The following is a 71703-nucleotide window of genomic DNA, read 5'->3' as shown; positions in this document are numbered from 1 at the left end:
GGTGCCGCGTTCCGAGAGAAACACAGGATTTAATAAACGCCTCGAAATGAAAGCACAAAGAGATCTTATTCTGTCGAGAAAAGCAACACACTGCTACCATTGCGTTGCCATTGGAAAGGCTGAACACTGGAATTTGGTGGCCTCCTAAGGGCTAAAAATCCCTACGGTTTTGGTGCCACGTTACCATCGGAACACAGAATCTGGTAAACTCTTCGAAATGAAAGTACGGATCGATCTTGTTTTCAGGAAACGAGCAGGACGCAAGGTTGTTGTTCCAACTTAAATAGCATAAGGCTGGGAATGTAACACCTTCTTAGATTCTGTGTTACGTACGAAACACAGAATCTGGTAATGTTTTGGCAACAACAGCACAGAGCGCCCTTGTTTTCCTCAAAGAAATGCAGAACGCTACCATTTTCGCCGCTGGAAAAGGAGAACGCCGAGTTCTTTGTCTTCTCACATTCAGAACACGGGTAATTAGGGTGCCGTGTTCCGAGAGAAACACAGGATACGGTAAACGCCTCAAAATGAAAGCACAAAGAGATCTTATTCTGTCGAGAAAAGCAACACACTACCATTTCGTTGCCATTAGAAAAGCTGATCACTAGGATTTGGTGGCCTCCTAAGGGCCAAAAATCACTAGGGTTTGGGTGCCACGTTACCACCGGAACACAGAATCTGGTAATTTCTTCGAATCGAAAGCACGGATCGATCTTGTTTTTTGGAAACGAGCAGGATGAAAGCGTGTTGTTCCAACTGAAATAACATAAAGCTGGAAATGTGTCGCCTTCTTAGTGTCAATATACTGGTTTCGAGTGCCGTGTTACAGACGAAACATAGAATCTGGTAAAGTCGTGGCAAGAAAAGCACGGAGCGCCCTTGTTTTCCTCAAAGAGATGCAGAAGGCTACCATTTTCTCGCCGCTTGAAAAGGCGAACGCTGGGAATTTTTTGGCTTCTCACATTCAGAACACGGGGGATTAGGGTGCCGCGTTCCGAGAGAAACACAGGATGCTGTAAACGCCTCGAAATGAAAGCACAAAGAGATCTTATTTTGTCGAGAAAAGCAACACACTACTACCATTGCGTTTCCATTAAAAAAGGTGAACACTGGGATTTGGTGGCCACCTAAGGGCCGAAAATCAGTAGGGTTTGGGTGCCACGTTACCACCGGAACACAGAATCTGGTAAACTCTTCGAAATGAAAGCACGGATCGATCTTGTTTTCTGGAAACGAGCAGGACGCAAGCCTGTTGTTCCAACTGAAATAGCATAAGGCTGGAATGTGTCGCGTTCTTAGAGTCAATATACTGGTTTCGAGTGCCGTGTTACGTACGAAACACAGAATCTGGTAAAGTCGTGGCAACAAAAGCACAGAGCGCCCTTGTTTTCCTCAAAGAAATGCAGAACGCTACCATTTTCTCGCCGCTGGAAAAGGAGAACGCTGGGAGTTTTTTGGCTTCTCACATTCAGAACACGGGGGATTAGGGTGCCGCGTTCCGAGAGAAACACAGGATGCTGTAAACGCCTCGAAATGAAAGCACAAAGAGATCTTACTTTGTCGAGAAAAGCAACACACTACTACCATTGCGTTTCCATTAGAAAAGGTGAACACTGGGATTTGGTGGCCTCCTAAGGGGCAAAAATCACTAGGGTTTGGGTGCCACGTTACCACCGGAAAACAGAATCTGGTAAACTCTTCGAAATGAAAGCACGGATCGATCTTGTTTTCAGGAAACGAGCAGGACGCAAGGCTGTTGTGCCAACTGAAATAGCATAAGGCTGGGAATGTGTCGCCTTCTTAGAGTCAATATACTGGTTTCGAGTGCCGTGACACGTACGAAACATAGAATCTGGTAAAGTCGTGGCAACAAAAGCACAGAGCGCCCTTGTTTTCCTCAAACAAAAGCAGAACGCTACCATTTTCTCGCCGCTGGAAAAGGAGAACGCTGGGAGTTTTTTGGCTTCTCACATTCAGAACACGGGGGATTAGGGTGCCGCGTTCCGAGAGAAACACAGGATGCTGTAAACGCCTCGAAATGAAACCACAAAGAGATCTTATTCAGTCGAGAAAAGCAACACACTACTACCATTGTGTTGCCATTAGAAAAGCTTAACAATGGGATTTGGTGTCCTCCTAAAGGCCATAAATCACTAGGGTTTGGGTGCCACCTTACCACCGGAACACAGAATCTGGTAAACTCTTCGAAATGAAAGCACGGATCGATCTTGTTTTCTGGAAACGAGCAGGACGCAAGCCTGTTGTTCCAACTGAAATAGCATAATGTTTGTAATGTGTCGCCTTCTTAGAGTCAATATACTGGTTTCGAGTGCCGTGTTACGTACGAAACACAGAATCTTGTAAGGTCGTGGCACCAAAAGCATTTAGAGCCCTTGTTTTCCTCAAAGAAATGCAGAACGCTACCATTTTCTCGCCGCTGGAAAAGGAGAACGCTGGGTGTTTTTTGGCTTCTCACATTCAGAACACGGGGGATTAGGGTGCCGCGTTCCGAGAGAAACACAGGATTTAATAAACGCCTCGAAATGAAAGCACAAAGAGATCTTATTCTGTCGAGAAAAGCAACACACTACTACCATTGCGTTGCCATTAGAAAAGCTTAACAATGGGATTTGGTGGCCTCCTAAGGGCCAAAAATCACTAGGGTTTGGGTGCCACGTTACCACCGGAACACAGAATCTGGTAAACTCTTCGAAATGAGAGCACGTATCGACATGAGTGCCGTGACACGTTCGAAATGAGTGCCGTGACACGTACGAAACACAGAATCTGGTAAAGTCGTGGCAACAAAAGCATAGAGCGCCCTTGTTTTCCTCAAAGAAATGCAGAACGCTACCATTTTCTCGCCGCTGGAAAAGGAGAACGCTGGGAGTTTTTTGGCTTCTCACATTCAGAACACGGGGGATTAGGGTGCCGCGTTCCGAGAGAAACACAGGATGCGGTAAACGCCTCGAAATGAAAGCACAAAGAGATCTTATTCTGTCGAGAAAAGCAACACACTACCATTTCGTTGCCATTAGAAAAGCTGATCACTAGAATTTGGTGGCCTCCTAAGGGCCAAAAAGCTCTAGGGTTTGGGTGCCACGTTACCACAGGAACACAGAATCTGGTAAACTCTTCGAAATGAAAGAACGGATCGATCTTGTTTTTTGGAAACGAGCAGGACGCAAGCCTGTTGTTCCAACTGAAATAGCATAAGGCTGGGAATGTGTCGCGTTCTTAGAGTCAATATACTGGTTTCGAGTGCCGTGTTACGTACGAAACACAGAATCTGGTAAAGTCGTGGCAACAAAAGCACAGAGCGCCCTTGTTTTCCTCAAAGAAATGCAGAACGCTACCATTTTCTCGCCGCTGGAAAAGGAGAACGCTGGGAGTTTTTTGGCTTCTCACATTTAGAACACGGGGGATTAGGGTGCCGCGTTCCGAGAGAAACCCAGGATGCTGTAAACGCCTCGAAATGAAACCGCAAAGAGATCTTATTTTGTCGAGAAAAGCAACACACTACCATTGCATTTCCATTAGAAATGGTGAACACTGGGATTTGGTGGCGTCCTAAGGGCCATAAATCACTAGGGTTTGGGTGCCACGTTACCACCGGAACACAGAATCTGGTAAACTCTTCGAAATGAAAGCACGGATCGATCCTGTTTTCTGGAAACGAGCAGGACGCAAGCCTGTGGTTCCAATTTAATTAGCATAAGGCTGGGAATGTAACACCTTCTTAGATTCTGTGTTACGTACGAAACACAGAATCTGGTAATGTTTTGGCAACAACAGCACAGAGCGCCCTTGTTTTCCTCAAAGAAATGCAGAACGCTACCATTTTCTCGCCGCTGGAAAAGGAGAACGCTCGGAGTTCTTTGTCTTCTCACATTCAGAACACGGGTAATTAGGGTGCCGCGTTCCGAGAGAAAAGGATACAGTAAACGCCTCAAAATGAAAGCACAAAGACATCTTATTTTGTCAAGAAAAGCAACACACTACCATTTTGTTGCCCATTAGAAAAGCTGAACACTGGGATTTGGTGGCCTCCTAAGGGCCAAAAATCACTAGGGTTTGGGTGCCACGTTACCACAGGAACACAGAATCTGGTAAACTCTTCGAAATGAGAGCACGTATCGATCTTGTTTTCAGGAAACGAGCAGGCGCAAGGCTGTTGTTCCAACTGAAATAGCATAAGGCTGGGAATGTGTCGCCTTCTTAGAGTCAATATACTGGTTTCGAGTGCCGTGACACGTACGAAACACAGAATCTGGTATAGTCGTGGCAACAACAGCACAGAGCGCCCTTGTTTTCCTCAAAGAAATGCAGAACGCTACCATTTTCTCAACGCTGGAAAAGGAGAACGCAGGGAGTTTTTTGGCTTCTCACATTCAGAACACGGGGGATTAGGGTGTCGCGTTCCGAGAGAAACACAGGATGCGGTAAACGCCTCGAAATGAAAGCACAAAGAGATCTTATTCTGTCGAGAAAAGCAACACACTACCATTTCAATGCCATTAGAAAAGGTGAACACTGGGATTTGGTGGCCTCCTAAGGGCCAAAAATCTCTAGGGTTTGGGTGCCACGTTACCACCGGAACACAGAATCTGGTAAACTCTTCGAAATGAAAGAACGGATCGATCTTTTTTGTTTGGAAACGAGCAGGACGCAAGCCTGTTGTTCCAACTGAAATAGCATAAGGCTGGGAATGTGTCGCGTTCTTAGAGTCAATATACTGGTTTCGAGTGCCGTGTTACGTACGAAACAGAGAATCTGGTAAAGTGTTGGCAACAAAAACACAGAGCGCCCTTGTTTTCCTCAAAGAAATGCAGAACGCTACCATTTTCTCGCCGCTGGAAAAGGAGAACGCTCGGAGTTTTTCGGCTTCTCACATTCAGAACACGGGGGATTAGGGTGCCGCGTTCCGAGAGAAACACAGGATTTAATAAACGCCTCGAAATTAAAGCACAAAGAGATCTTATTCTGTCGAGAAAAGCAACACACTGCTACCATTGCGTTGCCATTGGAAAGGCTGAACACTGGAATTTGGTGGCCTCCTAAGGGCCAAAAATCACTACGGTTTTGGTGCCACATTACCATCGGAACACAGAATCTGGTAAACTCTTCGAAATGAGAGCACGTATCGATCTTGTTTTCAGGAAACGAGCAGGACGCAAGCCTGTTGTTCCAACTGAAATAGCATAAGGCTGGGAATGTGTCGCCTTCTTAGAGTCAATATACTGGTTTCGAGTGCCGTGACACGTACGAAACACAGAATCTGGTAAAGTCGTGGCAACAAAAGCATAGAGCGCCCTTGTTTTCCTCAAAGAAATGCAGAACGCTACCATTTTCTCGCCGCTGGAAAAGGAGAACGCAGGGAGTTTTTGGCTTCTCACATTCAGAACCAGGGGATTAGGGAGCCGCGTTCCGAGAGAAACACAGGATTTAATAAACGCCTCGAAATGAAAGCACAAAGAGATCTTATTCAGTCGAGAAAAGCAACACACTACTACCATTGCGTTTCCATTAGAAAAGCTTAACAATGGGATTTGGTGGCCTCCTAAGGGCCAAAAATCACTAGGGTTTGGGTGCCACGTTACCACCGGAACACAGAATCTGGTAATTTTTCCAAAATGAAAGCACGGATCGATCTTGTTTTTTGGAAACGAGCAGGATGAAAGCGTGTTGTTCCAACTGAAATAGCATAAGGTTGGGAATGTGTCGCGTTCTTAGAGTCAATATACTGGTTTCGAGTGCAGTGTTACGTACGAAACACAGAATCTGGTAAAGTCGTGGCAACAAAAGCATTGAGAGCCCTTGTTTTCTTCAAACAAATGCGAAACGCTACCATTTTCTCGCCGCTGGAAAAGGAGAACGCTGGGAGTTTTTTGGCTTCTCACATTCAGAACACGGGGGATTAGGGTGCCGCGTTCCGAGAGAAACACAGGATGCGGTAAACGCCTCGAAATGAAACCACAAAGAGATCTTATTCTGTCGAGAAAAGCAACACACTGCTACCATTGCGTTGCCATTGGAAAGGCTGAACACAGGAATTTGGTGGCCTCCTAAGGGCCAAAAATCACTAGGGTTTGGGTGCCACGTTACCACAGGAACACAGAATCTGGTAAACTCTTCGAAATGAGAGCACGTATCGATCTTGTTTTCAGGAAACGAGCAGGACGCAAGCCTGTTGTTCCAACTGAAATAGCATAAGGCTGGGAATGTGTCGCCTTCTTAGAGTCAATATACTGGTTTCGAGTGCCGTGACACGTACGAAACACAGAATCTGGTAATGTCGTGGCAACAAAAGCATAGAGCGCCCTTGTTTTCCTCAGAGAAATGCAGAACGCTACCATTTTCTCGCCGCTGGAAAAGGAGAACGCAGGGAGTTTTTGGCTTCTCACATTCAGAACACGGGGGATTAGGGTGCCGCGTTCCGAGAGAAACACAGGATTTAATAAACGCCTCGAAATTAAAGCACAAAGAGATCTTATTCAGTCGAGAAAAGCAACACACTACTACCATTGCGTTTCCATTAGAAAAGCTTAACAATGGGATTTGGTGGCCTCCTAAGGGCCAAAAATCACTAGGGTTTGGGTGCCACGTTACCACCGGAACACAGAATCTGGTAAACTCTTCGAAATGAGAGCACGTATCGATCTTGTTTTCAGGAAACGAGCAGGACGCAAGCCTGTTGTTCCAACTGAAATAGCATAAGGCTGGGAATGTGTCGCCTTCTTAGAGTCAATATACTGGTTTCGAGTGCCGTGACACGTACGAAACACAGAATCTGGTAAAGTCGTGGCAACAAAAGCATAGAGCGCCCTTGTTTTCCTCAAGAAATGCAGAACGCTACCATTTTCTAGCCGCTGGAAAAGGAGAACGCAGGGAGTTTTTGGCTTCTCACATTCAGAACACGGGGGATTAGCGTGCCGCGTTCCGAGAGAAACACAGGATTTAATAAACGCCTCCAAATTAAAGCACAAAGAGATCTTATTCTGTCGAGAAAAGCAACACACTATCATTTCGTTGCCATTAGAAAAGCTGATCACTAGAATTTGGTGGCCTCCTAAGGGCCAAAAATATCTAGGGTTTGGGTGCCACGTTACCACCGGAACACAGAATGTGGTAAACTCTTCGAAATGAAAGCACGGATCGATCTTGTTTTCAGGAAACGAGCAGGACGCAAGGCTGTTGTGCCAACTGAAATAGCATAAGGCTGGGAATGTGTCGCCTTCTTTAAGTTAATATACTGCTTTCGAGTGCAGTGTTACGTACCAAACACAGAATCTGGTAAAGTCGTGGCAACAAGAGCACAGAGCGCCCTTGTTTTCCTCAATGAAAAACAGAATGCTAGCATTTTCTCGGCTGAAAAGGAGAACGCAGGGAGGTGTTTGGCCGCTCACAGTGAGAACACGGGGGATTAGGGTGCCGCGTGACGAGAGAAACACAGGATTTAATAAACGCCGCGAAATTAAAGCACAAAGAGATCTTATTCTGTCGAGAAAAGCAACACACTGCTACCATTGCGTCGCCATTGGAAAGGCTGAACACTAGAATTTGGTGGCCTCCTAAGGGCCAAAAATCACTAGGATTTGGGTGCCACGTTACCACCGGAACACAGAATCTGGTAAACTCTTCGAAATGAGAGCACGTATTGATCTTGTTTTCAGGAAACGAGCAGGACGCAAGCCTGTTGTTCCAACTGAAATAGCATAAGGTTGGGAATGTGTCGCGTTCTTAGCGTCAATATACTGGTTTCGAGTGCCGTGTTACGTACGAAACACAGAATCTGGTAAAGTCGTGCCAACAAAAGCATAGAGCGCCCTTGTTTTCCTCAAGAAATGCAGAACGCTACCATTTTCTAGCCGCTGGAAAAGGAGAACGCAGGGAGTTTTTGGCTTCTCACATTCAGAACACGGGGGATTAGGGTGCCGCGTTCCGAGAGAAACACAGGATTTAATAAACGCCTCCAAATTAAAGCACAAAGAGATCTTATTCTGTCGAGAAAAGCAACACACTATCATTTCGTTGCCATTAGAAAAGCTGATCACTAGAATTTGGTGGCCTCCTAAGGGCCAAAAATATCTAGGGTTTGGGTGCCACGTTACCACCGGAACACAGAATGTGGTAAACTCTTCGAAATGAAAGCACGGATCGATCTTGTTTTCAGGAAACGAGCAGGACGCAAGGCTGTTGTTCCAACTGAAATAGCATAAGGCTGGGAATGTGTCGCCTTCTTAGAGTCAATATACTGGTTTCGAGTGCAGTGTTACGTACCAAACACAGAATCTGGTAAAGTCGTGGCAACAACATCACAGAGCGCCCTTGTTTTCCTCAAAGAAATGCAGAACGCTAGCATTTTCTCAACGCTGGAAAAGGAGAACGCAGGGAGTTTTTTGGCTTCTCACATTCAGAACACGGGGGATTAGGGTGCCGCGTTCCGAGAGAAACACAGGATTTAATAAACGCCTCGAAATTAAAGCACAAAGAGATCTTATTCTGTCGAGAAAAGCAACACACTACCATTTCGTTGCCATTAGAAAAGCTGAACACTAGAATTTGGTGGCCTCCTAAGGGCCAAAAATCACTAGGGTTTGGGTGCCACGTTACCACCGGAACACAGAATCTGGTAAACTCTTCGAAATGAGAGCACGTATCGATCTTGTTTTCAGGAAACGAGCAGGACGCAAGGCTGTTGTTCCAACTGAAATAGGATAAGGCTGGGAATGTGTCCCCTTCTTAGAGTCAATATACTGGTTTCGAGTGCAGTGTTACGTACCAAACACAGAATCTTGTAAAGTCGTGGCAACAACATCACAGAGCGCCCTTGTTTTCCTCAAAGAAATGCAGAACCCTACCATTTTCTCGCGGCTGGAAAAGGAGAACGCTGGGAGTTTTTTGGCTTCTCACATTCAGAACACGGGGGATTAGGGTGCCGCGTTCCGAGAGAAACACAGGATTTAATAAACGCCTCGAAATTAAAGCACAAAGAGATCTTATTCTGTCGAGAAAAGCAACACACTACCACCATTTCGTTTCCATTAGAAAAGGTGAACACTGGGATTTGGTGGCCTCCTAAGGGGCAAAAATCACTAGGGTTTGGGTGCCACGTTACCACCGGAAAACAGAATCTGGTAAACTCTTCGAAATGAAAGCACGGATCGATCTTGTTTTCAGGAAACGAGCAGGACGCAAGGCTGTTGTGCCAACTGAAATAGCATAAGGCTGGGAATGTGTCGCCTTCTTTAAGTTAATATACTGCTTTCGAGTGCAGTGATACGTACCAAACACAGAATCTGGTAAAGTCGTGGCAACAAAAGCAGAGAGCGCCCTTGTTTTCTTCAAAGAAATGCAGAACGCTACCATTTTCTCGCCGCTGGAAAAGGAGAACGCCGGGAGTTTTTTGGCTTCTCACATTCAGAACACGGGGGATTAGGGTGCCGCGTTCCGAGAGAAACACAGGATGCTGTAAACACCTCGAAATGAAAGCACAAAGAGATCTTATTCTGTCGAGAAAAGCAACACACTACTACCATTGCGTTTCCATTAGAAAAGCTGATCACTAGAATTTGGTGGCCTCCTAAGGGCCAAAAATCACTAGGGTTTGGGTGCCACGTTACCACCGGAACACAGAATGTGGTAAACTCTTCGAAATGAAAGCACGGATCGATCTTGTTTTCTGGAAACGAGCAGGACGCAAGCCTGTTGTTCCAACTGAAATAGCATAAGGCTGGAATGTGTCGCGTTCTTAGAGTCAATATACTGGTTTCGAGTGCCGTGTTACGTACGAAACACAGAATCTGGTAAAGTCGTGGCAACAAAAGCACAGAGCGCCCTTGTTTTCCTCAAAGAAATGCAGAACGCTACCATTTTCTCGCCGCTGGAAAAGGAGAACGCTGGGAGTTTTTTGGCTTCTCACATTCAGAACACGGGGGATTAGGGTGCCGCGTTCCGAGAGAAACACAGGATGCTGTAAACGCCTCGAAATGAAAGCACAAAGAGATCTTATTTTGTCGAGAAAAGCAACACACTACCATTGCGTTTCCATTAGAAATGGTGAACACTGGGATTTGGTGTCCTCCTAAGGGCCAAAAATCACTAGGGTTTGGGTGCCACGTTACCACCGGAACACAGAATCTGGTAAACTCTTCGAAATGAAAGAACGGATCGATCTTGTTTTTTGGAAACGAGCAGGACGCAAGCCTGTTGTTCCAACTGAAATAGCATAAGGCTGGGAATGTGTCGCGTTCTTAGAGTCAATATACTGGTTTCGAGTGCCGTGTTACGTACGAAACACAGAATCTGGTAAAGTCGTGGCAACAAAAGCACAGAGCGCCCTTGTTTTCCTCAAAGAAATGCAGAACGCTACCATTTTCTCGCCGCTGGAAAAGGAGAACGCTGGGAGTTTTTTGGCTTCTCACATTCAGAACACGGGGGATTAGGGTGCCGCGTTCCGAGAGAAACACAGGATTCTGTAAACGCCTCGAAATGAAACCACAAAGAGATCTTATTTTGTCGAGAAAAGCAACACACTACCATTGCGTTTCCATTAGAAATGGTGAACACTGGGATTTGGTGTCCTCCTAAGGGCCAAAAATCACTAGGGTTTGGGTGCCACGTTACCACCGGAACACAGAATCTGGTAAACTCTTCGAAATGAAAGCACGGATCGATCCTGTTTTCTGGAAACGAGCAGGACGCAAGCCTGTGGTTCCAATTTAATTAGCATAAGGCTGGGAATGTAACACCTTCTTAGATTCTGTGTTACGTACGAAACACAGAATCTGGTAATGTTTTGGAAACAACAGCACAGAGCGCCCTTGTTTTCCTCAAACAAAAGCAGAACGCTACCATTTTCTCGCCGCTGGAAAAGGAGAACGCTCGGAGTTCTTTGTCTTCTCACATTCAGAACACGGGTAATTAAGGTGCCGCGTTCCGAGAGAAACACAGGATACGGTAAACGCCTCAAAATGAAAGCACAAAGACATCTTATTTTGTCAAGAAAAGCAACACACTACCATTTCGTTGCCCATTAGAAAAGCTGAACACTGGGATTTGGTGGCCTCCTAAGGGCCAAAAATCTCTAGGGTTTGGGTGCCACGTTACCACCGGAACACAGAATCTGGTAAACTCTTCGAAATGAAAGCACGGATCGATCTTGTTTTCTGGAAACGAGCAGGGCGCAAGCCTGTTGTTCCAACAGAAATACCATAAGGCTGGGTATGTGTCGCCTTCTTAGAGTCAATATACTGGTTTCGAGTGCCGTGTTACGTACGAAACACAGAATCTGGTAAAGTCGTGGCAACAAGAGCACAGAGCGCCCTTGTTTTCCTCAAAGAAATGCAGAACGCTACCATTTTCTCGCCGCTGGAAAAGGAGAACGCTGGGAGTTTTTCGGCTTCTCATATTCAGAACACGGGGAATTAGGGTGCCGCGTTGTGAGAGAAACACAGGATGCTGTAAACGCCTCGAAATGAAAGCACAAAGAGATCTTATTCTGTCGAGAAAAGCAACACACTACCATTTCGTTGCCCATTAGAAAAGCTGAACACTGGGATTTGGTGGCCTCCTAAGGGCCAAAAATCTCTAGGGTTTGGGTGCCACGTTACCACCGGAACACAGAATGTGAAAAACTCTTCGAAATTAAAGCACGGATCGATCTTGTTTTCTGGAAACGAGCAGGACGCAAGCCTGTTATTCCAACTGAAATAGCATAAGGCTGGGAATGTGTCGCGTTCTTAGAGTCAATATACTGGTTTCGAGTGCCGTGTTACGTACGAAACACAGAATCTGGTAAAGTCGTGGCAACAACAGCACAGAGCGCCCTTGTTTTCCTCAATGAAATGCAGAACGCTACCATTTTCTCGCCGCTGGAAAAGGAGAACGCTGGGAGTTTTTTGTCTTCTCACATTTAGAACACGGGGGATTAAGGTGCCGCGTTCCGAGAGAAACACAGGATGCGGTAAACGCCTCGAAATGAAAGCACAAAGAGATCTTATTCTGTCGAGAAAAGCAACACACTGCTACCATTGCGTTGCCATTGGAAAGGCTGAACACTGGAATTTGGTGGCCTCCTAAGGGCCATAAATCACTAGGGTTTGGGTGCCACGTTACCACCGGAACACAGAATCTGGTAAACTCTTCGAAATGAAAGCACGGATCGATCTTGTTTTCAGGAAACGAGCAGGACGCAAGGCTGTTGTTCCAACTGAAATAGCATAAGGCTGGGAATGTAACACCTTCTTAGATTCTGTGTTACGTACGAAACACAGAATCTGGTAATGTTTTGGCAACAAAAGCACAGAGCGCCCTTGTTTTCCTCAAAGAAATGCAGAACGCTACCATTTTCTCGCCGCTGGAAAAGGAGAACGCTGGGAGTTTTTCGGCTTCTCACATTCAGAACACAGGGGATTAGGGTGCCGCGTTCCGAGAGAAACACAGGATTTAATAAACGCCTCGAAATGAAAGCACAAAGAGATCTTATTTTGTCGAGAAAAGCAACACACTACTACCATTGTGTTTCCATTAGAAAAGGTGAACACTGGGATTTGGTGGCCTCCTAAGGGCCAAAAATCACTAGGGTTTGGGTGCCACGTTACCACCGGAACACAGAATCTGGTAATTTCTTCGAAATGAAAGCACGGATCGATCTTGTTTTCTGGAAAACGCAGGCGCAAGCCTGTTGTTCCAACAGAAATAGCATAAGGCTGGGAATGTGTCGCGTTCTTAGAGTCAATATACTGGTTTCGAGTGCCGTGTTACGTACGAAACACAGAATCTGGTAAAGTCGTGGCAACAAAAGCACAGAGCGCCCTTGTTTTCCTCAAAGAAATGCAGAACGCTACCATTTTCTCGCCGCTGGAAAAGGAGAACGCTGGGAGTTTTTTGGCTTCTCACATTCAGAACACGGGGGATTAGGGTGCCGCGTTCCGAGAGAAACACAGGATTTAATAAACGCCTCGAAATGAAAGCACAAAGAGATCTTATTCTGTCGAGAAAAGCAACACACTACCTCTTCGTTGCCATTAGAAAGGCTGATCACTAGAATTTGTAGCCTCCTAAGGGCCAAAAATCTCTAGGGTTTGGGTGCCACGTTACCACCGGAAAACAGAATCTGGTAAACTCTTCGAAATGAAAGCACGGATCGATCTTGTTTTCAGGAAACGAGCAGGACGCAAGGCTGTTGTGCCAACTGAAATAGCATAAGGCTGGGAATGTGTCGCCTTCTTTAAGTTAATATACTGCTTTCGAGTGCAGTGTTACGTACCAAACACAGAATCTGGTAAAGTCGTGGCAACAAAAGCACAGAGCGCCCTTGTTTTCCTCAAAGAAATGCAGAACGCTACCATTTTCTCGCCGCTGGAAAAGGAGAACGCTGGGAGTTTTTTGGCTTCTCACATTCAGAACACGGGGGATTAGGGTGCCGCGTTCCGAGAGAAACACAGGATTTAATAAACGCCTCGAAATGAAAGCACAAAGAGATCTTATTCTGTCGAGAAAAGCAACACACTACCTCTTCGTTGCCATTAGAAAGGCTGATCACTAGAATTTGTAGCCTCCTAAGGGCCAAAAATCTCTAGGGTTTGGGTGCCACGTTACCACCGGAACACAGAATCTGGTAAACTCTTCGAAATGAAAGAAGGGATCGATCTTGTTTTTTGGAAACGAGCAGGACGCAAGCCCGTTGTCCCAACTGAAATAGCATAAGGCTGGGAATGTGTCGCGTTCTTAGAGTCAATATACTGGTTTCGAGTGCAGTGTTACGCATTTAAACACAGAATCTGGTAAAGTCGTGGCAACAAAAGCAGAGAGCGCCCTTGTTTTCTTCAAAGAAATGCAGAACGCTACCATTTTCTCGTTGCTGGAAAAGGAGAACGCCGGGAGTTTTTTGGCTTCTCACATTCAGAACACGGGGGATTAGGGTGCCGCGTTCCGAGAGAAACACAGGATTTAATAAACGCCTCGAAGTGAAAGCACGAGGAGGTGTTATTCTGTCGGGGGAAGCAGCACACTACTACCATTGTGTTGCCATTAGAAAAGCTTAACAATGGGATTTGGTGGCCTCCTAAGGGCCAAAAATCACTAGGGTTTGGGTGCCACGTTACCACCGGAACACAGAATCTGGTAATTTTTCCGAAATGAAAGCACGGATCGATCTTGTTTTTTGGAAACGAGCAGGATGAAAGCGTGTTGTTCCAACTGAAATAACATAAAGCTGGAAATGTGTCGCCTTCTTAGTGTCAATATACTGGTTTCGAGTGCCGTGTTACGTACGAAACATAGAATCTGGTAAAGTCGTGGCAAGAAAAGCACGGAGCGCCCTTGTTTTCCTCAAAGAGATGCAGAACGCTACCATTTTCTCGCCGCTTGAAAAGGCGAACGCTGGGAATTTTTTGGCTTCTCACATTCAGAACACGGGGGATTAGGATGCCGTGTTCCGAGAGAAACACAGGATGCGCTAAACGCCTCGAAATGAAAGCACAAAGAGATCTTATTCTGTCGAGAAAAGCAACACACTACTACCATTGTGTTGCCATTAGAAAAGGTGAACACTGGGATTTGGTGGCCTCCTAAGGGCCAAAAATCACTACGGTTTTGGTGCCACGTTACCATCGGAACACAGAATGTGGTAAACTCTTCGAAATGAAAGCACGGATCGATCTTGTTTTCTGGAAACGAGCAGGACGCAAGCCTGTTGTTCTAATGAAATAGCATAAGGCTGGGAATGTGTCGCCTTCTTAGAGTCAATATACTGGTTTCGAGTGCTGTGTTACGTACGAAACAAAGAATCTGGTAAAGTCGTGGCAACAAAAGCATTGAGAGCCCTTGTTTTCTTCAAACAAATGCAGAACGCTACCATTTTCTCGCCGCTGGAAAAGGAGAACGCAGGGAGTTTTTTGGCTTCTCACATTCAGAACACGGGGGATTAGGGTGCCGCGTTCCGAGAGAAACACAGGATTTAATAAACGCCTCAAAATTAAAGCACAAAGAGATCTTATTCTGTCGAGAAAAGCAACACACTACCATTTCGTTGCCATTAGAAAAGCTGATCACTAGAATTTGGTGGCCTCCTAAGGGCCAAAAATCACTAGGGTTTGGGTGCCACGTTACCACCGGAACACAGAATCTGGTAAACTCTTCGAAATGAGAGCACGTATTGATCTTGTTTTCTGGAAACGAGCAGGACGCAAGCCTGTTGTTCCAACTGAAATAGCATAAGGCTGGGAATGTGTCGCGTTCTTAGAGTCAATATACTGGTTTCGAGTGCCGTGTTACGTACGAAACACAGAATCTGGTAAAGTCGTGCAAACAAAAGCATTGAGCGCCCTTGTTTTCCTCAAAGAAATGCAGAACGCTACCATTTTCTCGCCGCTGGAAAAGGAGAACGCTGGGAGTTTTTCGGCTTCTCACATTCAGAACACGGGGGATTAGGGTGCCGCGTTCCCAGAGAAACACAGGCTTTAATAAACGCCTCGAAATGAAAGCACAAAGAGATCTTATTCTGTCGAGAAAAGCAACACACTACTACCATTGTGTTGCCATTAGAAAAGCTGATCACTAGGATTTGGTGGCCTCCTAAGGGCCAAAAATCTCTAGGGTTTGGGTGCCACGTTACCACCGGAACACAGAATCTGGTAAACTCTTCGAAATGAAAGCACGGATCGATCTTGTTTTCTGGAAACGAGCAGGGCGCAAGCCTGTTTTTCCAACTTAAATAGCATAAGGCTGGGAATGTAACACCTTCTTAGATTCTGTGTTACGTACGAAACACAGAATCTGGTAATGTTTTGGCAACAACAGCACAGAGCGCCCTTGTTTTCCTCAAAGAAATGCAGAACGCTACCATTTTCTCGCCGCTGGAAAAGGAGAACGCGGGGAGTTTTTCGGCTTCTCACATTCAGAACACGGGGGGTTAGGGTGCCGCGTTCCCAGAGAAACACAGGTTTAATAAACGCCTCGAAATGAAAGCACAAAGAGATCTTATTCTGTCGAGAAAAGCAACACACTACTACCATTGTGTTGCCATTAGAAAAGCTTAACAATGGGATTTCGTGGCCTCCTAAGGGCCAAAAATCACTAGGGTTTGGGTGCCACGTTACCACCGAAACACAGAATCTGGTAAACTCTTCGAAATGAAAGCACGGATCGATCTTGTTTTTTGGAAACGAGCAGGATGAAAGCGTGTTGTTCCAACTGAAATAGCATAAGGCTGGGAATGTGTCGCTTTAGAGTCAATATACTGGTTTCGAGTGCCGTGTTACGCATTTAAACATAGAATCTGGTAAAGTCGTGGCAAGAAAAGCACGGAGCGCCCTTGTTTTCCTCAAAGAGATGCAGAACGCTACCATTTTCTCGCCGCTTGAAAAGGCGAACGCTGGGAATTTTTTGGCTTCTCACATTCAGAACACGGGGGATTAGGATGCCGTGTTCCGAGAGAAACACAGGATGCTGTAAACGCCTCGAAATGAAAGCACAAAGAGATCTTACTTTGTCGAGAAAAGCAACACACTACTACCATTGCGTTTCCATTAGAAAAGGTGAACACTGGGATTTGGTGGCCTCCTAAGGGGCAAAAATCACTAGGGTTTGGGTGCCACGTTACCACCGGAACACAGAATCTGGTAATTTCTTCGAAATGAAAGCACGGATCGATCTTGTTTTCTGGAAACGAGCAGGGCGCAAGCCTGTTGTTCCAACAGAAATAGCATAAGGCTGGGAATGTGTCGCGTTCTTAGAGTCAATATACTGGTTTCGAGTGCCGTGTTACGTACGAAACACAGAATCTAGTAAAGTCGTGGCAACAAAAGCACAGAGCGCCGTTGTTTTCCTCAGAGAAATGCAGAACGCTACCATTTTCTCGCCGCTGGAAAAGGAGAACGCCGGGAGTTTTTTGGCTTCTCACATTCAGAACACGGGGGATTAGGGTGCCGCGTTCCGAGAGAAACACAGGATGCTGTAAACACCTCGAAATGAAAGCACAAAGAGATCTTATTTTGTCGAGAAAAGCAACACACTGCTACCATTTCGTTTCCATTAGAAAAGGTGAACACTGGGATTTGGTGGCCTCCTAAGGGCCAAAAATCACTAGGGTTTGGGTGCCACGTTAACACCGGAACACAGAATCTGGTAAACTCTTCGAAATGAAAGCACGGATCGATCTTGTTTTTTGGAAACGAGCAGGACGCAAGCCTGTTGTTCCAACTGAAATAGCATAAGGCTGGAAATGTGTCGCCTTCTTAGAGTTAATATACTGGTTTTGAGTGCCGTGTTACGTACGAAACACAGAATCTGGTAAAGTCGTGGCAACAAAAGCACAGAGCGCCCTTGTTTTCCTCAAAGAAATGCAGAACGCTACCATTTTCTCGCCGCTGGAAAAGGAGAACGCCGGGAGTTTTTTGGCTTCTCACATTCAGAACACGGGGGATTAGGGTACCGCGTTCCAAGAGAAACACAGGATGCTGTAAACGCCTCGAAATGAAACCACAAAGAGATCTTATTTTGTCGAGAAAAGCAACACACTACTACCATTGTGTTGCCATTAGAAAAGCTTAACAATGGGATTTCGTGGCCTCCTAAGGGCCAAAAATCACTAGGGTTTGGGTGCCACGTTACCACCGGAACACAGAATCTGGTAATTTCTTCGAAATGAAAGCACGGATCGATCCTGTTTTCTGGAAACGAGCAGGACGCAAGCCTGTTTTTCCAACTTAAATAGCATAAGGTTGGGAATGTAACACCTTCTTAGATTCTGTGTTACGTACGAAACACAGAATCTGGTAATGTTTTGGCAACAACAGCACAGAGCGCCCTTGTTTTCCTCAAAGAAATGCAGAACGCTACCATTTTCTCGCCGCTGGAAAAGGAGAACGCTCGGACTTCTTTGTCTTCACACATTCAGAACACGGGTAATTAGGGTGCCGCGTTCCGAGAGAAACACAGGATTTAATATACGCCTCGAAATGAAAGCACAAAGAGATCTTATTCTGTCGAGAAAAGCAACACACTACCATTTCGTTGCCATTAGAAAAGCTGATCACAAGAATTTGGTGGCCTCCTAAGGGCCAAAAATCTCTAGGGTTTGGGTGCCACGTTACCACCGGAACACAGAATCTGGTAAACTCTTCGAAATGAGAGCACGTATCGATCTTGTTTTTAGGAAACGAGCAGGACTCAAGCCTGTTGTTCCAACTGAAATAGCATAAGGCTGGGAATGTGTCGCCTTCTTAGAGTCAATATACTGGTTTCGAGTGCCGTGACACATACCAAACACAGAATCTGGTAAAGTCGTGGCAACAAAAGCATAGAGCGCCCTTGTTTTCCTCAAAGAAATGCAGAACGCTACCATTTTCTCGCCGCTGGAAAAGGAGAACGCGGGGAGTTTTGTGGCTTCTCACATTCAGAACACGGGGGATTAGGGTGCCCCGTTATGAGAGAAACACAGGATGCGGTAAACGCCTCGAAATGAAAGCACAAAGAGATCTTATTCTGTCGAGAAAAGCAACACACTACTTTTTCGTTGCCATTAGAAAAGCTGATCACAAGAATTTGGTGGCCTCCTAAGGGCCAAAAATCTCTAGGGTTTGGGTGCCACGTTACCACCGGAACACAGAATCTGGTAAACTCTTCGAAATGAAAGTACGGATCGATCTTGTTTTCTGAAAACGAGCAGGGCGCAAGCCTTTTGTTCCAACAGAAATAGCATAAGGCTGGGAATGTGTCGCCTTCTTTAAGTTAATATACTGGTTTCGAGTGCAGTGTTACGTACGAAACACAGAATCTTGTAAAGTCGTGGCAACAACAGCACAGAGCGCCCTTGTTTTCCTCAAAGAAATGCAGAACGCTACCATTTTCTCGCCGCTTGAAAAGGAGAACGCTGGGAGTTTTTCGAATTCTCATATTCAGAACACGGGGGATTAGGGTGCCGCGTTCCGAGAGAAACACAGGATGCTGTAAACGCCTCGAAATGAAAGCACAAAGAGATCTTATTTTGTCGAGAAAAGCAACACACTACTACCATTGCGTTTCCATTAGAAAAGGTGAACACTGGGATTTGGTGTCCTCCTAAGGGCCAAAAATCACTACGGTTTGGGTGCCACGTTACCACCGGAACACAGAATCTGGTAAACTCTTCGAAATGAAAGCACGGATCGATCTTGTTTTCTGGAAACGAGCAGGACGCAAGCCTGTTTTTCCAACTGAAATAGCATAAGGCTGGGAATGTGTCGCGTTCTTAGAGTCAATATACTGGTTTCGAGTGCCGTGTTACGTACGAAACACAGAATCTGGTAAAGTCGTGGCAACAAAAGCATAGAGGGCCCTTGTTTTCCTCAAAGAAATGCAGAACGCTACCATTTTCTCGCCGCTGGAAAAGGAGAACGCGGGGAGTTTTGTGGCTTCTCACATTCAGAACACGGGATTAGGGTGCCGCGTTATGAGAGAAACACAGGATGCGGTAAACGCCTCGAAATGAAAGCACAAAGAGATCTTATTCTGTCGAGAAAAGCAACACACTACTTTTTCGTTGCCATTAGAAAAGCTGATCACTAGGATTTGGTGGCCTCCTAAGGGCCAAAAATCTCTAGGGTTTGGGTGCCACGTTACCACCGGAACACAGAATCTGGTAAACTCTTCGAAATGAAAGCACGGATCGATCTTGTTTTCTGGAAACGAGCAGGACGCAAGCCTGTTGTTCCTAATGAAATAGCATAAGGCTGGGAATGTGTCGCCTTCTTAGAATCAATATACTAGTTTCGAGTGCTGTGTTACGTACGAAACAAAGAATCTGGTAAAGTCGTGGCCACAAAAGCATTGAGAGCCCTTGTTTTCTTCAAACAAATGCAGAACTCTACCATTTTCTCGCCGCTGGAAAAGGAGAACGCTGGGAGTTTTTTGGCTTCTCACATTCAGAACACGGGGGATTAGGGTGCCGCGTTCCGAGAGAAACTCAGGATTTAATAAACGCCTCGAAATGAAAGCACAAAGAGATCTTATTCTGTCGAGAAAAGCAACACACTACTACCATTGTGTTGCCATTAGAAAAGCTTAACAATGGGATTTCGTGGCCTCCTAAGGGCCAAAAATCACTAGGGTTTGGGTGCCACGTTACCACCGGAACACAGAATCTGGTAAACTCTTCGAAATGAAAGAACGGATCGATCTTGTTTTTTGGAAACGAGCAGGACGCAAGCCTGTTGTTCCAACTGAAATAGCATAAGGCTGGGAATGTGTCGCATTCTTAGAGTCAAGGTTTCGAGTGCCGTGTTACGTACGAAACACAGAATCTGGTAAAGTCGTGGCAACAACAGCACAGAGCGCCCTTGTTTTCCTCAAAGAAATGCAGAACGCTACCATTTTCTCGCCGCTTGAAAAGGAGAACGCTGGGAGTTTTTCGGCTTCTCATATTCAGAACACGGGGGATTAGGGTGCCGCGTTCCGAGAGAAACACAGGATTGAATAAACGCCTCGAAATGAAAGCACAAAGAGATCTTATTTTGTCGAGAAAAGCAACACACTACTACCATTGCGTTTCCATTAGAAAAGGTGAACACTGGGATTTGGTGTCCTCCTAAGGGCCAAAAATCTCTAGGGTTTGGGTGCCACGTTACCACCGGAACACAGAATCTGGTAAACTCTTCGAAATGAAAGAATGGATCGATCTTGTTTTTTGGAAACGAGCAGGACGCAAGCCTGTTGTTCCAACTGAAATAGCATAAGGCTGGGAATGTGTCGCGTTCTTAGAGTCAATATACTGGTTTTCGAGTGCCGTGTTACGTACGAAACACAGAATCTGGTAAAGTCGTGGCAACAAAATCAGAGAGCGCCCTTGTTTTCTTCAAAGAAATGCAGAACGCTACCATTTTCTCGCCGCTGGAAAAGGAGAACGCCGGGAGTTTTTTGGCTTCTCACATTCAGAACACGGGGGATTAGGGTGCCGCGTTCCGAGACAAACACAGGATTTAATAAACGCCTCGAAATGAAAGCACAAAGAGATCTTACTTTGTCGAGAAAAGCAACACACTACTACCATTGCGTTTCCATTAGAAAAGGTGAACACTGGGATTTGGTGGCCTCCTAAGGGGCAAAAATCACTAGGGTTTGGGTGCCACGTTACCACCGGAAAACAGAATCTAATAAACTCTTCGAAATGAAAGCACGGATCGATCTTGTTTTCAGGAAACGAGCAGGACGCAAGGCTGTTGTTCCAACGGAAATAGCATAAGGCTGGGAATGTGTCGCCTTCTTTAAGTTAATATACTGCTTTCGAGTGCAGTGTTACGTACCAAACACAGAATCTGGTAAAGTCGTGGCAACAAGAGCACAGAGCGCCCTTGTTTTCCTCAATGAAAAACAGAATGCTAGCATTTTCTCGCCGCTGGAAAAGGAGAACGCTGGGAGTTTTTTGGCTTCTCACATTCAGAACACGGGGGATTAGGGTGCCGCGTTCCGAGAGAAACACAGAGTTTAATAAACGCCTCGAAATGAAAGCACAAAGAGATCTTATTCTGTCGAGAAAAGCAACACACTACTACCATTTCGTTGCCATTAAAAAGCTTAACAATGGGATTTGGTGGCCTCCTAAGGGCCAAAAATCACTAGGGTTTGGGTGCCACGTTACCACCGGAAAACAGAATCTGGTAAACTCTTCGAAATGAAAGCACGGATCGATCTTGTTTTCAGGAAACGAGCAGGACGCAAGGCTGTTGTGCCAACTGAAATAGCATAAGGCTGGGAATGTGTCGCCTTCTTAGAGTCAATATACTGGTTTCGAGTGCTGTGTTATGTACGAAACAAAGAATCTGGTAAAGTCGTGGCAACAAAAGCATTGAGAGCCCTTGTTTTCTTCAAACAAATGCAGAACGCTACCATTTTCTCGCCGCTGGAAAAGGAGAACGCTGGGAGTTTTTTGTCTTCTCACATTCAGAAGACGGGGGATTAGGGTGCCGCGTTCCGAGACAAACACAGGATGCTGTAAACGCCTCGAAATGAAAGCTCAAAGAGATCTTATTCTGTCGACAAAAGCAACACACTACCATTTCGTTGCCATTAGAAAAGCTGATCACTAGAATTTGGTGGCCTCCTAAGGGCCAAAAATCACTAGGGTTTGGGTGCCACGTTACCACCGGAACACAGAATCTGGTAAACTCTTCGAAATGAAAGCACGGATCGATCTTGTTTTCTGGAAACGAGCAGGACGCAAGCCTGTTGTTTTAACTGAAATAGCATAATGGTTGTAATGTGTCGCCTTCTTAGAGTTAATATACTGGTTTCGAGTGCCGTGTTACGTACGAAACACAGAATCTGGTAAAGTCGTGGCACCAAAAGTATAGAGCGCCCTTGTTTTCCTCAAAGAAATGCAGAACGCTACCATTTTCTCGCCGCTTGAAAAGGAGAACGCTGGGAGTTTTTCGGCTTCTCATATTCAGAACACGGGGGATTAGGGTGCCGCGTTCCGAGAGAAACACAGGATTGAATAAACGCCTCGAAATGAAAGCACAAAGAGATCTTATTTTGTCGAGAAAAGCAACACACTACTACCATTGCGTTTCCATTAGAAAAGGTGAACACTGGGATTTGGTGTCCTTCTAAGGGCCAAAAATCACTAGGGTTTGGGTGCCACGTTACCACCGGAACACAGAATCTGGTAAACTCTTCGAAATGAAAGCACGGATCGATCTTGTTTTCTGGAAACGAGCAGGGCGCAAGCCTGTTGTTCCAACTGAAATAGCATAAGGCTGGGAATGTGTCGCCTTCTTAGAGTCAATATACTGGTTTCGAGTGCCGTGTTACGTACGAAACACAGAATCTGGTAAAGTCGTGGCAACAACAGCACAGAGCGCCCTTGTTTTCCTCAAAGAAATGCAGAACGCTACCATTTTCTCGCCGCTGGAAAAGGAGAACGCTGGGAGTTTTTTGGCTTCTCACATTCAGAACACGGGGGATTAAGGTGCCGCGTTCCGAGAGAAACACAGGATTTAATAAACGCCTCGAAATGAAAGCACAAAGAGATCTTATTTTGTCGAGAAAAGCAACACACTACTACCATTGCAATTCCATTAGAAAAGGTGAACACTGGGATTTGGTGGCCTCCTAAGGGGCAAAAATCACTAGGGTTTGGGTGCCACGTTACCACCGGAAAACAGAATCTGGTAAACTCTTCGAAATGAAAGCACGGATCGATCTTGTTTTCTGGAAACGAGCAGGGCGCAAGCCTGTTGTTCCAACTGAAATAGCATAAGGCTGGGATTGTGTCGCCTTCTTAGAGTCAATATACTGGTTTCGAGTGCCGTGTTACGTACGAAACACAAAATCTGGTAAAGTCGTGGCAACAAAAGCACAGAGCGCCCTTGTTTTCCTCAAAGAAATGCAGAACGCTACCACTTTCTCGCCGCTGGAAAAGGAGAACGCTGGGAGTTTTTTGGCTTCTCACATACAGAACACGGGGGATTAGGGTGCCGCGTTCCGAGACAAACACAGGATGCTGTAAACGCCTCGAAATGAAAGCACAAAGAGATCTTACTTTGTCGAGAAAAGCAACACACTACTACCATTGCGTTTCCATTAGAAAAGGTGAACACTGGGATTTGGTGGCCTCCTAAGGGGCAAAAATCACTAGGGTTTGGGTGCCACGTTACCACCGGAAAACAGAATCTGGTAAACTCTTCGAAATGAAAGCACGGATCGATCTTGTTTTTTGGAAACGAGCAGGACGCAAGCCTGTTGTTCCAACTGAAATAGCATAAGGCTGGAAATGTGTCGCCTTCTTAGAGTTAATATACTGGTTTTGAGTGCCGTGTTACGTACCAAACACAGAATCTGGTAAAGTCGTGGCAACAAAAGCAGAGAGCGCCCTTGTTTTCTTCAAAGAAATGCAGAACGCTACCATTTTCTCGCCGCTGGAAAAGGAGAACGCCGGGAGTTTTTTGGCTTCTCACATTCAGAACACGGGGGATTAGGGTGCCGCGTTCCGAGAGAAACACAGGATGCTGTAAACACCTCGAAATGAAAGCACAAAGAGATCTTATTTTGTCGAGAAAAGCAACACACTACTTTTTCGTTGCCATTAGAAAAGCTGATCACAAGAATTTGGTGGCCTCCTAAGGGCCAAAAATCTCTAGGGTTTGGGTGCCACGTTACCACCGGAACACAGAATCTGGTAATTTCTTCGAAATGAAAGCACGGATCGATCTTGTTTTCTGGAAACGAGCAGGACGCAAGCCTGTTGTTCCAACTGAAATAGCATAATGTTTGTAATGTGTCGCCTTCTTACAGTCAATATTCTGGTTTCGAGTGCCGTGTTATGTACGAAACACAGAATCTGGTAAAGTCGTGGCAACAACAGCACAGAGCGCCCTTGTTTTCCTTAAAGAAATGCAGAACGCTACCATTTTCTCGCCGCTGGAAAAGGAGAACGCTGGGAGTTTTTTGTCTTCTCACATTTAGAACACGGGGGATTAAGGTGCCGCGTTCCGAGAGAAACACAGGATGCGGTAAACGCCTCGAAATGAAAGCACAAAGAGATCTTATTTTGTCGAGAAAAGCAACACACTACCATTTCGTTGCCATTAGAAAAGCTGATCACTAGGATTTGGTGGCCTCCTAAGGGCCAAAAATCACTAGGGTTTGGGTGCCACGTTACCACCGGAACACAGAATCTGGTAAACTCTTCGAAATGAAAGCACGGATCGATCTTGTTTTCTGGAAACGAGCAGGGCGCAAGCCTGTTGTTCCAACTGAAATAGCATAAGGCTGGGAATGTGTCGCCTTCTTAGAGTCAATATACTGGTTTCGAGTGCCGTGTTACGTACGAAAAACAGAATCTGGTAAAGTCGTGGCAACAACAGCACAGAGCGCCCTTGTTTTCCTCAAAGAAATGCAGAACGCTACCATTTTCTCGCCGCTGGAAAAGGAGAACGCTGGGAGTTTTTTGGCTTCTCACATTCAGAACACGGGGGATTAAGGTGCCGCGTTCCGAGAGAAACACAGGATTTAATAAACGCCTCGAAATGAAAGCACAAAGAGATCTTATTTTGTCGAGAAAAGCAACACACTACTACCATTGCAATTCCATTAGAAAAGGTGAACACTGGGATTTGGTGGCCTCCTAAGAGCCAAAAATCACTAGGGTTTGGGTGCCACGTTACCACCGGAACACAGAATCTGGTAAACTCTTCGAAATGAAAGCACGGATCTATCTTGTTTTCTGGAAACGAGCAGGACGCAAGCCTGTTGTTCCAACTGAAATAGCATAATGTTTGTAATGTGTCGCGTTCTTAGAGTCAATATACTGGTTTCGAGTGCCGTGTTACGTACGAAACACAGAATCTGGTAAAGTCGTGGCAACAAAAGCACAGAGCGCCCTTGTTTTCCTCAAAGAAATGCAGAACGCTACCATTTTCTCGCCGCTGGAAAAGGAGAACGCTGGGAGTTTTTTGGCTTCTCACATTCAGAACACGGGGGATTAGGGTGCCGCGTTCCGAGAGAAACACAGGATGCTGTAAACGCCTCGAAATGAAAGCACAAAGAGATCTTATTTTGTCGAGAAAAGCAACACACTACTACCATTGTGTTGCCATTAGAAAAGCTTAACAATGGGACTTGGTGTCCTCCTAAGGGCCAAAAATCACTAGGGTTTGGGTGCCACGTTACCACCGGAACACAGAATCTGGTAATTTCTTCGAAATGAAAGCACGGATCGATCTTGTTTTTTGGAAACGAGCAGGATGAAAGCGTGTTGTTCCAACTGAAATAACATAAAGCTGGAAATGTGTCGCATTCTTAGAGTCAATATACTGGTTTTGAGTGCCGTGTTACGTACGAAACACAGAATCTGGTAAAGTCGTGGCACCAAAAGCATTTAGAGCCCTTGTTTTCCTCAAAGAAATGCAGAACGCTACCATTTTCTCGCCGCTTGAAAAGGCGAACGCTGGGAATTTGGGTGTTACCATTTTCTCACATTCAGAACATGGGGGATTAGGGTGCCGCGTTCCGAGAGAAACACAGGATTTAATAAACGCCTCGAAATGAAAGCACAAAGATGTCTTATTCTGTCGAGAAAAGCAACACACTACTACCATTTCGTTGCCATTAGAAAAGCTGATCACTAGGATTTGGTGGCGTCCTAAGGGCCAAAAATCTCTAGGGTTTGGGTGCCACGTTACCACCGGAACACAGAATCTGGTAAACTCTTCGAAATGAAAGCACGGATCGATCTTATTTTCTGGAAACGAGCAGGACGCAAGCCTGTTGTTCCTAATGAAATAGCAGAAGGCTGGGAATGTGTCGCCTTCTTAGAGTCAATATACTGGTTTCGAGTGCTGTGTTACGTACGAAACAAAGAATCTGGTAAAGTCGTGGCAACAAAAGCATTGAGAGCCCTTGTTTTCTTCAAACAAATGCAGAACGCTACCATTTTCTCGCCGCTGGAAAAGGAGAACGCTCGGAGTTCTTTGTCTTCTCACATTCAGAACACGGGGTATTAGGGTGCCGCATTCCGAGAGAAACACAGGATGCGGTAAACGCCTCGAAATGAAAGCACAAAGAGATCTTATTTTGTCGAGAAAAGCAACACACTACTACCATTGCGTTTCCATTAAAAAAGGTGAACACTGGGATTTGGTGGCCACCTAAGGGCCGAAAATCAGTAGGGTTTGGGTGCCACGTTACCACCGGAACACAGAATCTGGTAAACTCTTCGAAATGAAAGAACGGATCGATCTTGTTTTTATGAAACGAGCAGGACGCAAGCCTGTTGTTCCAACTGAAATAGCATAAGGCTGGGAATGTGTCGCGTTCTTAGAGTCAATATACTGGTTTGAGTGCAGTGTTACGTCTGAAACACAGAATCTGGTAAAATCGGGCAACAAAAGCAGAGCGCCCTTGTTTTCCTCAAAGAAATGCAGAACGCTACCATTTTCTCGCCGCTGGAAAAGGAGAACGCGGGGAGTTTTTTGGCTTCTCACATTCAGAACACGGGGGATTACGATGCCGCGTTCCGAGAGAAACATGGGATGCGGTAAACGCCTCAAAATGAAAGCAGAAAGAGATCTTATTCTGTCGAGAAAAGCAACACACTACTACCATTGCGTTTCCATTAGAAAAGGTGAACACTGGGATTTGGTGTCCTCCTAAGGGCCAAAAATCACTAGGGTTTGGGTGCCACGTTACCACCGCAACACAGAATCTGGTAACCTCTTCGAAATGAAAGCACGGATCGATCTTGTTTTCTGGAAACGAGCAGGGCGCAAGCCTGTTGTTCCAACTGAAATAGCATAAGGCTGGGAATGTGTCGCCTTCTTAGAGTCAATATACTGGTTTTGAGTGCCGTGTTACGTACGAAAAACAGAATCTGGTAAAGTCGTGGCAACAAAAGCACAGAGCGCCCTTGTTTTCCTCAAAGAAATGCAGAACCCTACCAGTTTCTTGCCGTTGGAAAAGGAGAACGCTGGGAGTTTTTTGGCTTCTCACATTCAGAACACGGGGGATTAGGGTGCCGCGTTCCGAGAGAAACACAGGATTTAATAAACGCCTCGAAAATGAAAGCACAAAGAGATCTTATTTTGTCGAGAAAAGCAACACACTACTACCATTGCGTTTCCATTAGAAAAGGTGAACACTGGGATTTGGTGGCCTCCTAAGGGCCAAAAATCACTAGGGTTTGGGTGCCACGTTACCACCGGAACACAGAATCTGGTAAACTCTTCGAAATGAAAGCACGGATCGATCTTGTTTTCTGGAAACGAGCAGGACGCAAGCCTGTTGTTCCAACTGAAATAGCATAAGGCTGGGAATGTGTCGCGTTCTTAGAGTCAATATACTGGTTTCGAGTGCCGTGTTACGTACGAAACACAGAATCTGGTAAAGTCGTGGCAACAAAAGCACAGAGCGCCCTTGTTTTCCTCAAAGAAATGCAGAACGCTACCATTTTCTCGCCGTTGGAAAAGGAGAAGCTGGGAGGATTTTGGCTTCTCACATTTAGAACACGGGGGATTACGGTGCCGCGTTCCGAGAGAAACACAGGATGCTGTAAACGCCTCGAAATGAAAGCACAAAGAGATCTTATGGCCCTAAGGAGGCCACCAAATTCTAGTGTTCAGCTTTTCTAATGGCAACAAAATGGTAGTGTGTTGCTTTTCTCGACAGAATAAGATCTCTTTGTGCTTTTATTTCGAGGCGTTTACCGCATCCTGTGTTTCAGTCGGAACACGGCCCCGTAATCCCCCGTGTTCTGAATGTGAGAAGCCAAAAAACTCCCAGCGTTCTCCTTTTCCAGCGGCGAGAAAATGGTAGCGTTCTGCATTTCTTTGAGGAAAACAAGGGCTCTCAATGCTTTTGTTGCCACGACTTTAACAGATTCTGTGTTTCGTACGTAACACGGCACTCGAAACCAGTATATTGACTCTAAGAAGGCGACACATTCCCAGTCTTATGTTATTTCAGTTGGAACAACAGGGTTGCGTCCTGCTCGTTTCTTGAAAACAAGATCGATCCGTGCTTTCATTTCGAAGAGTTTACCAGATTCTGTGTTCCGGTGGTACGTGGCACCCAAACCCTAGTGATTTTTGGCCCTTAGGAGGCCACCAAATCCCAGTGTTCAGCTTTTCTAATGGCAACGCAATGGTAGTAGTGTGTTGCTTTTCTCGACAGAATAAGATTTCTTTGTGCTTTCATTTCGAGGCGTTTATTAAACTCTGTGTTTCTCTCGGAACGCGGCACCCTAATGCCCCGTGTTCTGAATGTGAGAAGCCAAAAAACTCCCAGCGTTCTCCTTTTCCAGCGGCGAGAAAATGGTAGCGTTCTGCATTTCTTTGAGGAAAACAAGGCTCTCAATGCTTTTGGTGCCACGATTTTACCAGATTCTGTGTTTCGTACGTAACACGGCACTCGAATCCAGTATATTAACTCTAAGAAGGCGACACATTTCCAGCCTTATGCTATTTAAGTTGGAACAACAGGCTTGCGCCCTGCTCGTTTCCAGAAAACAAGATCGATCCGTGCTTTCATTTCGAAGAGTTTACCAGATTCTGTGTTCCGATGGTAACGTGGCACCAAAACCGTAGTGATTTTTGCCCATTAGGAGGCCACCAAATCCCATTGTTAAGCTTTTCTAATGGCAACGCAATGGTAGTAGTGTGTTGCTTTTCTCGACAGAATAAGATCTCTTTGTGCTTTCATTTCGAGGCGTTTAGCGCATCCTGTGTTTCTCTCGGAACGCGGCACCCTAATCCCCCGTGTTCTGAATGTGAGAAGCCAAAAAACTCCCAGCGTTCTCCTTTTCCAGCGGCGAGAAAATGGTAGCGTTCTGCATCTCTTTGAGGAAAACAAGGGCGCTCCGTGCTTTTCTTGCCACGACTTTACCAGATCTGTGTTTCGTACGTAACACGGCACTCGAATCCAGTATATTAACTCTAAGAAGGCGACACATTCCCAGCTTTATGCTATTTAAGTTGGAACAACAGGCTTGCGTCCTGCTCGTTTGCAGAAAACAAGATCGATCCGTGCTTTCATTTCGAAGAGTTTACCAGATTCTGTGTTCCGGTGTTAACGTGGCACCCAAACCCTAGTGATTTTTGGCCCTTAGGAGGCCACCAAATCCCAGTGTTCACCTTTTCTAATGGAAACGAAATGGTGGTAGTGTGTTGCTTTTCTCGACAGAATAAGATCTCTTTGTGCTTTCATTTCGAGGTGTTTACAGCATCCTGTGTTTCTCTCGGAACGCGGCACCCTAATCCCCCGTGTTCTGAATGTGAGATGCCAAAAAACTCCCCGCGTTCTCCTTTTCCAGCGGCGAGAAAAAGGTAGCGTTCTGCATTTCTTTGAGGAAAACAAGGGCTCTCAATGCTTTTGGTGCCACGACTTTACCAGATTCTGTGTTTTGTACGTAACACGGCACTCGAAACCAGTATATTGACTCTAAGAAGGCGACACATTCCCAGCCTTATGCTATTTCAGTTGGAACAACAGCCTTGCGTCCTGCTCGTTTCCTGAAAACAAGATCGATCCGTGCTTTCATTTCGAAGAGTTTACCAGATTCTGTGTTCCGGTGGTCACGTGGCACCCAAACCCTAGTGATTTTTGGCCCTTAGGAGGCCACCAAATCCCAGTGTTAAGCTTTTCTAATGGCATGAAATTGTGGTGTGTTGCTTTTCTCGACAGAATAAGATCTCTTTGTGCTTTAATTTCGAGGCGCTTACCGCATCCTATGTTTCTCTCGGAACGTGGCACCCTAATCCCACGGGTTCTGAATGTGAGAAGCCAAAAAACTCCTAGTGTTCTCCTTTTCCAACGGCAAGAAAATGGTAGCGTTCTGCATTTTTTTTACGAAAAGAAGGGCGCATATAGAAATAGAGAAAGTGATAGAGATAGAGATAGAGATAGAGATAGAGATAGAGATAGAGATAGAGAGAAAGATAGAGATAGAGATAGAGATAGAGATAAAAATAGCGATATCGATAGAGATCGAGATAGAGATAGAGAAAACGATAGAGATAGATATAGAGATAGCGATAAAGATAGAAATAGAGATAGAGATAGAGATTGAAATAACAATAAAGATAGATATAGCGATCGGGATAGAGATACAGATAGAGATAGAGATAGAGATAGCGATAGAGATAGAGATAGAGATAGAGATAGAGATAGATATAGAGATAGAGATAGAGATAGATATAGAGATAGAGTTAGAGATAGAGATAGAGATACAGATTCAGATACAGATAGGTATAGCGATATAGACAGAGATCGAGATAGAGATAGATATAAAAAGACCCTCCAAGAGCTGATGAGCATTGGAGCTGGGAGAGAAGCAAGCTGAGGCATAACCAGAACAAGACGATCATCACCTCATCGCAAGGGTTGTGACACTAGGTTGGTGTGATTGTTCTGGTTTCAGTCATTGTGCTCATCTCCCCCTAAGACACTCTAAGTTGAGTTGGAAAGCATCAATCAGTGCATTTCCAGCGCTTTCCAGCTGAGATTGTTCTTCGTTCAAGGTTAATTTCAAGTTGTTTGTTCAAAATCATTTTCTATCATCTAGTTCTCATTCAATTCCACCGTCACCCAAGTTCCTTGCTCATCTGCAACCCTTGTGCAAGCATAGCCCAGAGTTGGCTTAGCTAGGACCAAGCACAGCCTAAGCTACGCCAAGCAAAGCCGCGCCCAGTCAAGGCCGAGCGCAGCCAAGGCCACGCCCAGCCAGGCCGAGCGCGACCAACGGGCCGTGTGCAGCACGTGTTCGCTTCTCGCGCCCAAGAAGTGCTGCGCGCAGCCACCAGGCCGTGCGCAGGTCCTGTGCACGCCCCGCACGCAGCTCCTGCACACGCCCCGCGTGTAGCTCCTGCGCACGCCCCGCGCGTAGGAAGTCCTGGGCGCAGGAAGTCTCGCACGCAGGAAGTGCCGCGCACAGCCACCAGGCCGTGCGCAGCTCCTGTGCACGCTCCGCGCGCAGGGAGAGCCACGCGCAGCCAAAGGACTGCACGTCTCCTTCGTCCCCTGCTCAAAATTACAGGCAAAGAGCCTGTAATCAAGCAGACTGCTCCATAAGATAAGTTTGCTGACGTTGAATTTTCCTAATCTAATCTTCAGAAGAAAAACTGTAACAGGAGTTAATTAAGATTGGCATAAATCGAGTTTACAACTGAAGATCCTGTTAAATTGATTCTACGAAAGAACATTCTACAGAGATTTACGAAAGATAATTTAATTGATTGTTAGGACAAGTTGCAGAGATCTGATAACATAGATTGAATTAAAAGACTCACTACTTCATTACCTGCTCCCTGTGGTTCGACACCCTTACTCGCTTTATAGCTGTGAGGTTTCTTTAATTGTTGACTGTCTCAAACACTCACACGACTAATCAGTAAAAACCACATAACTGGAGACTATCACGGACCCCCCCAATAAGTGGCCCTTTTGTCCACGGTATCGAGCCGTTGCCACCACAGTTGCAGCCGCCTGGAGCTGCCGCCATCGCCGGGGTGGTCGCAACTGCCAGAGCCGTTGCAACCGCCGGACCGATCGCACCTGCTGGGCCGGCCGCAATCGCCAAAGCGGTCGCAGCCGCCTTAGCTGACCGCAGGTGCCGAGCATTGCCGCAGCCACTAGAGCAGCCGCAGCCACTAGGGCGACTGCAACCGTCGATGCCAGACACCGCCACCGGGCATCTCGGTTGCCCCCTTCGTCGCCACCTCACTAGGCATCACCACCGGACACCTCCATCGCGCCCTGTGCCCCCGTTGATCATCGTCGACCCACAACGCCTCGACGGACGATGCCCCGGGGCGCCATTCCTCGCAGCCCCGAAGAGGTCGTCGCCCCGAGCACAGGACGTCCTCAACGAATCTTCCACTGACCTTTACAAATAGTTCCAGCGCTACTTTGCTTGTTGAGCCGTCGTGATCTCTCCAGTTACTCTTCACCCCACCTGCTCTGCTGACTGTCGATGACATTGCATTGCGAGCCACCGCCGACGAGGTACGTCGTCCTCTCCCGTCGCTCGTTTATTTACCTCTTGCAGCATATCCTCGTCTTGACTCCACTGCTCTTGGGCTAGGTAGGTGAGAGAGGACAAATTGAGAGAGCTATGGTCAACTGAGTGTCTTATCGGTACGGACGAGTACGTCCGATACGTGCTAGCCCTACATATAGAATCCGTTCGGCCGTAGACACCTTCGTCGCTCTGACAAGGTTTGAGAGGCCACCATCGCCCAGCTAGTGACCCCTGCAATCTTGGAGCTCGGCACCTCCCTCAAGTCGGAGCCTACACGTACGACATGTAAGGCATTCAACGCATCGTAGTTACATTGACCCGTTAGGTTTTAGAATCGTCAGACGACGACACTGCCGTAGTCTGATACCATCATCCCTTATTGGCAACGAATCATCATATTTGGTGTCAACCGAACGACGTCCCTGACGACGTCCAACATCACTAGGTATTGTCCATTTTACCTCCTAATGGTGTCGTCCAACCCGCTGACCTTCTCTCATCCTCTACTTCGTCCACTCTTCCATCTCTTCTACAATCTTGCTATTGCATTTTGAACATTGTCATATTTTATAAAGAACAACTGAAGTTACAATCTTACATTGTAATATCTCTCTCTCGCTCTTGTTTCTCATCACCCTTTCTCTTTCGTTCCCCATCACTCTCTCTCTCTTTCTTGTTCCTCATCTCTAGTTTCTCATTACTCGCTCACACTCTCTCTTTTTTCTCATCTTTCTCTCTCTTTCTTTTTCGTCATCTATAGTTTCTCCTAGGTCCATCGCATCACTTAGTTACATTCACTTAGTGAATTTTCCCATCGGACAATGCCATCGACGACGTCCGACATCAGAAACTATAAATGAGGAACTAGAAAGAGAGAGAGAGGTGAGAAATGAGAGAGAGAGAGTGATGGGAAAGAAAGAGAAAGGGTGATGAGAAACAAGAGCGAGAGAGAGATGTTACAATGTAAGATTGTAAATTCAGTTGTTCTTGATAACCATCGTACGTGCAGTGCCCGACTCGTGATGATTCCCCGATCTCAAGCTCTGAAGCAGGCAATCGGTGACCATGACGATGACCTTCTGACCCTCGTCAGAGTGACGATGGTGACTAAGGCGCCGAACAGAACAAGTCTGTAGGGGCTCTCATGACGGACGGGCTCAGTCCATGCCTAGGAAGACGCTCAACTTTGTAGTTTTCTCGATAAATCTCTCACCTAATCTAACCTGAGCGCGGTGGAGTGCAGTCAAAATTATACTGAAAGATGTAATTAAACTGATGAGCAAGGGGAAAAACGTACCTCGTTGGTGGTGTCGTTCATCGTCGATGTCTACGTCAAGCACGAATCGGTGGGGTAGAGTGGAGAAGGAGTGCCAAAGATGGGCTTGGAATTAGCTTGACTAGCGGTGGTGGCACGGCGCAAGAGCGTATTGCTGAAGGATGGTGGCAAGGGCGAGAAGGCAGAGCAGCAGCAAGATGGATCGAACAAATGTCGCAGTGGTCGCCTCTAGCATGGGCAGGGTTTGCGGCAGGCAACTCAAGGCATTGTGCATGCGTTGACACGTGAGTCGGCAATGGCGACTGCAGATCACGAGCACAGCCGAACATCGGACAAGGGAAGACACAGATTGGGCAGCCTGATGTGCACCGTGCAGCATTCAACCACGCGGAATAGCACCTATGTTGCACTGATCAAGGGCACGTCCAATTGCACTATTACGGGCGTTGCAGTTAGCCGGTGCGTTGCAGTCGCCTGGTTGGCTAATCTCCAACTAGTGTAACATGAAGAATAATAACCGGGTCGCACGCGGTGTAAAGAGGTTCCAGGCGCACGACCGAATGAAGGATAGTTGAGTTACTGAGCTTGTTGGAGCCAACGTTGATTGCTCTTGATCACGCAGGGCAAGACTGGTCAGTGGTCAGTGTAGCAATATTTCCCAATATTCAGTGCTGAGGAGCTCTCGTGATCGTACAAGGCAATCTCGATCGGTAATTAGCACAAAAACTCCCCGCTAACAGCCAGCGTGACGATGTTCTCTGAGTCACACTGAGCAATGACAGTTGTACCGGATGCTAGGGCATGGATTGGAGTGATCCAACGGAAGGGAATGTCGTCAACGATGGAAGAGCGAACCTACACCAATCAACCTGAATGGCGCGATGACTTGTAAGAATCCCCTTGTCGGTGATGGAGGGAGTAGGGACAGACGTGCAAAACATCCGAAGGTGGACCGGCGGAGCACCTTCGGGCGCCCTTCCTATTCCCCTTGATCTCCCTCTTCCTCTCCTCCTACTCTCTTCTTCCTTTTCCTCTCCTTCCTCCTCTCCTTCTCCTTTCTTCTTCTTGGTGAAACCTGGACGATGGTAACTGCCAACACAAAAAAATCCAGATCTGACTGAACGTGGGGCTCATCGTGGCCTTATATAGGGCCATGATGGACCCCTTAGAAAGAGTCCAACAAGGGCCCAATAAAGACCCCATTTTACAACATAAGTAAGAAAACTAAGAGATAAAACGATACAAAATTAAAACGATACCAACGCGTCATGACGAGTAGGACCACTCGTCATGACAAACATAAGACAGAAACTAAACCAACGAAAATGGATAACGAAAACACGAATGATGGGGGATCATCTCGACAGCAAGACGGAACGCCGCCAACAACCACACTGAGCCGCACGAGCTGATGCTCGCGACACCTCGTTCAAGTACTCCAAGTGAACGACGAAGCTGCACGCGTTTTTAGTTTATTTTCTTTATGTCATTTGTTGTAATTTCCTCGCCGAATTATGGACCGGCCGTTTGTGTTTTGGCCTCGTCCATTTTGATCGTTTTATTTTTTCTCGTGTTTAGAGAGAACCGCTCGCGTTAAGACCGTTCCCTCAAGTTACACTGATTGGGCATGCCCAAGAGGACAGATAGACTTATTGTGAGAAAATCCAAGTATTGTGTTGTTTCTTTCTTTAGCCTTAGCCTAGAGTATAGCGCTAGAAATAGACATCGTCGTAGAACGTGGGAGATGTGGCCTACCTCCACGACAGGATCAACGTGGAGTCCTTCGCCCTCTCCTAATCGCAGTCTTCTTTCTTCGCTAGAAGCCCAATTCTTGATAGTTACAGTGCAAGAAGCTATCAAGAACATGGATCTTGGAGGTTTCTTGGATCTCCGGCATCCTTCGTCGTCGCTAGGAATCCAACGCCGTCGGAGGATCTGTGCCACCGCCACCGTGACTGCCTGCATGTCCTAGCTGAAGGCCGTGCACCGTCTCAGTGCGCTCTGTGGTCGACGGCGTCCACGTGCCGTCCTCAGCGCATCGTGCCCCGTGCGCCGCACCTCTGCCGCCGTGCGCCCCGCGCGCTGCGCCACGCATGCGGCCGTTCGCACGTCGTGCCCCCGCGCGCTGTGCCCCCATGCGCCGCGCCCCCGCGCGCCGCTCTGTCATGCCCTGTACGCCCCGAATCTACGCGCCGTTCTCCCACACACCGCGCCCGTACACCGTGCTCCTGCGTGCCGCGCCCCGTGTGCAGTAATTCCGTGCACCATGCTCTCGCGCGCCCCGCGTGCCGTGCCCCGTGCGCTATGCCCTCAGTGCGCCGTGCCTGCGTGCTCAACGCCCTCGACTCGCCATGCCCCTGCACGCCACGTCCTAATCTGCAGCAATCCATGCGCTACATCCTTGCATACTGCATACCTGCTCGCCACTTCACCATGCGCCAATGACAATTTCTGGGCTCATTAATCAGGTTCATAGGAATTCCCCTTAAAAATCGCAGATCTTTACTTCTTCCGATATCCGTCGCATATTGTCCTGTGCCTCGAGAGTTAGGAACCTAACAGAACCGTCTTAATACCTTAGAGAGTGAATAGTCATAGATTTCTTGTGGTAGTGCATTATTTCCTTCGTGGAACGTTGGATGCCCTTGGATTGTTATACTATCCCTCGTCTTATGCATTTGGATTTGGCCCAAAGGGACCTTGGGAAGTCGATTGTGCTCAATCGAACTTCGCCAACTTAGCTACTCATCGAACTTGACTGTGAAATTCTTCATACTCGTCGTCGTTTCTCAAAATTGTCATCTTATCATCTAGAAGTTAGTGCATTCATAAACGTTAATTATGGTGTAACACAAACAGGTCGATCCCGGTCATCGTCGTGTTACATCAACGAAGATACGGGCATGGACGTGATCTACCCGGGGTGTTTAAACCCAGGCGTCTTCACGGACGCTTTGGCGTATTGGTTGTGCTGGACATGGACCGACGACGATGCTGCTGACGGCGATGGCGGCTCCGCTAATGATTCGTTGGCGTTGTTTGGATGTGCTCCATCAGTTTCTCATTACTCTTCCACTCCCGCTCCGTCGTTTCTCACCTGTCTCTCTCTCTCTTGTTCCTCATCTCTAGTTTCTCATTACCCTCTCATTCCTTCTCCCTCGTTTCTCACCTCTTTTTTCTCTCTTTCTTGTTCCTCATCTCTAGTTTCTCATTACTCTCTCACTCCCTCTCTCTTGTTTTTCACCTCTCTCTCTCTCTTTATTGTTCCTCATCTCTACTTTCTCACCTCTCTCTCTCTCTCTTTATTGTTCCTCATCTCTACTTTCTCACCTCTCTCTCTCTCTCTTTATTGTTCCTCATCTCTACTTTCTCACCTCTCTCTCTCTCTCTTTATTGTTCCTCATCTCTACTTTCTCACCTCTCTCTCTCTCTTCCTCATCTCTAGTTTCTCATTACTCTCTCTCTCTCTTTCCTCAACTCTAGTTTCTCATTACTCTCTCTCTCTCTCTCTTTCCTCAACTCTAGTTTCTCATTACTCTCTCTCTGTCCTCATCTCGAGTTTCTCATTATTCTCTCTTGTTGCTTATCTCTTTGTTTTTCATCGTCCCTATCTCTCTCGTCCCCCATCTCTCATTTCTTATCACTCTCTCTCTTCCATTTCCCATTCCTCTCTCTCTCATTTCCCACCTCTCTCTCTCTCTTGTTCCTCATCTCCAGTTTCTCATTATTCTCTCTTGTTGATCATATCTCTCGTTCTTCCTCTCATTTCTCATCTCTTGCTTGTTCCTCAGTTCTTGCTCTCGTTTCCCATCACCGTTTCTCACCACACTCTCTTGTTGCTCTTCTCTTGTTTTTTATCTCTCTTGTTCCTCATCTCTCTTGTTATTCATCTCCTCTCTCTCTCTCTCTCTCTCTCTCTCTCTCTCTCTCTCTCTCTCTATCGCTCTCTCTCTAATGTAATACGACGTTGGCCGGGATCGATCGGCTCGTATTACGTCACAGGAATTATGATGCGAGGACGTGAGATGTAATTCAATGCACGGGAAAATAGCGGATGAGCAGCAGAGGGAATCGGCAGATAACGGTGTCGGCCGTGCCGGTCAACGAGAGAAGAATGATCTCTAGATCAAACTCCCAATGACCCGCAAAATCAACTAGACGTCTAGACAATGAGGGGCGTATGACGGCCCTGGAGTGTTCGGCGTCTAGGCCAAAGAATATCCGTCAACCTCAAGAATTCCTACACTCGACGACGGTGGCTATCCTATCCGTGAATTGTAATGAAAATAATGGCAGAGGACGCGATCGCAGAAGACGAGACTGGAAAAGATAATAATGCTGGTAAACGGAGGGGAGACGAGACTAACCTTAAGTCCCGCTAATCCACGGCATCAAATCTCGTTCTGGCAGGTGATGTGGTGTAGATTGTAACTTGTCGGTCGACAACTCTGGCGAGATCGCTCGGACGTCGGACCGATGAGCGCAGGAGGTGATCAAGTCAACCGACCTTGGGACCACGGCAAAGGATGCGGCAGCAGACGGGCATGCGTGGAGGTGTTTGGTGCGCGCGCGCACGGGCCGGCGCGAGGAGCACGACGTGCGCACTGGCGGGCGCACCGCCGCGGTGGTCGCGAGCGGCGCGCAGACGCGCCTGCGGCGAGGCGGAGAGGCGCGAGGAGGTATCCTCGCGCGGGCGCGGGCGATGAACGGTGGAAGGGTGGTCGAGCGGGAGGCGAGGGCGAGGGGCCAAGAATCGAGAGGAAAGAAGTATGGGAGAATTGAGGGCTCAAGAATGGTAATGGGGAAGGGTCAAGAACGAGATGGGAAGGGTCAAGAACGAGATGGGAAGGATCAAGAACGAGATGGGGGGGTTCAAGAACGTGAAGGGACAGATCAAGAACGAGATGGGAAGGTTCAAGAACGTGATGGGAAGGATCAAGAACGAGATGGGGAGGGTTCAGGAACGTGGAGGGGCGGATCAAGAATGAGATGGGGGGGGTTCAAGAACGTGAAGGGACGGACCAAGAAGTTCAAGAAAATGGGTGGGGCGTGCTAGAATCAAGAAACGGGGCGAGGGGAAGGAATCAAGAAAACGTGGGGGAGGGGAAAGAGGGGAAATTCAAGAAATGTGGGAGGATGTTCAAGAACGGTGGTGGGGTGGATCAAGAACGAAGAGAAAGGGGGGGGGGATGGATCAGGAATGGTGGAAGGGTGGAAAAAGGTACCAAGAAATGGCTTTCTTGAACTGTAACAACCAAGAACCCTCCAAGAAAGAGGAGTTCTTGACGGATCAGGGGTGTGCTCCCTCGGCGGGGCAGATTTCCCCGGTTGATGGCGTGTCGGCGACGCTTCTTGAATCTCCCAAGACCCCCGGAGTAATCTCGACGAAGGCCTCTTTCGATTCTTGATGGCGGCGGCTTCTTGAAACTCTTTCCTCGCACCGGAGTGATCTCGACGAAGCGCTTTAACACGTCTCCCTCGGAGTGATCTCAACGGGAGAGACGTGAGCTCTTCCCACGGAGTGATCTCGACGTGGGGTGGGGTTAGCCAAACCCCCTACACTACTCTCTATGATAGGGGGAGACGAATTGTGAATAAACTTTTCAACAATGACTCCAAATGTTCCTTGGGCATGCCATCCCCTTATATAGGGAGGATAGGTGCCAAGAGAACGTGGGAGAGGACGAACCGTCGCGAGACGTGGTTCGACCTCTCCTTACAAATTCAAAAATATAAATATAAAAGTAAAAGGAAATGACGAGGACGAGGCCCAACACATTGGCCCAGTCCACTAATCCAAAAATACAAACAAACATGAAATGAACATAAGTAAAGATAGGAGTTCTTACGCGGGGTACTTGAACCCCAGGTGGCGAGCATCGGCGCGGGCTGCTCGACGTGGCTGCTGTCGTCCTGGCGCGCCGTCTCCAGGATGGTCCTCCATCACTCTCTCTCTCTCTCTTTCCTGTTCTCTCTTGTTATTCATCTATCTCTCACCCATTTCTGATCTCTTTTGTTATTCTTCTCTCTCTCTCTCTATCTCATTTCTCATTTCTTTGACTCTCTTTACTCGGTCTCTCATGAGTAGTTTTGAGACTTGCTCAGATTTCCACCCCACAACTAGGGTTGGATATTTAGGACAGAGGAGCAGTTTGACCGCACCAAACTGGGACCGTATGTCCTCCATTTGGGGGTGGACCGGTTTGTCAAACAGGTTTAGATCTAAGGGTCAAACCGAAGTAGAACAGGAAGTCTATTATTTAATATTAATTTAATATTTTTATAAAACTCTAAAATTATCAAATCCAACTTAACGGAGAGGTTTCTACTGATCTCAGCCTAGATGCTATATATTTGATCATTTGTGGGCATCCACTTGATGTAGACGATATTTAACATTACTATGAACATAACTTTTCTACTTTGACTTTGACATTGACTAGTCAACCTGACCAGTATGGGACCCGTCCGGACTAGACCATGACTGAACAAGAACGGACTGGGACTGTCAAACCCTACCCACAGCTGTCCTGCTCACTGTATAGTAGTTTTTCCAAGCATTCCAAAATTTGCTCCTCACCTCACGAGACCGCGCTGCCATCCCACATATGCAAATTTTTTAGTTGCATGAGAAGCCTAGAGCGGTGTCCAATGCGAATTAATGCGACAATTTGGCATAGCATACCACATCACACAAATTAGCCCAAAGGAATGCCCTTATTCGGAGTTTAAAATTTTTCCTTATTAATAGAATAACATTAAAGTGCAACATATTTAAATAACCATATTCATATACCCACTCTACTGTTTAGCTAATAAAATATATATAGGTGTGAAATTAATCTCATAATTTTTGGATTCCACCGCCATCTTAAGTTTGTATAATATTATAATAATTAAAATATTATCCAAACTTAAGGGTGGGCCCCATGACACGTCATTACATCATCCAACTCAACGGCGTCGTCCGTCCTATTACACGTCACCCGTCCCGTCATTACATCATCACGTCATCCGGCAAAATATCTGGCCTCTGCGAGATGCGCCACTGCAAAGCCGGCGACCCTTGCATGGAGGAAGAGGCCAAGAGACCCTTCATCTCCGAAGAAGCCAGTTCGAACCCAGGAGCGACCTCACCCTTCCCTCTCCTCAAATAACCTCTCTCTCCCGGCGTAGAGCAATCGTAATGGCTTCCCGGGCGGCCATGGCGATCAACTGCCCTTCTCTCCCTTCAAAATCTCTCCTTTTTAACCCCTCATCCCCTTCTCTCCGACCCTTCTTCCCCCTTTCCCTCTCTTCCCCTCCCAGCGCCTCTCTCACCGTCTCTTCTTCTTCCTCCTCCTCTCCTTTCACAGAGAACGACTCGATCGAGAGATTCCAGAGGGATTCCTGGCTTTACAAAGGAACCCATCTCGCAGACCCATCTCCCGTTCTTGAGAACGAAGTTTGGGGCGACGATGGCCGGCGCGAGATCGCTCTCCAGCTGCCGGAGCTTAGAATTCTGCTCAATCTTCTAAGGGAGAAGAGGAGTTCGAGCGGGTCTCAATTGGGCGATGTGACTCTGGTAGGAACAGGGCCTGGAGACCCGGAATTGCTCACCCTTAAGGCGGTTCGCGCCATTGAAGCTGCTGATCTCATCCTCTACGACCGGCTTGTGTCTCATGAAGTTCTTCGTCTGGTGCGGCCGGACGCTCGGCTTCTGTATGTGGGAAAGACTTCTGGGTATCACAGTCGCACGCAGGTTTGATTTTGAAAGTTTTCCTCGCCGATTTCTTGGGAATCTGTTCGTGTGATTGACGGGAGGGTACTCTCCAGGAGGAGATTCATCAGTTGCTGTGGAATTTTGCGGAGGCGGGGGCGAATGTAGTGAGATTAAAGGGCGGAGACCCGCTGGTGAGCCTACCTTCTTTTACCATAATCTATCTTTTTCTATCTACCGATCTCTATCTCTGTGTTTTTATCTCTTTTTTCTTTCAATCTTTATCTTTGTCTCTATCTGTCTGGCTGTCTTTATCGCTTTCTCTGTATCTTTTATATCTCGCTATCTATCTCACCATCTTTGTCGTTATCTGTCTCACTATCTATATTTCTCTTTCTCGTGGTCGCTCTGTCTCTTTTTATTTATCTCTCTCTATCGCTCTCTGTCTTTAATCGCTTTCTCTCCATTTATCTTTGTATGTTTATCTATCTGTCGCTTTCTCTGTTTTTTATCTATTCATCTATTCACCCATCTTTCTCAGTATGTGTGCACCGCTTTCTATATCTATCTCTCTGTCTTTAAATCTTTCAGTCTATCGTTATCTATGGCTATCTCTCTGTATTTACCTTTTTCTCTCTCTTCATATATATCTTTTTCTCTCTGTACATATCTCACATTGTGTGTATTTCCCTGCCGCTTAGTCATAAAATCTTTCTCCCTAGCTCTATCCATTTATCTCTCCCGTCTTTTAGTTGGTTCTCTCCTTTGTAGTTTTTATACAGAAAAAAAACACGAATTTCCATGCTAAGTAAGCCACTCTTTGCATCAGATATTTGGACGGGGCGGAGAAGAAATCGATTACCTGCAGCAACAGGGTATTCGAGTTAAAGTAGTTCCAGGTGCTGTGAGATGCAACTCTCCTCTTGATTTGGAATTATTTGATTAATAATCTGCTTAATAATCCGTGATTAGTTTATCTTCTTCTCAATGATATGTGGTTAATCTGTCTTCTTCTTCTTAATCCTACCAGGAATCACGTCTGCCTCTGGCATTGCCGCTGAGCTTGGCATTCCACTGACTCACAGAGGAATTGCCAACAGGTGATCAATCTTTTGTTCTACCTTTTTGCGTTTAAACACTGACTAACTGTTGTTTTTGGAAATAAAATAAAAATTACCGTTTCCCTGAAATTACGCAACTCTCTTCCATATCCATCTGTGGATTTATTGGCTTAGTTGAATTTTTATGGGATTTCAATGTTTTTCTGTTTGATTGAATTTTATTTATTCCATTACAGAGTTTTCTTCAAAAAAAAAATTTATTCCATTACAGAATAATAAACAAATATTGTTTTATAAATGAAAGTGGTCTGTCTTACGGTCTTGATAGTCCTTAAAAGGTTGGTGGATAATGACGACACAATTTTCATGGATGATGACCAGCTGAATTCTATTAGTAATCATCCACTTGTCATTGTCTTTGGTGAATCCGTGCTGTAAAAAAATTCTCTTATTTGGGATGGATGACAAATTCATCATAATCGTCACCATTCATGATTGGCCTGAATGAATGACAATGACGAGTCCATCATCAACAAAGGGATGACGCCGTCACCATCGCCATCATCATTGTTGTCATCTACATGTTATCGGTGACACCGAAGCTATAAACACTTAATGATTTGAAACACAAACTGAAGCTATAAACGCATCCATTATAGGACATTAACGTATTTATTATTTTTATGCAGCATCAGATTTCTGACAGGGCATTCAAGGAATGGAGGAACCGATCCGCTCTTTGTGGCCGAAAACGCAGCCGACCCAGAAGCAACATTGGTCGTCTACATGGGTTTGTCCACACTTCCTTCTCTTGCCCAGAGGCTAATCAGCCATGGGCTACAGCCACAGACCCCAGCTGCTGCTGTGGAGAGAGGGACGACCCCTCAGCAACGAGTGGTGAGCAGTACTTCGATAATTATTAAATGGGTACTTTGCATAGTAAAACTTCAAAGAAAAATCGGTGTTAGAAGAAATTTTTTATGCTGGGGGAAGAAAACATTAAGAATAAGTTTTATCTCAAAATATTATGCTTCATGCAAGGAGTACATGCAATATTCTTTTTGGGTAGAATAAATTTTCAGACAACTTGCGCGTACTTCTGCTGTTTCATATTCATTTACTTTATGCCATTTTTTATAAATTTCTATCTCTACGACGGACATGAGAAATTTAACTGTCCTCAATTAAAGGGAACTATTTTTTGCATGCGGAATAAATCATTAATAATTATTTTTCACAACTTTTCCTCGACATACTTATTTTCACATGTTTACATAAATAAAAATTTCGATGACGTCTTCATAGAATCTTGAGTATTATTGGGCCGGTCAATATGTCAGGATCATGGATTTTTATTTTTGGTTGAAAAGAATATTGACATCTTTCTGAGTAGAAAACTTAAATAAAAATAATCACTCTTAAAAAAATGTGCTTCAACAGGTTTTCGCTGAGCTGCATGATCTGGCAAATGAAGTCCAGGAGGCAAGATTGATTTCACCGGCTCTTATAATCATAGGCGGGGTTGTAGCGCTTTCTCCTTATTGGCCAAAGCCCTTTGAGGATGTTCATCCCAAATCGTTGGTAAGAACCTCTGCAGAATGCAACTTGGAGCTCAACGCTTGCTAGTCAATCAATTCTTTAAAGATGATAGCTCATGGAAGAGGCCGGGGCAGCCAAGTATGAGCTGTTGACAGCTTAAAATGCCCAAGTCCTCATTTTACACTGAAAACAAGAGCAAAAATCTACACGCCTCAAGCAATAATAATGTGCCCATAATGATGTATATTCATGTGATTAACATTTGGTTTATTAAAATTTTCTTTGGTCTCTTCATTCACTTATTAGATCGGAGTCCAACAGTCCACTTTTTTTCTGTTTGCATTCACGCGGATCTTATTTCTGCTATTTTCCTGCAATGTTGGGAATATTTTCAATTTTTTGATCAATTCCTTTTTTACTTTACGGGTAAAACGTACTTGCGTTGATAATCTAATTCTGGGATAATGGAAAATAAAGGTAAGAGACCTAGATAAGATATTGGATATAGAATTGCTGTTAGGACTCTGTTAGGCCTAACAGATCCACGAGAATCACGACGCACTTCTTCAAATGTAAGACGAACTCCGAGAATAGAAACTCAATTGTCCCGATAAATCCCAAGTCTCGGTACAGAGTTGAAAGAACAAATGCAATGGACAGATCTGAGGTGAAGAGAGAAAGATAAGAAGAATAGCCTGGAAAAGATGAGTCCTCCGATAGATCTCCGAGTGGCAACAGGATCTGGCCGGATCGGCGGTCGGTGGCGGAGAATCTCCTCAGTTCTTCAGAGAGTGCCCGAATGCCCCGGACAATTGCCCCTCTTCTTTATTTATACTCTTCTTGCCGGCTTGTTTTCCCGCCTTTATTCAAATACTCACACGTGTGGGTTACCCCGTACGTGTGTGACTAGGTACCTTCCTCTTCCTTGACATGTAGGTACGTAATGGTTGCTTATCAATTGCCCCTGGAGGCGTGACAGTTAAGAATGAAGGTTAAATAAAAAATAACCTTAAATTTCTGACTTATAATGATCCAGTTTAAAATTCTGACCTGTGAGATAATTAATAAGCTCCTATGCTTGAGTGTCATTTAATCCCTACTCAAATTCTATTGCCCTACAGGTTCCAGAAAAATTAGCACTTAAGCAACAAATCTCTTCCTTGAATACTCAACCAACGTGATTCTCGTAAGTAGATATTCATGTATTTTTTGGTTATATATGGAGTTTAAATAAGAAACATCGAAAACTATTATGTGGAACTAACATCGGCAACATGTTTTCAGTATCGGGCAATATAATTTGATTAATGATTCATCTCGGTCAGTCATTCAAACTTTTCAAGACCATCTCAGTATTTCAAACTATAACAAAATCATTTAGGACGAATCATTCCACGAAATACTTAGTATCTTCATAATAATGAAGATAGTTGTATTTTAACATCACAAAGAAATGTCAGATCCTATAGTATTAGTACATCAATATTATTACATGGTTATCACAGTCCAAAGTTTTCGACAAATTATAACCGATTAATTCAGTCAAAAGATGTTGTCAACACTCAATTCATATTTCAAACTATAACCGATTATACATAAGTTAATTCATATTGACAGAATTGATTATAGACTTTGCAGAGTATAAATACTGCAAGAAAAAATTGTCTTAACATAAGATTGAAGGAATTGTATTGTTGACACGAATTTATTGGGAATTTTGAGGAATAGGGTTCGATTATTTTATCGAGAATAATTAACTTCTTTTATATGTTTTATGAGTGATAAATATATTCAACTAAAATTAATGAGTTGCATTGAAATCTTCCAGTTTGTCACTTAATCAGTTATATAAAAATGACAAAAAATAGTCGCCAAACCAGAAGAGCTTTGAATTATCTTTCACACAATCTAGTGCACATCCTGAATTTTTGAAAAAAAAGGAATTTTAAGACATCAAATGCACAAACAGGTTTACTTGAAAAAAGATACCCATTTTAAAAAATCATTATTCCTTGATCAGTGGAAAATTATGAGGATATTGATCTCGGTGACATATATTTGTAGAAACTCAGAAACATTTAGGTTAAATAATAATACATAATGTACACATAGATTACTCTTCAGGACCTACATTTAATTGAACAAACTAGGATGGAATAAAATTTCCAATAAGATTTAAGTTCAGTTATTCTTGTCATACTAACTTGTCCTATCAGAGTTCTGGCGGGTACATGTTCCTTAAGTCAACTTATATGCATATTCCTTTGATTATGATTGTGTCAACTTATATGCATATTCCATGTTCCGACGACCGCCGCTCCATCTCCGTGTCCACTCGTGCCCTGCCGCCCAACGCCTGGTCGCCAGCGCCAGGCCACCATAGTGCTCGGTCGCCCTTCGCCAGGGCCACCCAGCACTCAGGCCGCTAGAGCGACCAGGCCGCCCACGCCAGGGCCGCCCAGCGCCCAGGCCGCCGAGCGCCTAGCGCCAACCACCCAGCGCCTGGCCGTCCCAGCGCCCAGTCGCCCCTTCGCCAGGAATGCCCAGCGCCCAGTAGGGTTCGCCCAACCGATATCCATCCGTCAAACGGTATTGGACAATCGACATCCAATATCCGGGAAAAAATGAGACGGTGTCGGATATCGATCAATATCCGTCTAGAAGGGGTTAGACGGATATCGGTATCGGATATCGGGGGGTGAGGACGGATATCGGTACCAGATACCGGATAGCGGTTTTCGATATCCGGATATCGGTTCCGATATCCGGAATCAACCGATAAAATATTCAACCTTTTCACATTACACTTGTTAGTTTAAATCACATTATTCAATTTTGATATATATTCAACACCCGTTATTAATTAGTGTGCAATTTTTTTTTCTTCCATATGGGATAACAGGATTCAAAGTTAAGGTAAACTCTGAATCCAGTTATCCCACATGGGAGATTTTAGAAACTTTTATTAGTATATATTAAATGAGGTCGTTATATTACTAAATATCAAAATAATAGCTATGTCTATTGTCGCTATTTTTAAGAGCGTTATATATGTATATTAATTTATTAATTAATCAGTATGCCTTCCAATAAATAGAAACAAAATTTGCTTTATCTTTCCATATGGGATGAAGGGATTTCGAGTTTAACACAACCAGAATCCCTCTATCCCATATGGAAGAAATAAAAAATAGTCTCATGTATATAATAACAAAGTTGTATGACCAAGTAAAAATAACTTGTGGTACCCCCTTCCCCACGTTACCTCTACAAAATGTGAAAAGCCAGCCGACCAAAAATTTAGGAGAGAGAAACGTGGTTTTAATGAGCTTCTCATATTTTTAGGGAGAGAGGCATGAACAGCTGAGCGAGAGGGAGAGAGGGAGGGGGAGGGGGAGAGAAGAGAGAGAGATTGAGCAAACGAGATAGAGAGAACGAGTGCGAAAGAGAGAAAGAGCGAGAACTAGAGCCAATGAGAGAGAGAGAGCGAGAATGAGAGAGAACGAGTGTGAACAAGAGCGAGAGAGATAGAGTGAGAATCAGAGCGAACGAGTGTGAACGAGAGCGAGAGAGATAGAGCGAAAACGAAAGGAAGAGAGCGAACCAGTGCAAACGAGTGAGAGAAAGAGAGAGTGATAAATAATTCGATCCGATATCCGATACCGTCATCTGTCCCCCTGAGACGGAGACAGATGCCGGTATCGAACGGATACCGGTATCGGATATCAGCACTGTAGCAACCGATATCCGATACCGATATCCGGTATCTGGATATCGAAAAAAAAGGATGCCGGAAAATTCATTTCCGGTATCCGGTTCAGCATCCGTCCCGATACCGGCATCGGGATGGGCAAACCCTAGCGCCCAGGCTGACTGAGCGACCAGGCCGCCTAGCGCCCAGCCACCCAAGCGCCAGGCCGCCTCGCCAGGGCCGCACGCCCAGGTCGCCCAGCGACTAGCGCCGGCCGCCAGCGCTGGCGCCCGATGCCAGGCCGCCCGCCAAGCGCCCAGCGCCCAGGCCGGCGCCTAGCGTCGGCCGCCTAGCGCCCAGGCCTCCGGCGCCTAGCGCCAGCCGCCCAGCGCCCCACCGTCCCAGCCCCAGGCCGCCCCCGCCAGGGCTACCCAGTGCCCAAGCTGCCGAGCGCCTAGCGTCAGCCGCCCAGTGCCTGGTTGCCGCAGCACCTGGCCGGCCTTCGCCAGGGACGCCCAGCGCCCTAGCCGCCTAAGCGACCAGGCGGCCCAACGCCCAGCCACTCAAACGCCAGGCTGCCCAGCCAGGGCCGCCCAGCGGCCAGGCCGTCGAGCGCCTAGCGCCGGGAATTGCCCGCCCCTTGGCCGTCCTCGCTCTCTAATTGCCGCTCGCATCCAGACCATGTCCCACGCTCGTCAGCGACACGACTAGAATTCCCCGCATCCTCATCACGCACCCCTGTGCAGAGGTACTCCTAAAACTCTTTGGTGTCCTGTGTTTTTCGTCCAGTGTTCCGCGAGAAGTTCTTCCACTGCCGTCGGATTTGTTTGGATTTTCTGGAATTTTCAATGACCAGTGGATTAAGTTTTTCTTGAGTTTTCCGTGGAGATGAATTCGATAGTATTGATTTTGGTGCTTGGCATCATCGCGGTGGTTGAAGACAGTACTCCCGCCCTCGACGAGGAAAAGGGCTGCACCACTACTATCTCATCGGATTTAAGTCTTCGAAATCGATTGTGTGAATTGTGGTCTGTTTTATCCATTCCCTCCCTAAACCAGCCCAATATCTAGCATCCCATCGTCCCTTTTTCCGTCACCTCAGTCATTGATGTAGGACGTCATCACGGGACGTCCTACGGCAGAAGGGTGGTCCGCTCGTCCTTTTCGGGGATGATCGTCTCGGACTGCACGTCCCGCTTTGGGTGGGGTGTCCCGGAAAGGCCCTGTGCGGGGTCCTCAATTCGTTGGGGCCGAAGGTGTCGCTATCTCAACACGGTCTGCGCCCCACGTGGTAGTCGTCGAGGCATTGGTAAGCCTGATGACCGGTGGGCGGGCAAATCCACCGGCCAGACGGCGAGACGGCGGCGGATGGTACGACAGCTTACGGTGGCCGAGGCGGCGGCAGCGGCGGCCGAGGGCGGCGGCGTACAACGGCCGGGACGGTGGCGTACCGCGGCCGAGGGCGGCGGCCTACCGTGGCGGCGCGCGCAGCTGAGGCCGTCGGGCGGCTGCCGGCGGCGCAACAGCGGCGTCAGCGGTGGCGGCAGCGGCGAAGTGGCCGGCGGCGGCAGCGGTGGCGGAGCGGTGGCGGCATCGCCGGAGGTAGCTGCGGCGCGGCGAGGCGCGAGCGGCGGCCGGAGGTGGTGGCGGGTGGTGGCCGGAGGGGGCGGCGGAAGACGGACGGAGGCGGCAGCGGGCGGCGGCAGAAGGCAGCCGAAATCAACAGCGGAAGGCAGCCAGAGGCGGCGGATGGAGGCGGCCGGAGGCGACCGGAGGCAGCTGTGGCTGGGCCACAGACTGGACCGCGGGCTGGGCTGCGGGTGACCACGGTTTAGACCGCGGGGCTGGGCCGTGATCTGGACTGCGGAGTTGGGCCGCGGTCTTGGGTGGGTTGGCCCAGGAGGCCAACTGGGCTGGCGGCGGCCCAATATAATGGCCCATCAAGGGGTTTAGGGCGGATGTGGCATCATCGGGCGCGTGCATGGCGGCTAGGGCTGACGTGGTGCCTCGGGACGCGTGCATGACAGCTTGAGCTCGCGGCGCTTCAGGTTGCGGTTGTGGCGCCTCGGGGCGCGGGAGCCAAGCCAGCGGATTGGGCCACGTTGGGCCTGACTAGTGGCACCGGCCCAATAGGCGTTGGCCCACTGGACCAGACGGGCGCAGCGTGGCTCTAGGCGCGCGGCAGGGCAGTGCCGGGCGCCGGCAGCGCGAGTCAGCGCGGCGGCACGCAGGTTGGGCAAGCGGCGAGTCGTGCGGCCGGGCGCCCGGCGGCGCGGAATGGCGCGTGCGGTGGTGCAGCTACGAGCGCGTGGCGGCATGGTTTTAGAGCGCACGGGTGGCGCGACTCGAAGCGCGCGGCGGTGCGGGTCTGGCGCGCGACGGCGACGGGCACAGCGGCGCTGCGGCGCGAAGCGCGGCCAGCGTTTCTGTCGCGCCGGCGGCGCAGGAGCGGGCATGCGCGGCGCTGCCAGGTGTCTTGTAGCGGTCTCGCGCGTGGCGGCAGGCACAGCACGATGAAGTCGCGCGGCGCGCGCAGCGGCGCAGCGGTGGTGCGGCGCGGCTGTACGGCGCAGCGTGGTGGGTGCACATGTGGCGGCTGCGGGGTGCGCGCGCAGGCGGAGGCCGGAGGGAAGCGCACGCGGGCGTCGACTGAAAGGGACCGGCGGCGGTGGCGCCGCCTTCTTCAACTCTCTCTAACTCACTCTTGTTCCAAAAATTTCAATCTCAAGACTTGTTTCTTCTTTACCCAAGGGATCCTATATATAGGCCCCATGAGAAACAACAGGAAACCCTAACTAGAAAGATGAAAATTTTACCTAAAACCTAGGGGAAAAAACTTAGATAGGTCGAGGGCTTCGCCATCAGTCGTCCTACAGCCATCACCTCCTGTTGTTCTGCATCACCTATGCTAACATAATATGGAACTTAAAAATTTTTCCCCACATTTGAATTAGATTTCCATATAGTTGAAATATATTGTTATGTTAAACACATAAAGAACTGATTCTTTCTCTAGCATAAGGCATGGTTTCATTGGAAGAAAATAATATTAGCTCAATTAAAAAAGCAGGCATATACACAAAAGCTAATAAAAACGTATGAGAAGGGAGATTAAAAGATAACAATCTAACCTTTATTTAGCATTGAACGCGGAAGGATGGATAAAAATTTAATTTAATATACACATATTTGGCCTTGCTCGGCCTCCTCCATATATTAGTTGAATTAATCTAAACATAATTATAATGATCTAAATGGAAGGTATTTTTAATCCTCAACGGGGGCCTAGAGTATCTTCAACCCTAAATTTATGGGGGTTCTAACTAATAAGACAGTGAATTAAATTTCACCTCCTCTTTTCTCATGATTTTCATCAGAAATATGTATTATTAAATCTATTATCAAAAAGTGCACTAGTCTTAAATTATCAAATGGCTTTTCAGTCCTTAAAAGATGTAGATGAATTCATCACATAGTTAACCAAGTATACATCTAGAACACACGCAGTCTCAAATCATATCAAAACTTAGTCTGACTTGGCAGCCACACTGCGATGCAGATAGTGAATAATGTGGTGTTGAAGCACAAATGCACTATGCTATAAAATCATATTTTAACAAGAACCCATCCAATTATTTCACATATATATATATATTATCAAGAAACTGTCCAACGCAAAGTACATTGACTAATGTTTCCATGCCTTATTGGATTTCATAAATGGCCTTGATGCAGAAGTGTTAACCATCAGAGGTGACAACCCATCATACAAGTGGAGCCATTCAATTATAAAAAGAATATAATAATATTTTAAATACATGGCATGTGAAAGGACCAATGGCTGCCTCAATATTTAAGGTTGTCATCGCAATTTTGTTTCTTCCAGGGTTTTATTCAAAGAAAAGTTAACCAACGAGCAAGTTGAAGTTTTAAATGCAAAAAACATTAATCTCTTAAAGCATAATCCATCAAATTAACTACGAACTCGTGAAGTTCATTGATTTCGCGCGATGGAGGATTTGCAATTCTTCGATCGACGATCTTTGAGATTGTCAATGGCGGCTGAATCGCACGACTCATCTACAGCGGACGTCGTTGTCGGCATTGATTTCTTGAAGTTAATTTGTCGAGAAAAAAAAATTCCAATAGCGGGAGAAGTGTGCTACAGATCATCACCTCTGCTTATCTGCTCCCCCACCCTAGATCCAATCTCGTTGTCGTTTGTCCGTAGAAGATATTTAAGGATGCATCAGCGGTTACAGCTCCATTATAGTTGGACGGGCGAAGGATGGCGGGCGAATTGGAAACTGCGCAGCCAAAATGGCTCCGACGGACGAATCTGGAGAGAGTTCGAATGTAACGAGGTATCGCAGGCGATTGATGGCGGATAGTGAAGCAGTTCTTGAAGCTGAAGTAGGGGATGTTGACTTGGTAATTGGTGGGCTGGACGACCATGAAAACGGTAAATTTGCCTCCGCGCTCTTTGAATTTAGAATTTAGCCTCATTCATTTCAGCCATCGCGGGACGTTTTCGAGTTGTGTCATCATCTATGGCATATTTCTCTTTCATTTAATATCTGAGCTTCGTATAGGACATAGTTCGAGTAAGAATTTATCAATTACTCGTAATCATAGAAATTTCAGATCAGATTCAACACAACTGAAATTTCGATATTGGAGTAATTCATCTGTTTTAACTTCTTCTCGGTGTTTCAATTACATTGTTGCATCTAGCGGAGCGTTTGATTTGAATCTGTCAATTGTTTAAAATTGGACGAAAGTGGAAATTAGAATTCGGTCTCATTCATCTTTTAAGTAATATTATTGTTATTTGGGAACGGTGATAACGTTGGCGCTTTAATTATTGTTATTTGGGAATAGTGATAAAATGCAGACGCTTTTATTATCGAAAGATACTCTTAAATTACCCTAAGTTTTGCTGAGCGTAGCCAAACTTCTTTTATCGCTGTTGTTATTTTTGAACAATGATAACATGTTGATGCTTTAGTTCTCAAAAGAAACTCCTAAGTTACCCTACGCTCTGCTGAACGTCATGAAACTATTCACTCAAGCCACTTGTTCAAAAAGTGCTGCCTTACCTGGTTATTCATATAAATAGTCATATGGCGTTCCTACTGTCTATTTTAGAATTTAAGCGAAATTCTAAAATAGTCCAAGGGACTTCTTTTCGTGGGATTGATTTATCTGATCTCAGGCTTTGTCCTATTCAATGAATGAATTAGGAGTTTGATCCATTACTTCATAAAGATTGTTCTATAATAATTCATGAAACTAGTTATATCTGAGGACCGAAAATGACATAAAACCTGAATTGGATGGTGATTGGCTTTGTGATATGGGAATATCCTGGACATAGATGGAGAAGAGAAAGAGAGATATCACACCTAGCTCCTCAAGCAACGTGTGATGAGATTTCTGGGCAACCTACCTATAAATAAAAGGGGACCCCAAAACAGAAGGGAGGGGTATTTTCTTGGAGCCGACGTCAGAGCTCGGGCTGATTGTTGGGAGATACTCTCGCCACCAAAGAGGGACAAGGCCGATTAGGCTTGTCCTAGCTACTACCCCATTTCCTTTTCTCTCCCTGCTGATCTCTTCTCATACAACACTACAGTTGGTCTCTCTCCCTGACTATTTGAATCGTCTGGCATTTCCTTGGAATATTACTAATCTTGGAAATTCTTGAATTTGTGAAATTGATCCACGTGGTTTCATATTCTCTCGGCAACTACTGCGATATCTCTCCCGAGGGAACTGTATCAGCTTGTTAGTCCTTGATTTTGTAGTTTTATCACAACACGTTCATTAATTTGATATCATAACTTAAATAAACAAAGCGGTAAGTTGTCTTTCTTTTAGATTTCCTGGAAGAAAATTATCATTTGGGTGATGTTGATCACAAGAATGTCTGAAAACCCTGTCACTCATTTTACGCTAAAACTTGGACTCTTGTTTCTACCATAGGTGAAAATGGAGAGAGATGAATAGGTGATTGGTAGAGAGAAGTAGAACTGAGAGAAATTATGTCATCTATGATTCTAGGACGCAAGATACAAGGAATTTGTTTGAGTCCTGATGAGATAACCGATTCTTGAAATCGTACGGTTATAAATACCCCCTTGGAAGGTCATTGGAGGGACTTTTGATGAATGATCACCCTATGGTTTCTTGGCATGAGTAGCTGTATCCGGCTTTCGTGAGGGCAAGAACTCCCGATTCGAAGGCTCTTGAGAGTTTGTTCACCTATCGCTCTCTCTTCTTCTCTCTTACCCCTTCCATCTCTCCTATTCTCCTCTCTATCCCTCGTCCCATGTCTTGATTTTGTTAGATCTTGTTGAATATGTATCTTTCTTGTTTTATTTTCCTCTCACTCTCACATCTCTCTCTCTATATGTATCCTCTTGAAGGGAACCCTAAATTGTGTAAGTTGTTTTCTTCTGCATTTTCTCTCTCCTCGGAGCTTCCTCCCTCCTTGGGGCTTCTTCAGATCTCCATGGGGATCGTTACCGAATTTTTCTGGAAATATCATCCAACTTGCTTTCTCTGACTTTGGGCATGGTGTCCTATATTATGATGACCGGATGACAATGATGAGTTATCATCATCATCACTTGTCATCATTGTGGCATAGGATGATGAGAATGATGATGATGAAGACCATGATTATGATGGTGATGAGGATGGAAGGGCAAATCCTCTCTTCTGCCCATGGCTACCTCCTGCAATTGTGGCCCGGTCCTCACATGCCATTGCTGACCTTGGTGTTGTTTCTGTCTTTTTCAGCCTCGCTGTGCGTGCCTTCTCTCCATAACCCTACAGCATTATGCCAATACATGGGCGACATGGTTTCTACTGCAGGGCCATCTCACCTGTCCCTGACGCCCCAAGCTTATCATCCTTGTTGATGATGATGGCTCGTCATTTGTCCGTTCCAGGATGACAATGACAGTAGTCAAGTCATCATTGTCGCTCCCCCACAACTGGGACAATGATGAAAAAATGCATCTTCATCTGCTAGACCTCAACCTACTCCAGGCCATCAGTTTTCACATCTGCAACCTTTGCACCAGATCCTGGACTGATGCCTGAGCCCATTTTGGCTTTCCACTTTCAAATCATGTCTTTCAGATCAGAGGTTTATGATCATATAGATTGTTTTTGATATCACAAGTTATACCTCATGCTTCATCTTAGTATATAACTTCTCTTTTATTGCATCACATTCTTCGGAACAAGGGTTTAGATTCCTTCATTATATTTTGTTCAAGAAAGTATAGTTTATTCTCTTCCGCGTGGAACTGTGTGCGCTTTGAGTTTAAGCAGAAATTAAGCTAAGTTTTCGTACTTAATGATTGATTTTTTCGAGCTCACCCAACAAGTTTTTTTCTTAAATTGTCGCAGACACAAAGATCTCAGGTGAAAGCATCGAAATCACATTAGAGAAAGATGAACCACCAAACTCTAATCAGAGTCTTGAAGAAAGTGAAGCTGTTTTGATGCCAGCTGAACGTGTTTCTATGCCTATTTTACAGATCAGCAACATCGATAAAGATGAAGATACAGAAATAGAAGTGGTCACTGGAATGGAGGAGAAAATTGAAAAGCTGAAAGAAGTTGAGACAACAATTAGTCTGGAGAGGATTCTTGAGGAGCAGGAAACTCATGATTTATACTGCCCAAATTGTCACTCGTGCATTACCAGAAGAGTAGTTTTAAGAAAAAGAAAGAGAACAACGAAGGAAGATAATTCTAATGCAAAATTGGCAAAAAATGGCGCGCCTCAGCTTGATCTCAACTCCAGCTCTTCTGGGACTGAGAACAAGGATGAAGGGTCTGACACTGCGCCTGAAGTGTTTAGGTGCTTATCATGCTTCAGCTATTTTATTTCAACAGGTATGTGACAGAGTCCTGTATGATGCTTTATTTTATTTTGCTTTTAAACCATGCCGACTACAATCGTGATACCTTTTGTACTTGTTTATATGTCTCAAATTTGTTTAATTCCATTTAGTCAACAGCTATATCTAAATCCAAACTACATTGAATAGTCATCTAACAATAGTTGCCTGATCTGGAACGAAAGTTTCACATGTTTGTGCATCTAGACATAATCCTTGTGGCATGAAAATAATGATTAATGTATATTGTGAAGACATAAGTTTCTTTCTCCTTGTGTACTTTTCATAAGAGAAACAAGTGGGACATTCTTGTGTACAGTAATGAATCAACTAAAAGTATCAAATTACTTTTTTTCTGGTTCTGATGCTCATGATGTTAATTATGGGCTTTTGGATGTAATCTCAATATAAATTCGAAGAAAAAGTGATTTGGCCGTTGATGAGGGAAACGAGGAAGCCTCTTCTCCACTCTTAACTTCCCCAACTCTGGTCCTTCCCCTTCTTTAGACTTGAATTCCTATTTCTTTTGATCAGTCTAAAGAAGCAATGTCACTCTTTTAGGTTTTCCCAGATAACTGAAGTCTAATCCTTGGTCATTTGCAAACAGACCGTGGGTTTAAATTATTCAAGATTTTTGGCAAGAAGGAAGAAAGCACTAACACTCATGGTCCGGATGAAACTCCAGAGAGAAGACAAAACATGCTCCTTTCTTTTTATGATTCATTGATGGGCAGAAAGAAACAGGGAGAAATAGGTATGTGCTCTTTGTGATTGATGTGTTTGTTGTCTTTTCCATAGATTTCTTTTCTCAACCCACTTGATGACATGCGTTATTTTTGGAAACATGAAAACTCACAATTCTCAATGTCAAACACTGCAATCGCAGTGTTCTTCCCGGATGTAGACAGAGGGTTAGGGTTTAGGTAGGGGAAAACTCACATTACTCGTGGATGGCTGGTTGTCTTAAATACTAGCAATATAAAAAGAGGCCTATTATGAGTAATTCATAAGTAGGCCCAGAAATAAAAGAACATATTAGGTTAATCTGGAATGGGTCCAGTCTCTTGAGAAATAGAGCACAGTACCAGTGACATAATAAAAACACGAGGAAACAGAGTCGCGGCTGAGCGCTTGTGTTTAACAGTCAAATCTCAGAAATGAAAAACCGTATTCCAGGATATTGCTATTTTAAATTTCTTGGAAAAAGCAAAACTTTTTAGACAGCTGACAAACATGATTTGAGATGAAAAGAGAACTGACAGAGACGGGGGTAGGTCTCCATAGTCATGATCAAGGAAGTGTATAAAAAGAGGAAGGGATGAAAACATCTATTCAAGGGAAACAATTCTAAAGAAAAATGACTAAACTACACATGAAAGGGTAGAGGATCATAATGGAATCTGAAAACCTAAAATTCTTCCAACATTAAAAAAATGACATGGTCTATCCAAAACTGATTCCTCTTCGCTTCTTCGTGACTTGTACTTATCCAGGATTGGATTCGAGCACAGGTGAGGAAGGAAGCAAAGCCACTTTGTTGAATCTTTCCAGGGAAAAAGAAAATCGTCTGCCTGCTGAAGTTACGGTTGCTAGTAGCAGTGGCATCTCAAAGATGGTTCAAGAACTTGGGAAAGATACAACAATCCACAATGAAGTGTTCCCACAAGATGTGAAAGCCTCAGCACTTTGGGAAGATCATAAGGGAAAGATGGTAGAAATCAGCCAAGGTAATCATGCCTCGTCATTATAGCTTTTTTCTTATTCGATCTACATCCCTGAACGAGTTATCTTGTCCTTATAGATGCATTTGTCAACTGTTTTGAAGAACCAAGTTCTTTTAAATCGGAAGCCCAATAATGAATGGTCTAATTTTAACCAGGTGTTGGTTCTTTACGCTGGGTGACAGGTGGCTCTAACGCAAATGCTTAATGAACTATATAAACATTGACCCGGGTAGACAGAAACCATTGGATGCCAAGTGATCGTGTGAATCATTACTATATATTAGCCACAACTTTTACAATATTATGCTAAGAGTTTCCTAGATGTGCAGTCTACTAGCAGCCCTATGCTTTGCGTGATTGATATATTCTAATCTATCTTCTGATGGATTTTCATAGAGGATGTGATCATGCCTGTACCTGAAGACGTGAAAAAAGATGGGACGGCTCCATTATCAGCGAAATCCATCATAATTGCTCCCAGTCGGCTCCCTCCCCCGAGTCAAGGTAACCAAATTTCTTTCAATTAGCTTTTGCGCTTTTATCTGGACTGAACCAACCAAGTGTGTGCTGTATTTTGTTAGCTGAAAAAAAAGAACCCAAACTCCTTTAAATCACATGAAGGTAAGCAATTAGTAGCCAGACTAATGTTGCAAAACCATCCCAAAGGCAAATGACGGACCTGCCCTGGACCACGGTCAGGGATCCTGACATATTATCATCAAAATACTTTATTTAAAATGATGGTGATTTATAAATAACTTTTGTTTTGTTTCTTATAGATAATCTTTTCTCTATTCTTGGTTAATAACCTAGGTTCTGCTGGATTTCCTCAGAGAACGAGATAATGCCTGTGCCAGAAGATGTGGCCAAAGACGCAAATATTTCATCATCAGCTGGGCCCTCTGCAATTGATCCTAGTCCGTTCGTTCAAGGTCTCAAACTGCCTGCCAGCAACGAGACTTGGATATTGGTAGGGGAACAGAGTACAGATAAATGTCTCAGGCAGGCGCCTAAGTGGAATTTATTGAAAGCCATTGTGTATGGCAGTCTTCTAGAATCCATTGCCGGGTTTAGCGTGGTTTCAGCAACGGCAGGCGCTGGGACTCAAACTGGTATGTGTAAAAAAAAGAAAAAAAAAACACTGGTATTTGTTGGAATGCCCCTTTAAGTCATAGGTTGTAAAGTCCATTGTTTTCTCTTAGATTTTTCTATTGACACTCATCTGATATCTGCCAGTACTTCATGTTGACAGCTTGCGTCTTTGCCATTGCCTTTGGTGTGCTGGCTGGGGGCCTGCCGATAATGCTTCACAATGTGCATTTTCATCATCATCATCATCATCATCAATCATCAATCGTCATCATCATCATCATCATCATCATCATCATCATCATCATCGTCATCATCATCAATCATCATCGTCATCATCATCAATCATCAATCATCATCATCATCATCATCATCATCATCATGATCGTCATCATCGTCATCAATTATTGACAATCATCAATCATCAAGCATCAATCATCATCATCATCATCATACTAGCCAAAGCGTCATTGTTTATGTTTATCCCTGTGTCGGTTGTCACCATCATTATCGTCATCTCATCCATTGTCATAACGATCATCGTTATCAATATCACCACATCAATTGTCACCATCATCATCTTCGTTGTCATAACCACCGTCGTAATCATCGACTATCAATATCACCACATCGATTAGCACCGTCACTGTCGCAACTATCATCGCAATTATCATCATTATCCATATCACCGCATTCGTTATCATCATCACGAGCACAGCCATCATGTCATTTGTCATCATTATCAATAATCACCACATTGATCATCAGCATTATCAACACGACCATCGGCATCATCACCGTAACATCATCACGATAACCGTGTTCATTATCATCCTCATCATCGGCATAATCAATCATCTTTCTCTAAACAAAATCATCACGGCAACAATCACGATAATCATCATCATCATCATCATCATCATCATCATTGAGGAGTGTGTCATGATCATTCGGGGCGATGATTGCAGCTGATAGAGTTGAGAAACGGGGCTTCCGAGGAGCGGTATGAGCAGAAACTGGGAGACAGGTCGCGATTCTGGCTGCACGCGGGGGTGGCTCTGCTGTTCTTCGTGTTGGTGGGGGCGGTGCCGCCGGTGGTTTATCTTCTGAGCTTCAGAGGAAGCGAGGACGGAGGGAGGAAGATGGCGGGGGTGGCGGGGGTTTCCTTTGCGATGGTGGCGCTGCTGGCGGTGGCGAAGGCGCACGTGCAGGAGGGAAGGGGGAAGTGGTCGTACTTGGGGTCGGTTGTGCGATATTGGATGATGGCCGCGGGGGCGTCTGGGCTCTCCTTGGTCGTGGGGGCTGGCATTCGGAGGCTGCTCGACGGCGGTCGTCTTCTTCGGCTAGTTTCTGCGCCGGAGGACGAGCCGCTGATGCTCTTCTCGAGCATGCTTCAGCCGCCGGTTCTCCTCCCTTCGCACCAATGGCCAGCTCAGTGACCTTCTCTCTCTCTCTCTCTCTCTCTCTCTCTCTCTCTCTCTCTCTCTCTCCTTTCCCCTCTCTCTCGGTTCTCTCTCTCGCTCTCTCCTTTCTCTCTTTCTCTCTCTCCTTTCCCCTCTCTCTGCTTTCTCTCTTTCTCTCTCTCCTTTCTCCTCTCTCTGCTTTCTCTCTCTCTCTCTCTCTCTCTCTCCTTTCCGCTCTCTCTCATTTAGGGTTTAACATTTTGGACCGGGGACCGGTCGGACTGGACCGAACTGGGACTGAAAAAGGACCGGACGGGAATGGACAGAACTTTAGGTAAGGTTTATGTCCAGGCCAAAAAACCGGACCGGATTATAGTAATTAATTTATTGACGGATAATTATGAATATAATTAATTTCTTGACTGACGAACTAAGGATTTAGTGACATATTTTAAATACAATTTAATAATCAGTTTATTGTCAAAAATTATGAATAACTAATTTAATGATTACTTTCTTGACGAAAACATTAAGGATTTAGTGCATAAAAGAATATGTTTAGCCGAGTACGCAGTTCACGATTTGAAAGTAGATAAAGTGACCTAAGAATCATGAACAACTTTTATTTATGATGTTTTTTTGCAAAAGGTCTCTTAAATTATTTGGATAGACGTGACACGTCGCATAGATTGTGACTGGGACCAGGAGTTTGATGCTTTCAGTAATAAGACGTGCCCACTTGAAAGTGATGACTGAACGACCTGTAGAGAATAAATGCTCGAGCGGCTCTTCTGAATGCTCTGCTTGAAAGTGCTTGAGCGGCTCGTGTAAACATCACAAGGAGTGGAGGGCAGAGCGGTGGAGCGCCCACATAGGGCAGACGCTTCGGCAGCGGTGATTGGGTCCGGCTTCGTTCCACTATTGAGCGACAAAGATAGGCGTCGACGGTGCGGAGCACCGGCTGTATATCCTACTACGGCATGTACTTCGCAGCCGTAAACTAGCGGTGGCATGTCATCCAGCGATCGTCTCCCTTGAAGCTTCTCTAGAAGACCGGAGTGGCGGGCATGTGACGAGGGATGATGCAGTGGGCATATGGCGGCTGCATGTCACGGACGGCGTAGTGGCCTAAGGTGGCTGCTTCTACATTCTATCGGCGGACTAAGAAGGCTGTAACTAACTACGAAGGTTGTGACTAAGATGGCTATAACTAAGTAGGCTGTAGCTAAGAAGGCTCTAACTAACTATGAACGTACAAATGTGAGCATCGACGGCGACGGGTATTCTGGCGACTACTCTTCTCGAAACTACTCTAACGGACTCTAGGCGCGCATATGGCGCGGGTGGACACCATGGCGCAGGTAGGCCCAAGGTACGGATCTCTGAATCGTGCGTGGTATGGATGACGGCAACGACGCACGATGTTCTAGGGCGATGAGGGCCGGTCGCGTCGGCTAAGGGTGGCAGAGGGTCCTATCAGCGATTGAGAACGACGTAAGGTAAGGTGACTGGAGACAGGTAGAGAAGGCTGATGGGGCCGGTGGATGACGGGGGACGGGGTCGAGGTGGACGGAGGCTGCCGGGACGGCCAGGCAGCCGAGGGCGGCCAAGTGGGCGAGGGCGGCCGAGTGGCCGAGGGTGGGCGAGTAGCCGAGGGCGGTAGGCCAGCTGTGGCGGGCGTGGTGGCCGAGGCAGTCCTAGAGGCTGTAATCGGCCGAAGCGGCCGACACGGCCGACGCGGCTGAGACCGTGACCAGCTGAAGCGGCCGACGCGGCTTAGACCATGACCAGCCGAAGTGACCGACGCGGCTGAGGCCGTGACCGATCGAAGCAGCCGATGCGGCTGAGACCATGACCGACTGAAGCGGCCGTTGCGGCCAAGGCTGGTCGGGCAGCCGATGGTGGCCAAGGGACGGCCAGAACTGGCGGTGGGCTAGTCAGAGGTGGCCAAGGCGGTGAGACGATGGCCATAGGGGCCAAGATTTACCATAGGCCGCCTCGAGACGGACACGCGGCCATAGGCAGCCAAGGCGACCGCAGGTGGTGGACGTGGCCGGAAACGATCGTGGATCCCTTGGTGGCCGAAAGGCAACCAAAGGGGAGGCCCGAATCGATCGTAGGCCATCCGGAGGTGTCGAGGCGCCCCACGGTGACTCGAAGTGGTGAGGTGGCCTGAGAAGGTCCAAGGTCGGAGGGGGCCGGAGAAGATCGGATGCGCGCGGAGACTGCTAGAGGTGGCATGAGGGGGTGGATGAGGCGGCCGAGGGCTCCCATAGCCATCGAGGAAGCCAAGACAGCCAAGGCGGCCGGAGGCGGCCGTCGGCGACAGGGAGCAGCCGTAGGCAATTGGAGATGGCCGGAAGGGGCCAACTGATGTGAAACGACGACGACCGGGATCGATCGGCGCGTTTCACGTCACAGGGTTATGATGCGAATGTAAGGGATGTAAGCCGAATGATGAGAAAATATGAATGAGCAGATAAGGACTTGACGGATAGCGACGTCAGCCGTACCGATCAACGAGAGAGGAGTGATCCTAAGATCAAACTCCCAATGACCCGCTGGACCTACTAGACATCTACTAAGTGAGGGGCGTCTAACAGCCCTGGAGCGTTCAGTGTCCAAGTCGGATGACAATCCGTCTACCACAAGAATCCCTACGCTCGACAAAGTGGCTAGTCCTATCCGATGATGTTCGAGAATATCACGGTAGCGGACGCGATAGGGGAAGACGAGACTGTCGAAGATAATAATACTGGAGTTTATGGAGGGGAGACGAGACTGACCTTTGTATCGCTTAGTCCAAGGCGTCCAAGTCATCGAGCGGATGCTTAGTGTCGGGTCGTGCGGACGAGTGTCGTTGACGAGGACGAAACCAGGTGCGGACGGTGCGGTCGTAACTACCAGCAGAGAGCTGAGTCCACGGGTGGCGTGCAGCAAGAGTCGGAGCAGAGGGCGCACAAGGCGCGTGCTTGGCTGGCGCACGGCGTAGTCGTGTGGCCGGGCAAGACAGCGAACCAAGTATCGTGGGAATAGTCGTGTGGGTGGGGCAGAAAACCAAGTAATCGGTTATGGTGTAGAGGGTGGGAATCAAGAAATCAAGAAAGATGAGGGCGAGGGGAGGGCGAAGGGGAGGACGAAGGGGAATCAAGGAGATATGGTGAGATCAAGAAATCAAGAAATCATGAAATCATGAAATCAAGAAATCAAGAATTCAAGAAATCAAGATATCAAGGGGAAAGAAAGGTGGGCGATCAAGAAAGACAAGAGGAGGCGGTTGGGAATCAAGAAACGACGGGGAAAAGAGGGTGGGCGATCAAGAAAGGCAAGACGAGGTGGTTGGGAATCAAGAAACGATGGGGAAAAGGAGGGTAGGCGATCAAGAAAGGCAAGACGAGGCGGTTGGGAATCAAGAAACAATGGGGAAAGGGGGGTGGGCGATCAAGAGAGGTAAGACGAGATGGGGGGGTTCAAGAACGTGAAGGGATGGATCAAGAAGTTCAAGAAAATGGGTGGGGCGTGGTAGAATCAAGAAACGGGGCGAGGGGAAGGAATCAAGAAAACGTGGGGGAGGGGAAAGAGGGGAAATTCAAGAAATGTGGGAGGATGTTCAAGAACGGTGGTGGGGTGGATCAAGAACGAAGAGAAAGGGGGGGGGTATGGATCAGGAATGGTGGAAGGGTGGAAAAAGGTACCAAGAAATGGCTTTCTTGAACTGTAACAACCAAGAACCCTCCAAGAAAGAGGAGTTCTTGACGGATCAGGGGTGTGCTCCCTCGGCGGAGCAGATTTCCCCGGTTGATGGCGTGTCGGCGACGCTTCTTGAATCTCCCAAGACCCCCGGAGTAATCTTGACGAAGGCCTCTTTCGATTCTTGATGGCGGCGGCTTCTTGAAACTCTTTCCTCGCACCGGAGTGATCTCGACGGTGCGCTTTAACACGTCTCCCTCGGAGTGATCTCGACGGGTGATAAACTAAATTTTGGGGTGATTTTTTACTGGTTATTTAGCAGAAATGTAGTGTGAGGATTGAGCTTATTCAACAATAATTTTTACCTCACAGCCCTAGGGCAAGTAAGGGTCGATCCACGAGGAGCAAGGAATACAGTAGAGAAGAATTTGGTGTTCAATTGGTATGTTCAGGTCTCTATGTTCACTTTAATCCAGCAATGAATTTATCTTCAGAGTTGTCAATGGGTTCCCTCCAAAGTGTGTAATTGCTCTTCAGCAAATAAGGATTCCCCTCTTAATATTGCTCAGGTAAGATAGTCTCTTAGGTTGTTTATTTCACTCGCAGGTTCACACCTGTGAAGAAAACAAAACAACGAACACCTTGTGTGCGTGCACACAAGGTCGTTCTGCCCAAGAGAGGGACTGCCGTGGGATGAGCCTGCGCACAGCTATTGCCGCACGCGGAAGCAACTTGCGTGCAGGAGCTGTGCGCTGCGCCTCTGCAGCAGCTACCGTGCGCGAGAGTCCGCGTGCAGGCGACCTGCCTATGCGCGACCTGCCAGCGCGCGGACGCTGCTCAGGCGGCCGTCTGCGCGCGGGTTGCCCGCGTGCAGGTCCCGGTGGGCGACAGATGGTGCGCAGCCCGGCCACCAGCTAGGTGGCTTCGCCTGTGGGTTGCTGGCGGCCTAGGCGAGAGCCTGGGTCACTGGCTGCTCCACTGGATGTTGCTCAAGGATGCATATTCAAAGAATCAAGAGATAACTGTAGATTTTTAGGATAAACTAGAGGAAGACAGATTCGACAAACCTAAACTTTGCAAATCAAATCAAAACAAAACAATCTTCAGTTGGAAAACATTGGAAGATCTGGTGATTCTTCCAACCCAACCAAAACTGTCTGAAAAGGAGAGGGATTACAGGGCTGAAGCTTGAGATTTCCCTACGCCGGGTGTCACGTCCTTGCGGCGAGGCGGAGGTCTTCAATCCAAGCTATCTTCAGTCTGATCTTCCTCTTCAACTCCAAAAGCTCATCAGCTCCTGGAGGGTGCAGAAATCCTTCTTCTCCAAGCCCTAGTTCCCTTAGAGAAAATTCTGACCCCCTAAAATGAACTCTCAAGAGAGTATTTATAGGTTTCTCTTAACTCATGCCCAGGGGCATTTTCATAATTTTCCTTCTTTGAATTTTTGCCCGCTCCACTTGATCCTCGTCTTCTTCCTTGATCGTCTTAACCTGTCTCTGAATGTTTACTAACCATAAAATGTTAAATATAATCCACTTGATTCAAAGAATCAAGTGGGGTTAGTACTTTCATAAAATGATGCATATGCATGATACTCACATGAATTAACACGATAATTTTAAGGAATTAACACTCAAAAGATTAAATATTTGATGACATGTTTGAGAGTCATCAACGGGAGAGACGTGAGCTCTACCCACGGAGTGATCTCGACGTGGGGTGGGGCTAGCCAAACCCCCTATAGTACTCTCTATGATAGGGGGAGATGAATTGTGAATAAACTTTTCAACAATGACTCCAAATGTTCCTTGGGCATGCCATCCCCTTATATAGGGAGGATGGGTGCCAAGATTACGTGGGAGAGGACAAACCGTCGCGAGACGTGGTTCTGCCTCTCCTTACAAATTCAAAAATACAAACATAAAAAGTAAAAACGATGAGGATGGGACCCAACAACATTGGCCCAGTCCACGAATCCGAAAATATAAACACACATGAAAATGAGCATAAGTAAAAAGATAAAAGTTCTTACGCGGGGTACTTAAACCCCGGGTGGCGAGCGTCGGCGCGAGCTGCTCGGCGTGGCTGACGACGTCCCGTCTCGTCATCCTCGAGATGGTTCTTTGTCATCGTGGCGTCGTCCTCGAGATGGTCTTCCATCATCAACGAGGTGTATTGAGGGCTCCAATGGTTGTCGAGGAGGTCAAGGGGGTCGGAGGCAGCTAGGGACATCCGTCGGCGGCCAAAAAGAACCACGACGACGTGAAGGGGCTATAGCGGCCTGTGGCAGCTGGAGGGCGGCCGTAGGAACGGGAACAACCAAAGGCCGGCCGGAGGGGGGGTGGGGCACGAGAAATATCAGCGAGGGCGGGCATGGGATTCCCTAGCCACCGAGGCGGCGGAGCTGGCGACGCCGGCGAAGGCGGCGCCAGCGCTCTGGCGACAACGATGGGAAAATGCCCTAACTGTCTATCTTGATGGCATTTTCGTAATTTTCTCCAACTTCTCAAAATACAATAAAACTCTCAAAATACTTCTGAAAATACCTAAAACTCAAAGGACTACATTTTGAAAAAAAATCTCTTTCATTTTGCTCTTCTTTGTATTTTTTATAAGGGGCAACCTTCCTTTTATATGGAAGAAAATGCCAAATCAGTTAGGGAAGTAGAAAGAAACATACAAACAGAAAACAAAAAAAACAGAAAGATACCTCCTTAAGGCATGATGGTCCCCCATCAGCAATGATAGAAAGTCACGGGTAGGTTTGTGCGCCTATGCGTGCTCACCATCCCAGTGTTGTCTCCGTGTCCTTCCTCTCCATTGATTGGAGATACATCTCCAATTCCTCAGCTTGAGTTGGTACTTGTCGTTCCTTCTCCCTAGCTGGTGCTACACCATCGATGAGTTATGTGAGCCAATGATCATCCTCGAGGCCATTACCAACTATGTCTTGTTCATCATATGGGGGCATAAGTCGGCGGACAAATGCAATGCATCGTGAATGCCACATGGATCGAGTGATGCTCCCTTGTTGAAAGGGTCAAGAATGGATGCTGTTGTCGTCAAACGATTCTTCCAAATAATCTTCTCATATTTCAACATCTTACAATTCATGCTCTCCCAAGCTTTACCGATAGACGCTGATGTAATACGATGGGCGTGCCGGGATCGGACGGCTCGTATTACGTCACAGGATAAGGATGAGTGAGTTCCTAATTACTATGAGATGGATGCTTGTTGAGAAACCCCTTTAATGAGCAAATAAGACGATTCCGAATGAGGGAGGATGATCAACGTCGTCCCCTAAGTAGAGATATTGATCTGATAAGAGTCCCAGTGACCCTGTGAGACCAACTACGACGTCTAGAAGTAAGGGGCGTTTGACAGCCCATAAGGTGTTCAACGTCTAAGTCGACGACTAAGGTCCTTTACCGCAAGAGAGTCCTATCACTCGACAAGATGGCTATCCTATAGACAATGGTCGCGAAAACCCGGCAGAGGAAACGATAGGGAATGACAGCACTGCAAGACGTAATAATACTGGTAATTATGGAGAGGAGTCGAATAGGTACCTTGTTGACGAAAGTCCACGGTATCGTACTGGTTGGATGAACAAGCCGAAAAGGGGCGGATCTCACCACGGACTGACTCAGGGAGGACAACAGCCCCACGAAACTTTGATGAGGCAATCGACGACGGACGGCGATGCGCAGGCGAGTGGAGGTTTGCAGACGGACGGCTGCGTGCGGTCGCGTGGCATGTACGCAAGGCGTGCACACGCGGACGTCTGAAGGGCTGGGCACTGGCTGGCGCACGTAGGCGCTGACGGGGAGCGCAGCCACTGGTTGCACGCGGGAGCAGGGCCGCGCGTGGGTGCTGGGGCTGCTCGTGGTGCGGGTGGCGCGCGCGAGCGTAGGCGGGACGGAAAGCGAGGCATCGCGTGGTGCTGGCGCGTGCGAGGGGGCACGAGGACCAGGTTGCTTCGGCACGCAGCGAGCGGGATGGGGACGTGAAGGGGTGAGATGCCGACAACAGAGAGGATGACGGCGGTGAGGCGCGGAGGTGGGGCACCAGTGGTGATGGTGATATAGAACGAACCGTAACCCCAAGAAAGGGGCTTTCTTGAAGAATAACCACGTCAAGAACCCAAAGAGGATGGCGAATTCTTGACTTGTGGGAGGATTCTTGATGGCGGCTGGCAAGTTCTTGGCGGAAAGTGACGGCGACACTCCTTGAATCTTCAAACACCTTCGGAGTAATCTCGACAAAGGAGTCTTCAGGCTTCAAGAGATGACGGATTCTTGATTCTTTAGGCGTACTCGGAGTGATCTCGACGAGGATGTTGAGACACATCATCACGGAGTGATCACGACGTGATGGCATGGGCTCTAGACCACCGAGTAATCTCGACGTGGGCGAGGCTAGCCACTCCTCCTACACTCTAGTTCCTATCTAAAATAAGATGGAGACAACTTGGAAATTTCCTTCAACAAATGCCTCAACCTTTCACTTGGGCATGCTATCCCCTTATATAGTGAGGATAGGTGCCAAGTGAGATCGTGGAGAGGGCGAAAAATCGCAAGACATGGTTCGACCTCTCTCTAACGGTTACAAGCAAATAAGAAAACATAACAAGGACGAGGCCCAAACACCGGCCCAGTCCGTAATAAAATTACAACAAAATGAAAATACTAAAATAAAAATGCTTACGCGGAGTACTTGAATCCCAGATGATGAGCATCGGCGCGAGCAGCTCCGCATGGTTGGATTCGGCCCATCATGGCGTCCTTGTTACATCTGGAGTCCTACATATAGGTCTGGAGCCCTTCAATAATGTCCCTATCATAGATGAACAACCTATCAACAAGGAAGAGTATAGAGTGGATAGTTACTTCGAAGATGAATTCGTGCATGAAGAAGCCTTGGTGGGCTTCATTAGCATCACTGACTGCCCACCGTCCCTTCTTCATTGGGATCCATCCACTTCCGTTAATGGAGTTGTTCGATGCAACCTTATCCATCCATCCACCGACAATACTGCATTGAGGACATCCATATTTTACACATATTTTAAGATTGGTGATAAGATGTGTAAGACGATCGTAGATAGTGGTAGTTGCATCAACGCCGTCTCAGATATTATGACCTCTCATTTGGAATTGTCTTTAATCGATCACCCTCATCCATATTATGTATCATGGATCGATGCTACCTCAATTCCCTTGAAGAACCAATGCCGTCTTCCTTTGAAGGTTCAATCATACCAGGAAGAGATATGTGTGATGTTTTACCCATGAAAGTGGGCAGCATTATCCTTGGCCGCCCTTGGCTGTATGATAATAATGTACATCTTTTTGGTAGGAGAAATACCTGCTCGTTAACCCATCAGGGCAAGAAGATTACATGGCATCCTTACACTCATGCCCCGCATAAGTCTTCACCAAAATCTCCATCCTTAGGTCTATGTATTCTTAGCGGTCGTCAATTTCAGAAGGAGATAGATAGTGAGATGTCTATTTGTTTAACCATGATTCCGGATCATTCACGAGAGCCGTAGCCCATGCGCTGTCCCTGAATTAATAGCTCCCAAAAAGGACGGGAGTTGGCGCATGTGCATTGATAGTAGAGCCATCAATAAGATCACTATCAAATATAGGTTTCCCATTCCTCGCATTGATGTTTGATATGATGGCTGGTTCAAGGATTTTCTCAAAAATAGATCTCATGAGTGGCTACCATCAAGTCCGAATCCGTCTTGGTGATGAATGGAAATCCGCGTTTAAAATCAAAGATGATTATATGAATGGAAAGTGATGCCGTTTGGTTTGTCGAATGCCCCTAGTACCTTTGCTAGTTCGATGAATCATGTTCTTAGATCATTCATGGGGAATTTTGTCGTATTTTATTTTGATGATATCCTCATTTATAGCAAGTCCAAACACGACCATGTTCACCACCTACGTCTAGTGTGTGAGGTCCTGAAAAATAAAGAGTTATATGCACATCTCAAAAAGTGTTTGTTTCTTGTCGATCATGTCTCTTTCATAGGTTTTATCCTATCAGCACGAGGAGTTTTTGTCGATCCAACCAAAATAGATGCCATTACACAATGGTCGACTCCTAGGAACGTCCACGATGTACATAGCTTCCATGGCCTAGCCACTTTCTATAGGCGATTCATCTCAAGTTTTAGTACTATAATGGCACCCATGACCGAATGTTTAAAGGGAAATCATTTCGAATGGACTGATTTAGCACAGAAATCCTTTGATGATATTAAGCTTAAGATGACAGAAGCCCCCATCCTTCGTTTACCTGATTTCGATAAAGTGTTTGAGGTCACCTGTGATGCATCAGGGTTAGGGATTGGCGGAGTACTGAGTCAAGAGAATCATCCCATAGCATTCTTTAGTGACAAATTGAATGATGCCAAGCTCAAATATTCCACCTATGGCAAAGAGCCCTATGCTATTGTCCAATCATTACGTCATTGGCGTCATTACTTACTCTAAGGAATTTGTTCTCTACTCCGATCATGAAGCTTTGAAGTATCTCCATTCTCAGCAGAAATTAAATTCTAGACATGTTAAATGGGTTGAATTTATCTAGTCATATACCTTCGTCCTTAAACATAAGAGTGGAGTCGAGAACCGATTGGCCGATGCCCTTAGTAGATGTGTCCACCTCTTGAACGTAATGAAGGTAAAAGTTATTGGATTTGAACAGGAGAAGGATCTATACCTCGATTGCCCAGACTTTGCTCCCATTCTCCAGACATTAGGCAATTACCCGAGTCCTGAAACCCAAAATTATATCTTAGAAAATGGGTTTTTATTTTATGAACGCCGCCTATGCATTCTGTAGTTTCCCTTAGGGATTTCCTTGTATGGGAAACGCATGCCAGAGGTCTTAGTGGTCATTTTGGGAGAGATAAAACCATCGCCATGGTAGAGCATAGGTTCCTTTGGCCATCCCTTAAGTGAGACATAGCTAATATCATTTCCCAATGTCATGAATGTGCTCTCGCCAACCAGGTTAAGCAGATTACTGGCCTTTATACCCCTCTACCGGTCCCTCAAGAACCTTGGGATGCCGTGAGCATCAACTTTGTGTTAGGGCTTTCGAGAACGATCAAACGTTATGATTCTATCGTGGTAGTTATAGATCATTTTTGAAAGATGGCCCATTTCATTCCTTGTTTTAAAACTTCCGATGCCTCTCATGTCGCTCAGCTTTGTTTCAATGAAGTTGTCGATCTCCATGGGCTTCCAAAAAGTATAGTATCGGGCAGAGATGTCAGGTTCACTAGCTACTTTTAGAAAACCCTATGGCATCTCTTGGGAACAAAGCTTAAATTCTCTATGGCTTTTCATAACCAGACTGATGGACAGACCGAGGTCGTTAATAGAAGCCTTGGCAATCTATTACGATCATTGATCAAGGACAACCTTAAGTCTTGGGATTCTGTCATCCCGTGTGCCGAGTTTGCCTACAACTCGTCAGTCAACAACCACTGGCATGAGTCTGTTTGAGATTGTACATAGTCATCCACCTTGTAAACCCACCGACCTTATACCCACGGTGCCGCACGCTAGACTCTCAGATGATGGTCATGAGTTTGCCAGTCATATTAGAAGTCGGCATGAGGAAATTCATACACGCATCATAAATTGCAACACCTCATATAAGTAGACCGTAGATTTACACCGTCATTTTTGCAAATTTAAATAACGTGACATGGTGGTGGTGAGGGTTAGGCCGAAGATATTCTCTTCCAAGCGGGCTACCAAGCTTCATGCTTGTAGTGCCGGGCAGTTTCCAATCCTCAAACGAGTAGGGGAAAATGCCTATGCCGTCGACATACCCTCCATGTGGGGGATAAGCACCACATTCAATATTTCAGATTTAGTCACGTTTAAAGCCCCACCTCTTTCATCTAATGACCATTTTCTGCCCTCGGACTTCCCGATGAGTGAGCTTGACTTGTCCACTCCCCCATCACTACCTTCTGATTGGCAAGAGAATATCAAGGCTATAATGGACGAAGTAATCACCTTCACAAAGGGTGGGATGGTGCGGAAGTTTCTTGTTTGTTGGGAGGGCAAATCATCAACGGACGAC

The 71703-nt window shown here is 46.3% G+C and overlaps 2 protein-coding genes across 4 annotated transcripts; both read left to right on the top strand.

Moving 5' to 3' along the window:
- Positions 1–40825: 40825 nt before the first annotated feature.
- UPM1 (urophorphyrin methylase 1) lies at positions 40826–44368 on the top strand. The gene is made up of 6 exons (XM_078583944.1): positions 40826–41508; positions 41583–41660; positions 42296–42365; positions 42497–42566; positions 43217–43424; positions 43968–44368. The coding sequence occupies exons 1-6, from the start codon at positions 40954–40956 to the stop codon at positions 44151–44153; spliced, it is 1167 nt and encodes a 388-aa protein (XP_078440070.1). The 5' UTR covers positions 40826–40953; the 3' UTR covers positions 44154–44368.
- A 7374-nt stretch (positions 44369–51742) lies between these two features.
- Positions 51743–60322, top strand: LOC144710230 (membrane protein of ER body-like protein). Of its 3 annotated transcripts, XM_078583938.1 has the most exons (9): positions 51743–52219; positions 55180–55194; positions 55311–55671; positions 56284–56430; positions 57170–57403; positions 57797–57904; positions 58234–58512; positions 58653–58714; positions 59458–60322. In XM_078583938.1, the coding sequence occupies exons 1-9, from the start codon at positions 52211–52213 to the stop codon at positions 59926–59928; spliced, it is 1686 nt and encodes a 561-aa protein (XP_078440064.1). In that variant the 5' UTR covers positions 51743–52210; the 3' UTR covers positions 59929–60322. The 3 variants fall into 3 exon arrangements, with proteins under 3 accessions (XP_078440064.1, XP_078440065.1, XP_078440063.1); XM_078583939.1 differs by lacking the exon at positions 55180–55194; XM_078583937.1 differs by having other exon boundaries at positions 55180–55671.
- The last annotated feature ends 11381 nt before the right edge of the window (positions 60323–71703 follow it).

Source organism: Wolffia australiana, chromosome 12, assembly GCF_029677425.1.
Source record: "Wolffia australiana isolate 7733 chromosome 12, ASM2967742v1".
NCBI lineage: Eukaryota > Viridiplantae > Streptophyta > Magnoliopsida > Alismatales > Araceae > Wolffia > Wolffia australiana.
The sequence above is the reverse complement of the archived record's forward strand: the minus strand, read 5'-3'. Positions and strand labels throughout refer to the sequence as shown.

Excerpts from the sequence above, each read along its gene's own strand:
- UPM1 (XM_078583944.1), top strand. The coding sequence starts at position 40,954 with ATGGCTTCCCGGGCGGCCATGGCGATCAACTGCCCTTCTCTCCCTTCA. Across the intron at positions 41,661-42,295 it reads TAAAGGGCGGAGACCCGCTG|ATATTTGGACGGGGCGGAGA; the intron begins GTGAGCCTACCT and ends TCTTTGCATCAG. Across the intron at positions 42,567-43,216 it reads CACAGAGGAATTGCCAACAG|CATCAGATTTCTGACAGGGC; the intron begins GTGATCAATCTT and ends ATTTTTATGCAG.
- LOC144710230 (XM_078583937.1), top strand. The coding sequence starts at position 52,078 with ATGGCTCCGACGGACGAATCTGGAGAGAGTTCGAATGTAACGAGGTAT. Across the intron at positions 55,672-56,283 it reads CAGCTATTTTATTTCAACAG|ACCGTGGGTTTAAATTATTC; the intron begins GTATGTGACAGA and ends ATTTGCAAACAG. Across the intron at positions 56,431-57,169 it reads AAAGAAACAGGGAGAAATAG|GATTGGATTCGAGCACAGGT; the intron begins GTATGTGCTCTT and ends GTACTTATCCAG.